We start from the raw sequence: 72,089 nt of genomic DNA, 5'->3' as shown, positions 1-72,089 counted from the left end.
TACTATGTTGCTCTATGGGTAAAGAGCTGACCCACCGTAGTTGCTTAGTGGCTTTGGTGTTGCGCTGCTGAGCACGAGGTGCCGGGAACAAATCCCGGGCACGGCTTCCGCATTAGGACGGGGGCTAAATGCAAAAAAAAAAAAAAAAAGAAACGGTGTACTTGGATTCAGCTGCACCTTGAAGAACCCCAGGTGGTCAAAATTAATCCGGAGTCCCCCACTACGGCGTGCCTCATATCCAGATCGGGGTTTTGACGCCTAAAACTCCATAATTTATTTAATTGTTTCTTTGGGTAAAGAGCGACATCCAACCTAATGTAACGCTTGCACTGCATTATTATTATTATTACCACTAATATTGTAACCATTATTGTTGTCGCCCTTGTTTTTGGGTAGTCAGAAGACACTATCAAAGTAAAATTAAGGACTTGTATACTGACCTGAAAGAAATAAGTTGATGTCCAAAGGAGTCGTAGGTCCTTTTCAATTGCTTTTTATTTAAAAAAAGCAAGGAATGGTTCAGTCGCCGTGGCCCAACGGCTATATAACATAGTTCAGCAGCTGAGCACCGGCTCGATGGTGCACCTGCTCGCGTTGGCGTACGAAACGATCATTGCTGCGAATTTTCCTACACTGCAATTAATCCATGTCTTCAGCCTTCTGACGTTTTGACGATATTGTTCCGTACTGCGTTTCTCTTTTTTTGTGTGTGTGTGTCGCGTCAAATGATAAAACCTTCCAAACCCTGAAAAATGAGTGAACCGGCGTGAGAGGTCCCTGAATAAATTAGCGCAATGCTTTTTTCTACAAGCTTAATTGCTAGCAACGAAACATCACTTGTAATTACCTTTTAAAACTAACTGGTATGAGAAAAGGCACTTAAATGATCATAAGCGGTAACCGGTATTGCAGATTCTGTTCCTGTTGGCGAACTATTACCACAGAAGTGCTGGGCTGAATTATTTCAGCTCAGGACAACCTGAGGAAGGTGGCACTAACGTTAAATAATGAAAATAAGAAATTTCAGAACTCGTTCTTGTATGTTCCCTAGAGAACTGCTACACCTCATTAGAAAAGGTTCATAAATTCGTTATTGTTTTCCTCATTAAATGTTCGTAGGAGCCTAATTAAATAGATGTAAAACGCAGAGATGTTTTGCTCTGGTAGCCCATATGTTCTAATTTTAATCAAATGTGTTGCATTTGAGAGAGAAAGATAAGGTCTAGTGACTTATGGAAGCAGTATCTTTACGGCTTGGAATCCTTTACAGACAAGGCTGAAAATTTGTGAGCTTGAAAAAAGAATAGAAGCACAGTCTTTACAAATCCGTAACTATGCACCAATAATATGCATCAACATTCCGTAACCTCCATCCGTCAGAACACCTAAAGTCTATAGGTTTGATATATGAATTTAAATCTTAAGTGGATTTGTTACAATGTGTACTGAGATATTGCCAAAGCCCTACACATATTAGTGATTTAATTGAGAGCCATGTATAATACATGAAAATGGTCCGATTTAGACTTACTAGCCGAACTTCTTGATTGGCTAGTTCGTGCATGTTACTGAAGTACCAAAGCGCCAAACAGACGACACAAGAGACACGGACGAGTGCTTACTAAGAACTGAGGCTTTACTGACAGAAACACAGTTGTTAGTAAGCGCTCGTCCGTGTATCTTCTTGTGTCGTCTGTTTGGCGTTTCAGTACTTCAGTAGACGCGCTAGTCGGAGCCATTGACCGAATTGTGATATCCTTTAGAGCACAGGCCTCACACGCCCCTTCCTAGGTTGGACGTCGGCATCCCTTCACGTAACCGCACGAATGCGCTCGTGCCACTGCTCGTGCTTTTAATAATAATAGTGTAGTTATATAATAATGCCTTTATTTGTGTCCCATAAGAATACACGACACTGGAGACCTGCAGTAAAAGCTGCCATCAATGACAGCTTGGCAGAGCCGTAGGCCCCCTATACACGCGGCAGTTACATAACGACAAAAAAAAAACACATATTATACATGGTCACGTTTGAAATTGCCCTTCCCCAGCATACAATATAACGTACGCAAAATTGTGATGATATAAGGCAAGATGGAAATACAAATTACAAGTTCACTCATGTAATAAAAGAACACAATCAACGACGGAGAAGTCACAAAAGAAACAACATAAATGCAGTTTCACTTATCCGCAAGAAAAAAATTGGCAGTGGCTTAGCTCGGCTATGCGAGGATATACGTAGCGAAAGCTAAGCATGGTTAGCCTGGGTAATCTTGATTGCAAGTCAAAGTTAGTCTGGTTGTTTAGCTATGTTGCGGCGTTTAGCCAGTCGTTCGGCGCACTGTTCGTCTGTTTCCTGGGCGATTCCTTTCCTCTTCATCTCGTTCCGATGTCGATTCCAGGCCTCCTCCTCCTTATCAGAATTGTCGCCGTCCATGCTGCCGCCTCAACTGTGGTTGCGGCGCACGCGAAGTCTCCTTTTCAATCCTCCGACATGTTATCAGGCATGCGACGCAGCTGACGAAGCGAGCGGAGGCGAACGCAACGACGAGGAACGCGGTGTGACGTCATGTGCCCCCTCGGAGCACGGCCACGGCGAAATCGCAAGTTCGAGGCCAGTAAAGCTTTCGCTTGAATAACAGTAATACTCATACAATGATGGTAAAGAGAAACAAGACAGATAAAGCACACATTGTAGATTCAATGAAAGGAACACGGAACCATTCTCTCACCATGTACAGTGTTAGAGATAACGGGGTAAAGAAAAACTTGGTTTGCAGAAACGAAAAGTTAGAAAGTTAACGGCCTAGAATTTGTTAAAGTGCTGTCGGAGTTCTCTGAATGTTATGTCTTCAAGTTTAACGTGTTCATTGTGTAATCTATTAAGTAACCTGGGTAATTTGTTCTGTAGTGTCTGTATACCATACGTTATTTTATAAGTTCTCACTTTCCAGGGCAAAGTGTTACGTGTCAGGCGGGTAGAAGTGTTTTCCTGTAGGTTAGCCAAACGTAAAAAGGAGCTATTAATTTTTTTCGTTTTTCAATGCTTTACCTAAGATGTAGTCGAGCAATTTGGTAACTGGGACCACGTTGTACTTATCAAAAAGGTGCTGTGTAAGAGTAATAGGGCAAGCCCTCGACAATTCTAAGGAACTTTTTCTGCAACCTATAAAGTCTGTTTAAATTTCCCTGTGTTGTGTCAGACCATATTGAATGGCAGTAGTTAATTCTGCTGGAAAACAATGAACTATAGATTAACATAATTTTCGGTGGAAGTACATGGCGAATTCTATATGTTAAACCTATTACTTGCGCAAGTTTAATTGCCAGGCTATCCACATGAGCATCCCATGACATATGTGCATGGGAAGTGACACCTAATGTTTTAATACTCGAAGTAGTCTCAATAGGTGTTGCATTTAATTAGATAAGTTTGCTGATTGATACATGTTTGTTTTTAGCTCGAAATATTGCAGCTTTTGTTTTATACTCATTAATCAGGTGGCTATTTCCACGTGTCCATTCATCTAATTTTGCTAGCGTGAAATTAGCGTCGTCAACAAGGTCATCAATACCTTTACCACCTATCAGTATGCTGGTGTCGTCAGCGTACATGATAACTTTCACACCTTTATTAATCTTATTGTCGCGCTTCTACGGAAAACAAGCGTCGTATATTGGTTTTAAGAGGATAAAAAAAGCTTCATAAGCGTCATTTGCATCTTTAGATTCAAATACAGTATTCCAGGCTGTTTGCAGGATATTGGTACGAAACATAAAACGGTTTTGTTCAGTTATTGGTTGAATAAGATGCGTCGACTGAGTCCCTATTCTGTAGATGACCCTTGTACCATAGAAATATTGGCATATGGTCGCTCAAATCCGACACGAATACGCCAGCTTCAATTAAATCTGTATTTATATTTGTAATGAATACGTCGATTAGAGATTACGTATTCTTGGTCACTCTGGTAGGCAGTTTGATATTATACCAGCATGCATTGCAATTTGATAGCGTTTTAAGCCTGGGTATTGGCGAATCATTTTTCATTATGTTAATGTTGATGTCTCCACCAAAAATTATGTATAATTTGGTGTCATTAATGAACGCCAGAAAAGTATCCAAGTATTTAAAAAAAATGTGTAACATAACCACTTGGAGGGCGATAACAAACAGAAAACACTGTTATGAAGTTTTACAGTCAGTAACTCATAGTCCTGAGTTACCATCGAAAACTCATTGAATATTTCACACTCTAATGGTTTTCTAGTTGAAATGCACACACCACCCCCACCACCTGCTGGTCAATTCAGATAGAAAGTATTATATAATTGAAGCCAGCAAATATTCACGTCATCAGTACACCGAGTTTCCGTCAGCATAATAACGTCAAATGATTCTTTCGTTTGTTCAATAAAAAGTTGTATGCCATTTTCCTTGTTAGAAAAAGACCCGATGTTTAGGTGAAAACATTTGAAAGACTTGAGAAATGTTCGTTCTAAATGACTAGTAAAAGTGTGCGGTAGTACATAACGCGTACTTGGTACATTTGCCATAGTAGTGTTTCAGTTCAGCTGATTGTATCACTCAGCTTTTCGCGATCGCTAGAATTAGAAACGACTACCGCGTTTGCCCAGTCTCTTTTCCGCACGATAACCTTGTTGTTATTTGCCATACATACTTGTACTTGTTAGTCTTGGCCCAGAGCTTAGAATCGAAAACAAAGCGCGTGACCTTTTAGTTAAGTTCTCTGACAAAAAAACACTGTCATTTTCACTGCACAGTTCTTTCCTGCTTGTCCACCATTTATCCCTGATAGCCTGGTTGGCAAAACGACAGATTATACCGGGTGTCTTATCTGCCTTTGCAGGCAGACGATGGGTGGCCACTAAATTATTTTACAGAAGCTGCGGCAAGTTGTTTAGCACAGTCAGCTTATTTATTTCAAGCAGCAAGTTTTCATTCTGCACAGGCTTGATTCCATGAAATTCAAGGTTAAGCTTTCGACTCCTCCATTCCAAATCGTCCACTTCCGTTTTGAGTCGCATCATTTCACTCTCCTTGGCCTCAACCCTTTCTATTCTGTGTTTTAGTTCCTTTACTTCACGTTCATGCTTTTCTATTATTGTTAAGGGCTCGTCGTACTGTTCACTCATGAGCTGTACCGTGTCTTCAACACTTTCAGCCGTCTTTTTTAGGGCAGAAGGTATTCCAGTTTTTTTCATTTATGAATACGAACATTGTTCGAACACCCTACGCATCTGAGTCATTACCAGATTTGTCGGGTGGCGGAGCACGACACATTGAACGTCTGCAAGTTGCACAGTGCCACGCACTACGGTACTGCTCCCCTTTTGCTTTACTTATAGCATTAGAAATCCCTGCACGCTTTCCCGTGTGATGCGTATATCCACAGCCACTACAATCTATATTGAAATCTGATTCATTGAATTGCACACCACACAGCGAACACTCTTTTTCTAATGGCATGACAGCACCTCGGCAGCAGCAGCAGGAGCAGCAGTAACAATGTGCGGGAGACTATAATAAAACAAATTAGTTACTAACCTGTAATAGGCAGAGAAACGTCTTAAACATGCACGTCCCTTGCCGCTGCTGCCGCCAGTGTGACAGTTGCAGGTTGTAGTGTATCCTTCATAACTTGGTCCGACTGGGGGCGTGTCCGCTGGTGGTGGCGATGCAGGACGAAAATTCCGCTTCCCAGCGACCAACGCACGTTGACGTAGACGATGGCAATCAAAAGCTCCGGGCTGCCTAGCTCGGCCAAAGCATCGTATCTGTAATCAGCAGAGAAACTTCTTAAAAATGCACGTCCCTTGCCGCTGCTGCTGCCAGTGTGATTTCTTCGTTTTCTTCAATAGCTGGCTCCGACGCTACCCATCATGCAACGTTTTCATACTGCCCCTCCATCTTTGAAGGCGCTGACGGCACTGGCCCACTGCCAGTCGGTGCGGTGATTTCGGTCTCAAATTTGTTGCCTCAATATATTGCGAAATGAAAATACGTATATAGTTGCACTAAAATTTCGCGTTAAGGAGTATTGTTAGCGTCAGTCAATTCCTTCGTCCGATGAATACCTACAAAATGGGCAAATCAATAAGGAAACGGCGCTTCATACGACATAACGCAAAACCATAACTGATCGGCGGTTGTTGCCGGTAGTGGCTGCCTGACCTTTACTTTATCTTGTATTAACGATAGAGGGTGCATATTTTTCTCATGCGTTAATTAGATAAAGGGTTGGTGCTAGGTGTACAATTTCATTAAGAAACTTAAACGTTTTTGCAGACTGCTAAGATTAAAAAAGATATTGTAAAATTATCTACGTTGGCACTTTGAGAAACTATGTAGGTCATACAATGTGGTAAGTCGTTGCCCTGCAGTAAGGATCGGCTCCATACTGCCGGTCGGCCTGGCAACTCATCTTGTCGAAATACACTTTTTCTAAACACACGCGACATCAGATTTTGTGCATGTGGCATTTAGTTTATGTGTAACTGTGCCTTTCCGTGGGCATACGTGTTTATATGTTGGTGCGTGAGGACTCGGACATTACTTACGTTGAAAACGTGCTGTGTTTCGTTTCTTACACGTTATCGTCCCGGTGGAATTGTGCCGTGATTATGACTCAGTGTTCGTATCGTCTCCTGCCGAAATAAACTTTTTCTAAAGACATCTCGTGCACATCACTGCAAAATTTTGTGAAGTTTCCTATCTTATTGTCATTATACATAACCATTGCGTAGGCTGTATATATGGACCATCATTTTATAGATGTGACAATTGTTTATGTGTGACTGCGCCTTTCCGTGGATCTATGCGTTTATATGTTGGTGAGTGCGGACTCAGACACTACTTTGAAAACGTGCCGTACATACACTGCTTCGTTTTTTATAAGTTATCGTCCTGGTGGAATTGTGCCGTGATTGTGACTCAGTGTTCGTATCGTCTCTTGTCGAAATGAACTTTTTCTAAACACATGACAACGCAGCTAGGATGATGCAATGACCAAGAAAGGTACGTGCACAGGACGGACATAGTGATGATGATAGTAAACCTCTGTCAATGCTCAGACCCACTAAGGAGGATAGGCCCAGAACCGCGCGGCAGGAAGCTCTGTGTACTCCTTCCTTCGTCCTTGTTTATTTCGCGCTACTTTGTATGTGCTGAAGACAATCACAGACCACCACCGATTTCCTGCGCCATTGATGTTGTATAAAAATGCTTTTGCACATTATGTACTAAAGTTCTGTGTACAAAACTTCGGCAGTTACACTTAAGGGGGGATGGTACCAAGACAGACCACTTTAATGTTTTTGTCGAATAACTCAACCGCCGCTCGCTACAAACAATCAAATATTTGCACAGCTATTTTTCAATGTGTATCTACTTCTTTCGTGCGAAAATTCAAGCGAAAAGATTGAGTAGCACGGATTTTATGAAAACATAAATGAAACACATTTGCTACTTCGGTAAAGGAACATTTAAAAATAACCATTCCGCCTTGAGCGACAAAAGCGTTCTTTCATCTTCCCTAAAACACGGGGATTTTACTGAACTATAACTGAAGTCCTGAAATACAATCCCTTTTATTAGATTTTACATTCTAACTAGGCGGTTTTTGGAGGGAGAAAGCTGTAAACAAAACAAGTATTCATTGAAAAATGATGTTTTTAGTTCAGGCTCTGCAATGACCACTGAGAAATAATTGATCGAAATTTCGAAGAAGGACTTTCATTCATTGCAGAGAAAATGTTCCTTATACAAGTCAAAACAGCATTTTCAGAAACATTCTTTTAAATTTTAACTCTTTGATCGTCCTATTTGCACATGGGGCGTAGTCTGTCGCATCATCTGCATCATATTCCTTTACGGAACCTTTTCTGACAAACCAAGAGATTAAACAGGCAAACGCAATAACAAGAAAAGCCTTCAAAGCCGCCCTTGGTCTTCCCGAATGCACTAGCACAGAGAGATTCGAGGGACTGGGCCTGCACAATACTTTTGACGAGTACGCAGTCGCGACGTTATATGCCCAGAAAGAAAGACTCTGTTCTTCAACTCAGGGCAGGGAAGTATTGGCGAGGTTAGGCTTTCCCCTGAGACCCCAGTATTGCGGAGAGGAAACGGCACAGATAGACCGCAATGTTCGATCGCACATCGCGGTGGCCCCAATTCCCAAAAACATGCACCCCAAGTACCATCCCGGACGACGCAGAGCAAGGGCAAAGACCCTTCACAAACGTTTCGGCATGGGACCGGGGGTGTATTATACGGATGCCAGTCGAGCCAGCTCAGACACTTTCAGCATAGTCTCTAGATGCAACAACAACATAACAACGGCATCCTTCAAAACCTCCTCGGCATGCGTGGCAGAGGCTGCAGCCATCGCCTTGGCCATTCAGGACGCCGAGCGCCAAACCAATTCGGCTGTCATATTATCCGACTCACAAGCGGCTTGCCGCCTGTTTTTACAAGGAACGGCACCCAAATCAATAATCAAAATTTTAGGCACTCAACTAGAGGGGCACCACACTATCGTCTGGTGTCCGGCACACGAGCGACTGGCAGGAAACGCTAGGGCAGACCGTATTGCTCGAGGTTTGAACGTTCGAGCAAAGGCATGGCCTAGCGACGTCCTTCCACCGAATTCTCGTGACATCCTCCTACAGCAAAGGCAGGAGCGGAGACGTTTTGGACATCCTCACTCCGATTTAAACAGCGAACAGGAGAGGGACTGGCGTCGTATTCAGACGAATACATACCCCAACCTGCACCACCTACACAGAATACACCCCACGAGGTTCACTGACGAGTGCCCGTGGTGCACAGACACACCCACACTAAAACACATCACATGGGAGTGCCCCAGGAGGCCTCCGCACATAGACAGTCCCATATTACGCCAACATCCACTAATGCGGAATAGGCAGTGGGAGGCTTGCGGACGAGGGTCGGGAGAGCCAGTTGGCTCTTCTGGACCAAGCCCAGCGAGCCGCTCGTGCCAGTGGGGCCCTGGAATAGGGGCTCCAACCATCGTGCCTTATTTTATTTTTTTACATTGAATAAAGTTTTACTCTCTCTCTCTCTTCTGGCACTTGCCATTGCCTTCCTTCGTTTTTTGCATATTTGCTGCATTAGTTTATTTATAGTAAAAATTGCAACGTAAGCAATCTTGATAGTACCCACGCCCACATTTTACGAGCGGGTACGCGCAGATGCACGATTTTTGAATCGCTTGTGGTGCAATTACAAGCGTACCACTTGCTGGACATCTTCTCCATAACATGAAATCTTTATTGGTCCTACTTTTGAGAAACGGTATTTTGGACAGATCTTGCGTAACATCACCCCTTAAGGCTACTAATGCGTGGAATGAGAAAGCGTTATAGTCCCTTTCATGAAATGTTATTTTCATGTCTGTGTTAAATAGCTTTAATATTCACGGTTTTCCGGTTTTCAACACTTTTTATACATCATCGACCGCATAAACTAAAAATCGCTTTCAGAAGCTATTAGAGTAACTATTCCTTCTGAATGCGAAAAAATCTGGTAAAGTTTGGTGTTGTGGTTGCCGATTTCTCGTTTTCTATCCATTTAGACTGGAGCCCCGAGCTAAAGCTTCCTCTTAAAACACTTGTAATATAATACCGGATACATAACACTGAATATTTTTGTCTCTCTTGTAGTGCTCTGGTCTCGAATGCAGGAGTACGGCGCGGCTCCTGCTTGACTCCGGCGTTTAGAGACCATTTGCCAACCTCGTCACTAATTTAAGAGCACAGCTGTTAGGCGCACGTTCCCGCGTTTCGCTTCGGTAACGTCCCTTGGCGCGTAACAGAGCGAACGAGCACAGCGACGGATGAAAGGGCGAGCGCGGAGTGAAGGGGCAAATCAAATACTGCAATAGCGAAGAAAGCGCCAGGAGGAAAGCGGAGGAGGAGGTCACAGCGGAACAATGAGGCAGAAAGTAAAGAGGGAGGGTATGGCGAAAGCGCTGCCTGTCGTGATCCACTGATCAGCGAGGCAGTCGCGCCACACTTGGCTCCATTTGCAATGTGCCGCGCGAGATAGACAGCATGTGAGGAGGAAAGCAGGGTTGCCGACGCACTATTGGAAGCTCGAATGACGCTGCGCTGAAGCATGTCGTCACCATGCGCACTGATGACGTGACGGTCTTAGGCTGAGATAACGTAAGGGCACTGCCACAATGGCACGTTGGCGTCAGTATCGATATGGTGTTTGACGGTCGATATGCAACCCTATGTAGGCTGAGTGACGTCCAAAGAAGAACGAAACTAGCCAATTAGGTAAAGAAACTGTGAGCGTCGCCCGGAAGTGAGGTCAACGTCAATGAAAGGAATGAATACGTCCGTTGATGCCGGGGCAGAGCCGGAAAGTGCGCTAAAGTCAGTGACTTCTGGGGTGCTATTCTCGACACGCATGGCGGCTGCACTGCCCCCGCCATTATCCGCCATGTTGACTCTCTGATTGGCTGTGGCGAGCTCACGTGCCTTGAAATTTGTGCCGGGAAACGGAAGTTTTGCGAAATGTCATTTTGCGTTTTCATCAAGATGACGAAACGTGACGTGGAGCTGCAAATTTTATGGACTAATACATTTTTTGGGTCCTTGGCAGATATATTGTGATGTTAGCGCTTCAAAAAGAATGTGAGCGGTAGCGTGCAGAAGCCAGTGCAATGCATCTGCAATTGCGCGAATATGTGGTGGCGATCCAAGATGTGCGCCATGCCAGCTTGCTGATTGGCTGAAGGAATATCTCGTGAGGAGCGTCACAGGAAGGGCTGTTTCGTAAACGTCATTTTGACAATGGGTGACGTTGCGCTGGGCCGCCATTGCTGAGATTTTCCGCCATAATTTTTGCTGCGACAAGCCGCACGAATTATGCTAATTATGCAATGGCAGCCTAGAGGAATGCGTATCGCCACATTTTCCCCGTCGTTTGGCACCACGAAAATCTTTTGTTCATAACGCGTGCTCGTAGTATTTGCATCGCTCTCGGGTGGTGTAGACATTTGTGTTTGGGGCCATCATTTTTTAAAAGAACTAGTTTATAAGAAATAATATTGGTTGAACATAGCAAACTTTCGGCAATGTTGTCCACTTTTCATTGCTGCATTTGTATTGTAATCAAGATTAATGCCTTTTTGCACAATCAAAAGTTATGACAATGGCTTCTTTCTAATTTATAAAAAGAAATGTACGCAAGGCGGCGCCTTGAAGTTTCCTCCCTCGGTGCGAGTAACCAGCGAAATGAACAAGAGATGGCAGCGCCAGCGCTTGCGTCGCGCTAGTGGATATCTCTGGCGCGCGCAACGCTATCGGTGATACTCGGCCGTTTCTCAGCCAGCCGAGTCGGGCTGAGTCACTTGCGTTTCACGAGATAGCGATGACGTGGCCTAGAACGTGCGCACATCACCACTGGTAGGTCGCGTATGTTGTCTCAAGCAAGAAAACAAGCGCGTTGGCGCCAACATGCGATGACTCATTTCATTTTCCGGCTACACGCATTCTAGCTATTGAAGCAGACGACGGCTTGTACGCAGCAGACGACGGAAGCGAGAAGCGTTTTCGACGGAATAATCATATGCTTTGAGATAGCTGCATCATTTTAACTGCGGAGGAAAACTGTTTTGATTTACTGGTAACGCTACATTCAGTGCCATCTTTTCAGTTTCTTAGGCGAAACGTCAAGTTTGCGTCACGTTACATAAGCAAAACTGGGCCACCAGCGCCATTTTGTTTGCGTCGCGCCTACGTCACGCACCGAAGAAAATGGCGGAATGTCCAGAATAGCGCCCCTGAGTGAGACTAGGCATACCAACATCCGGCACGTCGATAAAAATCATGTCCCCAAGTAGCAGAACACGGCCAAGCGCTTCGCCGCAGACCGCTTTCAGTGTTTAAAGAAGCGGATTGCAGATACCTATGGCGCTGAAGCCCGCTGAAATGCCAAGTGTGGTGAAAGGATGCGGAATATATTCGCGGGTCATGCATGAAGAGTTACGAAGTAGTGAAGAGGAAAGAGCCCAAGGAAACAGCGCCACAGAAAACGGGAACAATGGCAGACGAGCACGGCGACATTACGATGCCCTCCCGAACAATCAGCTCAGCAGGAAGAGAAGTGGCGGCGTCGAGGGGCACATGCCACAGAGGCGAAAGTTCGACCTCAACAAGCGCACAGTTGATGACGGCGTTATTCCACGCTGGAAAGTATCAGCCAAATGTAACGTTGTAAGAGCAGGACGGGAGAACCAGAAAAGCGACCGTGTAGAGAACGCGCTGAATAACAACTCTTGACGTGCGTGCTACTGAAGGCTGGACTCGCTGGGCGCTTGCTGTGCGGAGAGAAAACGCAGAAAGAGGTGATGTAAATTTTCGTAAAGAGGGAGAGAGCCGTTCGTTTAGTGCAGACACGGCTGCTCCACAGTGGGGTCGCCGTCGACTGTAACGTAGACAATGTTCGAAAGCGACAAAGGAGGACTTGCACAGATCGATGACGACGCAGTTCCTGTCTCCTGTACGGCGGCGCTCAGTTTTACTCTTGTGTGGATGCAGGGTGCTGACGCCTGGGAGGCAGCAATTGGTGACGCGGGGGAACGCGAGCCACGTACAATTAACGCGCACTCGCCTGGTGGCCTGCTCGACTACTGACTAGAACAAGCGTCGCGTAAAGGCTGCACGTCGGCGTGGCGAGGTGCCTGCAAAAAAGCAGTACATTACAGCAGGTGGTAGCGGGGGCACAATCGTGCAAGATGCCCGAGTATATCGCAGGTAAAACATATGGTAATGTCGTCTTGCACACGGCAAATATTTGCTAAGATGGGTGCAGGTCGTTTAACGGGACGAAAAACGGTTGGCAGCCGCCGTGGATGCATTGCAACGAGGGGTCGACGAGGAGTCCGCGTGCCGACAGCTGCATAAGTGAATGTAGCTGCGGCGACCAGGTACTGCTGATAGGGAATTGGTAGGGTCTCAGCAACTTGCACGTAAATAATCCGCTGGAGCATCCGGACGAGTTCCCTATAGAGAGCGGCTACTGTTGGGGTATCTCACCGAAAGATAGTAGAGAAAGCTGACGGGTTACTCCCTCCCGCATGAATGCTTAGATTTGTTTGAGCAGGGGGATTGATCAGAGAGGACAGATATGGCAAAGAGGACAAGCGCCTGGTCGACACTCGCTGCTTCTTCGTCTTGTTGTAGCTTTGGCACAAGCTTAGGAACTCTTCTATGGCACGCAGACTCGATTTGGATGATCAACATTTGAAAAATATCACCGGCGACACCCTTCAATACGTGTTTCACCTTGGAATCAGCGGACATAGAAGCACCAACACGTTTGCACAGGTCTAGAACATCTTTAACATCACTAGTGTACGTTTGACTCGGTTTTTGCGCTAGCTTTCCAAACTGCTACTCGGCGTCCAATTTCCGCAAGACGGTGTGACCAAAAACTTAGCGAAACTGGTCTTGAACGCTGACCAGGACTGAAAATCGGCTTCGGGATTTCTATCCACAAGTGAGCCAGGACCGCAATGTAGATGACGGTATTCATTTATCCTTTTATTAATTTTATTAATTAAACGCAGTCAGTATCTTCCCTCAGTTACGAGACACTATCTATATGTCCTTCTTGCTATGATCAGCAGTGGGAACTAGAGCTGTGCACGGGCTCGAGCCGGCCCGAAAGCCCGGACCCGGCCCGGCCCGCGGGCCGGGCTCGGGCCGTTTGGAGATTCTCTTACTCGGGCTTGGGCCGGGCCCGGGCCAGGCTTTCTATGTCTCGGACGGACCGGTCGGGCTCCCCGATCTCGACTGCGTACCTTATGCGAAAGTATGCTTGTCGTCTCGCATGTAGGTACAGCGTGAAGTGCAATGTATTTATTCCTCAAAAAGGGAATCTACAGGGACGGGAGAAAAGTACAAACGCTAACAAAAGGCAAACGAAAGCTAGCGGAGGCTCAGAATGCGTTTTCGGTTCTACCAAGTACCGGCGCTTTGGAAAAGCCGCCGCTTGCACGCGCCTGCCAGTAAAAAGGCTGAGAAGGGAAGCGTTTGGGAAGCGAAGATACGTCTGTGTACGGCGCACGCGTGGTCGCCTTTGCCACACATACAAATTAGCCAAGCGGTGGCTTATAGGGGGCTTTTCCACGGGGCAGTGGTTTTGCTTGAAGACTGGTCGTTGACCGAAATCGACAGGAAGCACACGTCGTCACTGCCCATGCTAGAAAGGTCACTGTTTTCTTTCAGCAGCACCTTAGAAACGGGTCCGAAGCAACGACCGCTTTGGAGGCGGACAAAGGACCAACGTCGCCTCAAGCCCTATTGCACTCTGCAAAACTTGAAAGGATTCTTCGTGGGCAAGCTGAACCATCAAAGGCCACAGAAATGGCGAAGCTCCAACAGCGTGCCCACTACTTTCTACGGACGTAGGTCATCCTGACCATGGAGCACAAGATGGCCACAATGTTGTGCCCGCAATTTCGACACCTTCGCATGGTTTCCACCGATCAGCGTGAAGAGGTATACGATGGCGTAAGAGAGCTTATCGCGTCGATACCACGGGAGTACCCGTGCACTCTGCAAGAACAACCCCCCGCAAAAAAGCCATGCATGGACTTCTTCAGCGAGTGGAGCGTCGCAGCCAGTAACCAGACTGCTGAACAAGACGAACTGACCGATTACTTGGCTGCAGAATCGACATCGCGCTCGGAATCTGAACTAGTGTAGTTTTGGAAAAGCAAGGAAGCCACGTACCCAAAACTTGCTTTTCTTGCTAAGAGGCTATTAGCCATTCCGGCCACCAGTTCAAGCAGTGAACGAAACTTCAGCGCTGCCGGATTCATAATGCAGGAGCGCCGTACTTGCCTTAACCCTTCATCAATGGACAACTTGTTGTTTTTGCACAATAGCTTAGAATAACAATTCTGTGCGCGCTGCATCTGTACAAATTCACGATTTTGTCATATGGAATGCAAGAGTTCAACATTATAAGGCCATTTAAATAAACTGATTTTCCTGATATTGTGCCTTTTTGTGTCGGCGGCGCCTTATTGCAGGTCGGACCGGGCCCGGACTGGGCCTTAACCCGGCCTAAGGCCGAGCCGGGCCGGGCCGGGCGAACTCAGGCTTCTTTAGCGTCGGGCCGGACCGGGCCGCCTGTGGTAGTGCGGGGCCCGGAGCCGAGCGCGGGCTCAGAATGGCGGCCCGTGCACAGCTCTAGTGGGAACGTTGCTATTCACTAAGAAAAATAAATAGAATATGTTGGTTCTAGAGACACTTTCATCTCTTCGTTTCATTTCTGTAGGTAATAATAATGTTTCATAACAAACGTACAATTCTAGGCTCATTTCCTCTAATGCTTAGATACCGTATATATGTTTAGGGCTCATCATCACCAATCACCGGGCTATCGACATCTCCTCAGGAGTCCTCGTCGTCGCGAAAGTTCGGCAAAAATGGCTCGCCCAATTCAAAATTACTGGGACGCCGTTAAGAACCAGCAGCCGACGCCGCAGTGCCGGCAGAGGGTGCAGCGGCACCTGGTGGAGTGCCACGCCGACCCTCCGCGGGGAGTGTTTGTCGTCCCGGAAGAAAGCAACATGAGCGTGCTGCACGTCATCGTCGTGGGCCCCTGGGGCACGCCTCTCGAAGGTGGCCTCTTCCGCTCGCAGTTGAAGTGCCCGCTGCGGTCTACCCGATGCGGCCTCCTCGGGTGCGTTTCTTGACTAGCGCAGGGAAGGTGTTATTCAGCGTGCACATTTTCAGCGAGTACATCTGCCTGATACTACTGGATACTACTCCATAAAGAAAGCAACAAAATCCCTATAAAGAAAGGCGTCAGGCAGGGAGATACGATCTCTCCAATGCTATTCACAGCATGTTTACAGGAGGTATTCAGAGACCTGGATTGGGAAAAATTGGGGATACGAGTAAATGGAGAATACCTTAGTAACTTGCGCTTCGCTGATGATATTGCCCTGCTTAGTAACTCAGGGGACCAACTGCAATGCATGCTCACTGACCTGGAGAGGCAGAGCAGAAGGGTGGGACTAAAAATTAATCTGCAAAAAACTAAAGTAATGTTTAACAGTCTCGGAAGGGCACAGCAGTTTACGATAGGTAGCGAGGCACTGGAAGTGGTAAGGGAATACATCTACTTAGGACAGGTAGTGACTGCGGATCCGGATCATGAGACTGAAATAATCAGAAGAATAAGAATGGGCTGGGGTGCGTATGGCAGGTATTCTCAGATCATGAACAGCAGGTTGCCATTATCCCTCAAGAGAAAAGTTTATAACAGCTGTGTCTTACCAGTACTCACGTACGGGGCAGAAACCTGGAGGATCACGAAAAGAGTTCTACTTAAATTGAGGACGACGCAACGAGCTATGGAAAGAAGAATGATAGGTGTAACGTTAAGGGATAAGAAAAGAGCAGATTTGGTGATGGAACAAACGCGAGTTAATGACATCTTAGTTGAAATCAAGAAAAAGAAATGGGCATGGGCAGGACATGTAATGAGGAGGGAAGATAACCGATGGTCATTAAGGGTTACGGACTGGATTCCGAGGGAAGGGAAGCGTAGCAGGGGGCGACAGAAAGTTAGGTGGGCAGATGAGATTAGGAAGTTTGCAGGGTCAACATGGCCACAATTAGTACATGACCGGGGCAGTTGGAGGAGTATGAGAGAGGCCTTTGCCCTGCAGTGGGCGTAACCAGGCTGATGATGATGATGATGATGATGATGATGATGACTGGATGCGGTGCCTGATGGACCGCGCTGGAGTTTCGCGCTGAGAATCGGCAGCCTGCTCATCTCCATACAGTCCTTCCTGACCGACGGTGCTATGGAGGTCATGCGCCACAACAAGACCAGGGTGCGACACGCTCGAAGACTGTCTACAAGAAGCATCCGAGCCTCCGATGCCGCCAGCTCTCACGACGAAGCTCCTCAAGTAGTTCGCCGACAACTACGTCAAGTACGAGGACGCAGCCTAGGCGTAGATCAGTTCCTCGGGATTATCGTGAATTTTCAGTGTGGCGCACGGCAGTTAAGAACCGCCGCTGAGGCGACTTCGCGACATCAAGAAAATCATCGAGGAAAAGAGCGCGACGGCCACTGAACAAAAAAATAAAAAATAACGAGTGACGCAATGGCCCCTTGTCTCCACTTGCTGCAACGCACAGCACACCGACATGAAGAGCGAACGCAGTTTCGACTCTTCGCGTGCCCATATGCATGCTAAACGCAAAAGTAAGGACTCTTGGAGCAGCTGCAGTGGGAGGCGGCCTTGACCAGTGCGGTCCTAGAGGACCAGCTCGTGTTTACAGGACACGAGGCTGTCTACGTGGGGGCCCGTGACTAGAAGCAAATCCGTAGTGCTCACAACGATAACCGCTTGTAGAGCAACAGTAAAGCTTATTCTCTCTATATATATTTCTCTCTCTCTCTCTCTCTCTCTCTCTCTATATATATATATATATATATATATATATATATATATATATATATGTATATATATATATATATATATATATATATTTGTGCTCGCTGAGTCGCAGCAACTAGTGTACGTGCGGCAAGCGCTTTGTATAGTAGTTATTGCGACTTATATAATATGTGCCGGTATACTCCTGAACGAAAACATTACCTCATAATCTATGTACAAGATCGGCAACAGAGAAATTGCGCTTAGCATCGTCTACATTGAATTTAATGAGGTCTATTCTGTAGTAAAGAAAACAATTAAAAATACGCGGCAACCGTGCATGAGTGTGCATCACTGCTCACAGATCAGTGGTGTTAATCGGTGATAAGGCAATATTTCATTCCTGTTGTTTTTTTTTTTTGTTATTGCTGTTGCCCAGCGACCATGAGGCCCATAACCACGACGAAGAATTGGCCACGAAAAGGTTAGGTTATTCCAAGTTATAATCAAAAATAATATTACAAGGCTGCTATAAAGTAAGTGATTTTGAAAGGCGAAATCGCATGTTAGAATGAAAACAATAATAGTTGGATGCATCAATAACTGTGAATTGAAAAGTGCACCAAAAAAATAAAGGCAAAGACACGGCAGGGCATTCGGTTGGACTCCGTAAAAAAATTTTGGACGATGCAGCAAACATCGCTGTAAGTGAATTCCGGTGTTTAGCTTTACTTTCGTCCTTGTGGCCTGCCATCTTGCTGTTTCTTTCTTCTTTACTCCCCTTCTCCTAATCATCAAATTCCTTTTTGTATTCTCACATTCCTGAAGAGTAGGCACGCTTAGTGCCGCTGTCGGTGGCAGTCGACAACCTCCTCCTTCCCTATTTTCTTCTCTGTGCGTGAATGTGTGTTTTCATCCCGAATAACATTAAAAATTCCAAATGTTTATTTTTTTTTGCCATTAGTTCAGTTCTTCTTCCTCACTTCTATCAGATTCCTGCTTCTACGTAGCCCAACAAACTTCACCGAATGCGCACGCTTTGTTCCCATTTTCCTTTCGTTTCTTTCTTCACTGATCACACGTACCTTAAGTTAACTAACCACACACCCATCTATATCTGTTTGTCTCGTTCATACAAGTATTACGTTCCAAGCAACCACCTGATTCTAAGCGCTGTTCCCATTGTGGGTACGCGTCATGTTTAATCATCATCATTCGTGGCCGCCCTCAGATCCTTCGGATGATCGACATCTGCTCAAGAGTCCTCAGTCGGCGTGGAACTCTGCTGAAATGAATGGCTGGCTGCGGAGTTTCTGGGACACCACTAAGGACGGAGAACCGACGCCGTGGTGCCTGTACAGGTTGCAGCGTGAGCTGGCGGAGCTCCACGCCGACCCTCCGCCGGGAGTGTACGTGGCGCCTGAGGAGAACGACATGACTACGCTCCACGCCGTCATTGTGGGTCCCTGGGGCACACCTCTCGAAGGTGGCCTCTTCCACCTGCAGTTGAGGTACCCGCCCGACTACCCGATGGTGCCGCCCATCGCACGCTTCATGACCGACGAGGACAACGTGTCGTTCAGCAGCCACGTCAACGGCGGGTCCATCTGCCTCAGCCTGCTATGTACGGCTCCCGGACCGAGCTGGAGTCCCGCGCTGACCATCAGCAGCCTGCTCGTCTCCATACAGTCCTTGATGACCGACGACGCTGAAGAAAGCGCGCGCCACGACACAGTCCGGGTGGCGGTGTGCGGCACGCTCGAAGACTGTCTGCAGGAAACATCGCCTACGATGCCGCCGGCTCTGTCGAAGCAGGTTCTCAAGTACTTCGCCGAGAACTACACAAGGTACGAGGACGCTGTCGAAGCGCAGATCAGTTCCGGGAAAGTACTCTCTTGGATTATGGGAAACGGTAAAGATTACGAACCACTGCTCAAGCGCCTTCGCGATATCAAAAAGAGGGTCGACGAAAGGAACAGGACGGCCGATGGACAACAAAACGGAGAGTGACGGATTGGGACCTTCTCCGTTTTCGAGGGAACGCGGAGCTCGCCGGCATGATGAACGAACCCATTGTCAAGTTTGCTCGCACTTCTACACGTGCCAGTGAAACGCGAAATTAAGGACTCTTGAAGCAGCTGCACACATTAGGGAGGCGTCTGCAATAAATTAGGAGGCAGCACCAGAAAACAGGAATGGGTGATTTCTACGGTTGTAATAAAATGTTTGATGCGTCCTTGCTTGCGTGTGTACAAAACTCGTATCTGTTAAGAGGAAACATTATACTCCAATGTGAATAAAATTAAGACCACTGAAAAATGGTTTTCCTCGAACACAAATATATTCTTTGTTTTGATGGTGTTTACTGCTGTTAAACGAAATAGTTCAGATCCACCAACTGTACGTAGTAATTTTTTTTATTTAGAACAATAATGTTATTTTCTCAAATGTAGTTGAGAATCGTCAGACAAGAAAAAATGAAAGCAGCAAGCTCACAACTTTGTAATCTAGAAATAAAATATATTACGCAATTACGCAAGGGGCGCGGAGTGAGTCATCTGCAGCTGACCAAATCGATGTATTTATGAACTGCTCTGAAGTATGCAGTTTGGGGGTAAAAAATTGACAAGGACCCTGTAAAAACATTGTAACAAGTTCACGTGAGCGGTATGCACGTATATACGCATATTTGTCCGCCCAAGATCGATGCTGTAACAGATGCAGTTTGCGGAATGTGTTTGTTGCAGATCGAATTAAGGATTTGTAAGTTTCGTGAAAGTGGCACCGATTTTCGGCAACATTTGTAAAAAAAAATATAATTGTGCAAATCCTACACGCACCATAAAGTTTGCATGAAGCGAAGATTAAGCTTCTGAGACGCGGTTATCAAATGCTGTAAATTTGCCCGTTTCATTCCAGCGCATTTGGTGTAAAGGGAACCGGCGCATGAGCAATTCGATCTCGCGCATTTGTCCGGCACAATTTGACACACGCGTCGATCATGTTTGAAAGCTGGTTGGCGATGGCACGATGGAAGTTTACGTGCGAGTGTTGCCGCAAACTTAAACGTGTCCAATATCGAATGTCGCGACATCTCACGAAAGTGAAACTGTCTCTGAAAGTTATCCCCCGAGAACATACCGCTATGAAGGCTAGAAAGTACAGCCCGCGTTCTCGGAGCCACCGGGCTGGGGTGGCCCCGACACATATACAGCTGGGGCTGGGGGATGTGCAATTGACAAAGCTGAGTGCCCGGCCCTTGTGCCATTACGGCGAACAGTTATCACTGTGACTGTGCTTTCGATGTGCAGGGAGGTCAACGACAATGTTCGATAAGACCATATCTTTGAATAACGAACAAATGCGCTTAGGTGTAGTTAGGTGTAGATGTGGAGCCTAGATGTTAGTGGTGCATGCTCACTAACCGGTTAGTTCAATATAATTAACAATATCAAAAGAATTATAAGGTAATGTAACCAAAATTGTGAATAGGTATATGGGAAATACTTTATAGGTTCTAGCTTATAATTTCAATAGAATGAAGAAATGAAACAAGAATAGAGCTGATCTAATTGATATTGTAGAAATATAACGAAACCTTAAGTTCTGATTTTAGTCGAAATGTTTCTGACCCTACGACGAAATACTTGATGCTATCTCCAACTTTCCTGCCCCTGTGCCCAAGGGTCAAAGCTCCCAAAGATAGCACATTTTCAACATTTAAGCCCTATATAAGAAGGCGGAACTGGGTTTCTAATTGTTTTCTTTTTTTCAATTCAGGATATCTTTGACAGTCGAGGAGAAAATGATATATATCGTTTAATGTTCCCCGCAACAGGGACAGTTCGATGAGGGAGCCAGACCAGCTTTGTGCAGGTAAAAATTTAGGAATGGAATTCGGCAGCATAGTCTAGTGATTGAGACTTCAAGTGTTCGCGTTTGACAGTTTGCTATTTCAATAACGCGACAAGTGCTGAAAATCTGAGGAATTTGTTAAGGAAGGAGGTGAAATCCACCCAGCATCATTTGCCTCCAAAATATGAAAACTGGTGCCGGTAGGATTTCAATGACTGGGTCATTCAGGCCCGCTTTCGCCAACGAAACTTCCATTTCATTTAGAAATGGCCCTCATGTCCTAGTACCCAAACCAACTCAGCAAAAGCTTAATGAGGAGGCACTAACGATTTGGAAGCTCGCAAAACATGGGACTCATCAGAAGTAGTAAGGCCCAGAGACAAAGAATCCGTCAGGACCACTATCGAACGCGTTAATGTATTTAGTTTACGGAAGGCTACAATTACAGCTGAAAATTCTGCTAGAAAGATCGGTCTGGGAGTTGAAGAGAAAACTACCACTCGAGAATAGGAGAAATTATTCCAATTCGACGCTTTTCTTCATTTTGGGAAGCGTCAGTGACAATAACTGTTTTGATCAGTATGTGCAAAAAAGTACCCATTTATGACAGAGCGTAACATTCGGCAAGATAGTGCCTTTGCATTTTTAGGGGAAAATATCATCGAACTGAAATTTAATAGAATTGGTCTTGCAACAAACAGGAGTCACCTCACGAATTTGAACGTTTAACTGGTCTAGGGGCGCTTGCATAAAAATAATTCGAGGTGTGTGGAATCGCGGCCAGTGCAAGCCAAGAAAGAAAAGCGACGCCGCAGTGCTGGTGTCCCGAGCACAAGCCAGGACTAAGTTTGAAAGTTACGCGTGGAGCAGAAGAACAGACATGTCGCAAGACGCTTATTTCATTTCACCCTAATTTATTTTTAAAAAATGCTAACAGCTCCTTCACCGCCCGATTCATGGCCGATCCCCCAGAGTGGGTTGTGCCATTTCACTAGGGAACAAGAACACGGCTGGAGCGAGGTTCCAGGCCGTTCTAGTTCCGACTCGTGGCTGCTCGTTCGACGTATGCTCTGCTCCGCTTGCAACGATGGTTCTGGTCAAGTAGCTGGCGGTTTTCTTTTATTCTTTGTTTTGTTAACCTGATTTCGACCTTTTGTTCCAATATCTGTTAACTTGATGGAGTAATTTCCTACTGATCTGCATGTCCCTCTTATCACAAGACCGGGATGCTTCCGGCGGGCCGGCTTCTATTCCTCCCCCTGATTTGCCGGTTGAGCTTTTCTTACGCAGTGCGACGAGCAGCGCACCTTTTGCTTTAGTACCTATAGGGATGGCGGAGTGATTCGCATGAAGAATCCCAAGGCAACTCAGACCGAACTGCGGACGGGTAATTTTCAACAAATTGCTGAGGTTCGACAGTTTGGCCTAGGGAGCATTCTTTTCTGCTCGTCAGACCAAGCTTCTGTTCAAGTTTTACTGAAGTGCGATATTTTGGCGACACGTTTGGTGCGCAGCTTCATTCCTCATCACCTTGCATGTGCCAAAGGCCTAGTCCGCTGTGTCGACATACGTCTAAGTCCCGTAGAAATTTTGTAAATGCTTTAAGCGGCATTTAGGCGTGATTTCTGTGTATCGTTGCAGCTGTGTCGTTGATAATAAGCGCATGCCCGTAGAAACAGTCATTGCTACATTTGCTGGAATGAAGCACGCCCGTCGGAAATCAAGGCATGCCCACGGAATACCGAGTTTAACTTCTATCACTCCGTGTACTTCAGTGCCTAAAATACTGGCGGTTTGGACACTTCATAAAAGGTTGCAGGCCCATCACATGCACTATGCCGGATTTGTGGAGAAAGCCACAATTCAAATAATTGTTCTTCCCCGTGATGTGTCCTGATGCGTTTGCAGTTGTACTCACCCTTCAGATGAGCCTAACTGTCCTGCAAGGCCAAAAGAAGTTCTAATCGTTGGTGCAATTTATAGACGTCGATTCTCTCGTCGCGAGGCCATTGAAAAAATTCAAAGCAGGAACGGCCCGCCAAACATTGTGTATGGAAAACTCAATCTCTCAGGCTGTAGCAGCTTCCGTTGAAAATGCGCTGGAAAAATCAAATGGGGCGCTTTGTGAAAAATCTCATCGACTACCTTGTTCAGGTGACGTCTTCACAAATAGCGGCGTGGTTACAACTTACTAATAAAGCCAACATTGAGGATCATGTAGAGTATACTGTGGAATCCACCTAGTGAAGTGTCGACAGCACAGCCATTGACTAATAACGATTTGTCGAAGCCATCAACTTCCGAGAAAGTTGACCACCTCTATCTCTCTCCGACACAGATGGGATAGAAAATCAAGATGTAAAAGTGGACCCCCGATTTCTTACACGAACAACGTCACGGATAGAGAAAAAGTATCGCCCTCCCCCCAATTACAAGGCAAAAAAGTACGTCAGAGAGATTCCTATTGAGAAGGACTTCTTGAAAGAGAGCGTTTTAGACCAAGCAGTCTCTGCTGCTCGAATTTATTCACCATAGAAAATTTAACAGCAATTTTTTTCTTATGGGGTTTTACGTGCCAAAACCACTTTCTGATTATGAGGCACGCCGTAGTGGAGGACTCCGGAAATTTCGACCACCTGGGGTTCTTTAACGTGCACCTAAATCTAAGTACATGGGAATTTAACAGCAATTCAGTGGAACTGCCATTCCATACTTTCCGCTGCAACATATTTATTATATCTTGCTTCTGAATATTTTCAGATATTTTTACTTTACAAGAAACTTGTCTTGCTGCTAGTCAGACTTTTCATCTAAAAAATGCCTATTGTTTTCGACTGGATCATCTTTCCCGAGGCGGTGGTTTAGCTTAGTTTTTTTTTTGTATCAGCAAAAATCTGCCATAAAGATACTATCGCGTACGAGATAATGTCACCAGAGTGTGAAATGTTAGCACTGGATATAACACTTTCAGGTTGCACGCCTTTTTCTATAATTAACACGTACTTCCCCGCTTGAGTGCAAGATACCCGTTATCTCGATACCTCTATTGCTTGCAATCAGAAGAACGTGGTACTAGTGGGCGATTTTAATTCTCATCATGTATCGTGGGGTTTCCGAACGCACTCTTGTGGCAAACACTTGAGGGATTGGGTTTTATCAAATCATTTCTCTTGTTTAAAATCGAGAGTACATACTTCCTTTCGGGGTCAGTCGCGATCTGCCCTTGATCTAACGTTTGGTACCTCCAGCATTTCTGTCACTTTCAGGAACAATGTTGACTCCGGTACTAACAGTGATCACCTCACTAGTTTAGATAGCTTTGTGCGCACTTTTGTTAATAGCAAAAATTTTTTTGAATGCGTTCAAATCAGCTGTAAACGCTCAGGATGGCATGGAAAGGGATACTAGAGAAATGTGCCTGTGTTAAATTCTAAAACAATAATCAAAAAAGGCTCAATTTGTTGCACCATCTACTAAGGGTGGGTCATATTGTCCCTGGTGTAATTCTGACTGCAGGCGAGATTTTAGACGCCGAGAAGCTGCATGGGAAAAGAACTTTTATATAACCAATGCCCTGTTAATTGGGCTGATTATAGATAGATAGTTGCTACATTTATGCGAACAGTCTCAAAAGCTAAGAACCATTATGATTCAAAGCACTACAGATATTCTTCGAAGTCTCACAATAAAAAGGCCGTGTTTAAATGTCTTCGATGCCGTAAAGTTATACCGGCACCCGTGAATATCAATTCTGTCGTTCTATGAATAAAAAAACAATTATCAGAGTTAATTGCGAAAATCGCTCAAGGACTGCCGTGACGTTTCACGCATACATTTCCGATAGGACTATCGCAACTTCCCTCGGGAGACGACTTTGTAGAAGAAACAGCGACATAGCTTGCGGGCATTTTAGATTACTGCCGGCGTCAGCCCCAGGTCCAGATGGCATTACAACAGGAATACTAAATGTTTTGTTTGATTATGCGCCTCTGGACCTGCTAAATATAGTAAATTTCTCTCTCAAAAATTCCTGATTTCCACTAGAGTGGAAAGTAGCTAGCACTATTCCACTGTTTAAGAAAAAAGCGGCTAGAATTGACCTAGGCAACATAAGACCAATTTATCTTACTTCCAATGTCGTCAAATTAATACAAAAGGCTGTTCACGGTGGCATAACAAATTTTATGCGGGATGGACCGCTTCTCAGTCCTTGTCAGATTGGATTGGGCAAAGTAGAGTGCGCAGCTTTGTTGATGCTAGATGTAGCAAAAGCATACGACTCTGTTAAATATCGTGTTCTACTCGATAGGCTTCAGTTTACTGCTTACTGTTTACTTCAGTTTAAGCTTACTGTCAGTTGCCTACAAACTATTTACTAAGGTAATCGCAAATGAAATCAGGAACACCTTAGACTTCGGTCAAGCAAAGGACCAGGCAGAATTCCGTAAGGGCTACTCAATAATAGACCATATTCACGCTATCAATCAGGTGATAGAGAAAAGTGCGGAATATAACCAACCCTTATATATAGCTTTAATTGATTACGAGAAAGCGTTTGATTCTGTCGAAACCTCAGCAGTCATGGAGGCATTACGGAATCAGGCTGTAGATGAGCCGTATGTAAAAAAAACTGAAATATATCTATAGCGGCTCCACAGCTACCATAGTGCTCCATAAAGAAAGCAACAAAATCTTAATCCGCGCGATCAAAAATAGATTATAGACCGATCAGCTAGCTGATCGATCTATAATTTTTCAAGTCTTTGGCGTCCCCTTTCTTATGGATTAGGATTACGTTAGCGTTCTTCCAAAATTCCTGTACGCTCGAGGTCATGAGGCATTGCATATACAGGGTGGAAGTTCAATTCTCTGCTACTTGGAGCTTGTGTGAGTTTCGCGAGCCAGCAAAACCAGCGCAGCACTACTACGCGATAGCGAAACTACTGAAACGCGAAAGCGTGGGCGGCGCAGAGTGGAGCGAAAACGAAACCTTTCCGCCACCCGCTTCGTATACAGGAGCAATTTCATTAAGTTCTTAATTCTAAAAATAATATACAACTGGACAAGCAGTATTTTATTTTATCTTATGATACAATACAGGGATGTTTTTTTTTTTCCAACGAGTAGTTGAGTACTAGTGACAAAATTTGACTGAGCAGTGCTTTCGTCATAGCGCAAGTGCTTGAAAGTCCCGGGGGAGTCTTTAATCATGTCCTGCATTCGCCTCAATTTTTCGATTGTAAAGGCTCTGTTCGCGATAATATTGACGCGTGAGAGATTCTTGGGCACTAATCTATCACTTTAGATTAACACCAAGGATGCCGCTAAAGCGGCCACCGCAACGATTCGTTAGCGCCGGAGCGACGGGTCGCTTCGCTCCCCATGGAAGGAATCCATATTTCAGAAACCCACATCAAAATACAACACGCATAAAGCGCACGCTCAAATGTTATCGCGATTTTTATTTTTTGTCGTAATACGAAACCGAAACCAGCACGTGATGGTGATCAGCTTGCTGCGTACGCTGGTGGCGCAATCTGCCGACGGTGCGAGCCCTGGCTCGATGGTGCACTGCTCGCGTTGGCGTACGAGCCGATCATTGCTGCGAATTTTCCGACACCGCAATCAGTCAATGTCGTCAGCAAGCCGGGCCGCGAAGCGCGCGAGCGCTCATTCGGTAGCTCTGTGATCAGGCCAAAATCAAGCGCACTAAGCGAAGTCACAGCGCCCGTCGTAGTAGCTTTCCCGATCGTGTGTCCAATGTGGTCGCCCCCAGCGCTATCAGCGTCCGGCGACGCTACGTAACCTCTTCTCGCTCAACGATTGTTAGTGTAGTCCTGCAATTTCGTCTCGTAGTCGCGGTAACACCTACGTATTTCAAGCTGGAACCGTCGCAAAATCCGCCGGCTTGCGTCCACGGCACTCCTCAGCCCAGCAGCGGTAGTGCTGGTCGATCTTCTCCTGACAACAGGTTGGTGGTTTCTGTTTTGCTTTTCCGCGAGTCGCCCGCACCACCAGGCGCGAGCTATTGACACGACGACGTGTGCTGTCTCATTGTTTTCATTGTTTTCGTTCCCTTTGTGCTGCCCCTTTATCGTGCCTCGGCCTAGTTGCCCTTTACATCTAACGCACATATATCGCACCAAAACAAGCGTACCGCACCGCGCCATCGCGCGTTGTTGTTGAAAACAGCACAGCTGCATTTCTCTGATGCAACCACACGGCAAGCGTATAAGCCTATGCCTGCGTTTTGAGGCGGTTTCATTGTGTGTCATACGTGCGCCCTTGTCAAAGTCGCTGTCGAGTAACGCCATCGAAACAGCCGCTGCAACGGCTGCGCTATTTGCAATCGCATGACTTCAGTCGCTCTAATGAGGTGTGTACAGTACTGCGGTACCGGGTTGTGCGCGTACGCGTCTTGTTCCGGTTCAGCACATAATTTGCCTCACCGAACGTGAGCTGTTTATAGCGCCTTAATCGACACGTGTACGAAACCCAGGAAAAGTATTTGTACTGCCTCTTTGGCAGAGTGTAAGCGATGCCACGGTCCATTGTTCGCATCTGCCTTATCGATGCGAATAGAACGCGGAATTCTTTAGTTTTTAGTTAGATTTCTAGCACTTTCTTTGGTTTATCACGTTATTACCAAACCAAAAAATAAACGTCCCAAATTCCCCCCCAGTAGGACAGAAGAATGCGCGCAGCAACTTCTTCCGGTTTCGTCCAACTTGCGGTGCAGTGTCATCTGTGTACTCTTAAGCAGAATGGGCAAGGCCACATCTCGAAAGGACGATTGACTCATTTTTGATCGCGCACCAGTGGATTACGTAGTCTGTGGCATTATTTCCACATCAGATGACTTTCGTGGTTGCAGTTGCTGTTCGTAAAATCGAGGCACTTCCTGAAGTCCTTATTCGGAGTTTACCTTCGTATTTGCTCGCCTGCTGTCTTCTCTCTTAACCTTAAAAAAAAAAAAAAGAAATATTTGCAATACTGACCAGACACTTCATCACGTCATGAATTTTGAGTAGTTGTAAATGTGAGGGCCCATCTTAGTAAGTATTGCATTAAGTTTTGTTTTGTTAGGGTGACAAAACAAAAGCTTTATATTGTACCTTTTCATGTACATTTATCGACTGCACTTCTACGGATGTGTTGAACACTGTTTACTCACACATCATAGTTTGATGCAGGTAGCAGAATTTATATCCATGTACACGAACAGAAGGGACGATCTGCTCAAATTCATTTAGGTTAAAGGCACTCATGTTTATGTATACATCAGTGTTAGCATGCTTGACAGGCCGGCAGTTATCACCTCTAGTGAATCAAAGAGGATAAAAGCCTTGTCTGAAGAGGCGAAGGTATCCTTGGCTGCTATAACTTAAAATTATTCTAATTTGATTTTACTCCAAATCTGCCATTAGCCCTCTGCGATAGGTCAGAATGGTTCGGGTCCAGCCCATATGGGCGGGCGCCACGCCCATATTGGCAGACGCCGAACCATTTTGTCTTATCAGGGAACGCTAACAGCTGATTTGGAGTAAAAACAGATTGGAATAGTTTTGCATTATACTGGCCTTTGTTTCATGGGCATCAGTAAATAAGAAACTTTTGTCACTAGTAGATTATAATTGATCAACCGTAGAGTTTCATTCACTGTTGACTGCATTACAGAGAGGCAGTCATGGCAGAAGGCGGTCCTGCTGGCGAAGGCCAGATGGGTAACAATGCCCTGCACCGCGTGCTCGGTTGGTCATCGGTGGCCCGCTCCTACAGCGCTGGACGAGGGTTGAACCTGACTGGCTCAAGGAACCTGCGGCGTGACCTTCATCAGGTAAAATGGCGTAACCACTCACAAATAAACCAAGGGAGCCAAGAATTGTAGGCTCTACGGTTCTGATGTGATTGTTGTGGCCTTTGCAAGGTGTTGTACAAGGCAGTTGAAACACCAGTCACACTTTTGTTATACCTTCCTGTTTGTGATCTTGAATCAATAGCGCTTCGTGATTGCATTAATGCTGCAAGCTTTCTCTCCTCCTAAATATTGATGTATCTCATAAATTTGTTTCCTGACCAAACATCATTCTGCTTGTGATATGCTTTGTTTCCTGCGTGATCCCCAGTACCGCAAGCAAGCTTTGATTTTTTTATGTATTCTTTTAAAAGCATGGCAGGAGGCAGTGATTGTTATAGGAAAAGCAACGCAGTAACTGTTTTCTTTTTCTTTTTTCAATGTTGAAGTTGCACTTATGAAGTTGTAAATTGGCATGCTGCAGAACACAGTATGGGAATCACTTGTAAAAAAAAATGTGCAACAATTGTTTAACCAAGGGTTAAAACAAATTTGTACATGCTCCATGGGAATATGAAAGTTGAAAAAGATGTAAGGTGTATCCTGTTCTTACTTAGTTGTAGATAAGCTTTTTTTTATGCAACAACGGTTTGGAGCTCAAAAATTTATTTGTAGTTACTGTGTATTCACCCACCTCATCCTTTAAATGGATAGCCATTGTCATCGTTATGTCATTGTAGCGGCATTTTCTCATTCTCAGCTTCGCCCTTGCTGTAGGGCAAATATAAACAAAACTTTGCATCACCGCTGGTATTTAAACTTGTGTCCCCATGGCAACGTGTAGTTTGAACCTAAACACACTAACTGCTGTACTATTGCAATGGTCCAGCATATGATAATTTTTGTGGAGCCTTGTACGCAGCACCGACTGTGGGATTGGTGGTGTTCCTGCCAGGTTGTCGGAAGTGAAAAAAACAAAAACAAAATACCACTTCCATTTGGGTTCAGCATGGTCTGATTTCGTTCTGGTTCAGAGAAACAAAAATGTACTATAATGGTGTGTGAACTGGTTTGCAACATTTAACCGGTTCAGTAACAGGCTCTATACAGTAAACTGTATGCCTGCCCTATGGCGAAATGCTGTGTATTGCTATTGACTTGTCCGCAGGGCGCATGTGCAAGCTTTGTCAGGAGGCGGAAGAAATGGGCTTTCTGGCCCATAAGAGACAAAAATTAATGTTTTTTACAGAAACATAAATGAATTTGAATCTTGTACAGCTACAGCAGCCATGCACAAAAAGACGGTCATCTTGGGCAGCGTGTTGCGCACGGTTTGGTGCCTCGAGGCATCTTCTGTCTTTCTCACATTTCTTCTTATTCTCATCTATACTGACTATGGAGAAAACAGGAGGAATTTGTGGGGGTGTTCAAATAGCAACATATTCTAATCGAATTGAATACAAGTATTTGAGGAAAAGCACCGTCCAGTGTCAAATAGAAAGTTGAATATTTCCAATTTCTAAAAAAAGTGAAATGAAAAATTACATGGAGCCTGTTCAGCAGCAGAAGGCTTGTTTCCATTATTTTATACATCGTGCACTGTGATACAGTACAATCACATATGGTGCGTGATGACACTGAAGGTAATAAAGAAAGCAAGGAGGTCCCAAATGCATGTGGTATAGTGCATAGTTCTCGTCGAAAAAACAAACTGTATCACCACATAGCCATGCATCACTTTGAGGAACCCAAAACGTGAACAGATTGGTCAAGCAATATCACATAAATTACATAAATATTCGTATTACATATATTACAACTCTAATCTTCTAGTGTGTAACAAACAAAGAAGCCGGCAAGTGACATTTTGATCAGTTTTCTGCTCGTTTTGCTTAACTGAAAGCAGGTGGGGACATTGATGCTTCTGAGTTATGAACAAGGACAGTTTGTGCTAACTACTGCAACAATAATTTTTACGCAGCTTCATGTGGTGCAGAGTCCTGCGCTGACGAAGCGTGGGTAAAGAAGTTCATATTACGCATATTGTGCTCGAGGACTCATTTGGAGAAATCGAAGGTCATCGTAGTATGCTTGGAGGTGCCAAACAGGTGTTGGTACCATGGCACGCAACAAAATCACATTTCCGCGGCCGTTTGCAGCTGTTGTTACCCCACAATGAGACGATGGCAGCATTCATTAGCGATCGCGGAGTTATTCTTACAAATAAGCTGTGCTGATGAACTTGTTGGTTTTCCCATTTTCTCTTCTTGAGGAGACAGTCATTTTCACGCTTCTTGTGTCCTGGCATGTCCGTTTTGTGGTGTATCGGGTAATAGTAGAGAGCTGACCTTACTGCCGAAGTAGGAGCTTCAACATAAACAGTGATTCTGCGGTGCCCCTGAAACAGTTAACATTTCAGCAGCGGAACACGACTGGCACGGCCGAGTTCATAAGTTCAACTGTCTCTGCCGATGTGGCTGTATAGTTATCAGCACGTACTCATTGTCTATCCCCATTCTCGCACATAATGCAACGCGTGAGTCGAAACAATCTCGTAGCGTGCGCCGACTGAAAAGTGATTATATTGAAGAATTGATTATGTATTGAGCACCCGTTTGGCACCCTATATGCTTGAACCGGTTCGTGCCGAACCGGTAACCGTTATTGTTTCAGTTTAGGTTTGGTTCGGGTTCAGGCACGTTCCAAGAATATCTGTTTGGGTTTGCATTCGGTAATAGCTAGAATTCCAGTTCAGGCACGTTTTTCGGTTCGTATTCAGTTCGATACCCTAGTTTGCTTGCTTATATTTAAGGCCGCACTGCTCATTTAATTAATTTCAATTGTTTTACCCTAACAGCCTTCAGGCATTCTATTCGAAAGGCTCTGAGTTACATTATCCACACAACACCTTTCATATACATAAAATCGTACAGAACATTATCTGGTAAAGATCATGGTGTAAGACATGGTAGAATAATACATGATATTACAAGTGTAAGGCAACAAGAAGCTCAATATGTTGCTAGGCAAAACAACAACAACAAAATACCAGATTCATTTGTGCAAAAGATTGTGTTGCTAAGTTATTCAAGTTCAATGCAATTAGTTATACTAGTGCAACATGTTTAAAATGGCACTGGTCCATGATAACCACAATAATATGTGGGAACAGCTTTCATTCATTACAGGCTTTAAGATTTAATAAGAGAAGTTGCAGTTTTGCTGTGTAGAACAAATGCCTTACGTTGCATGGTCAAGGCAATACAGTGTGAATTCACAGTTCACAGTGCAGATATGAAAAAGAGAGCAAAGATATTGGTTTTGGTATATATCTCACGGAACAGAGTAAGACATGATATCTTGGTCTGTTTCATCAGCTTATCGCACTCAACGCTTTAGGAGACGAGGACGACATTGTGTACATTGCAAAGTAGTTGTCCTTGAGCAGAAAGTGGCGTCTGCTCCGCGAGCCTTCTGGTGCTATTGCAACAAGTGAGTTCGGAGTCAAAGTAATTGCTGAAGCCTGCCAGACGTTTCCATTGCCAGTGATAGGAAATGTTTAAATATATTTTTTTCTATGCAGTTCATTGAATGGGTGCCTGCATGCACAGGTGCACGGCATGTGATTTACAATCCCATTATTCCAAGGCAAATGACCTGCAATAACTTGTACCACTGTTTGCATCAGGGTTTTTTTCTTTTACATTCTTGTGTGGTTGTTTTCTTTATTTCTTTCCTTTAAGAGGAAGCTTTAGCTGTAGCCCGCCTGGCTCAACTTCTCATTTCCGTTTGTTAAATACATCTGGAATGCAGAAATGCAATCGTTCAGCAGTTGTTGAACAGATATGAATTAAAATTGTTGTCTTTCAAAGAAAGAGTTGGTGACTGACAGCAGCAAAAGTTTGCTTTTTACCCTTAAATGCCTGCAAAAAATATTTGTTAAGATTTTAATAAATCCTACTATCAAATTCGCAACTTGGTAACCGACCGATGAAACAGATATTGTGTTATTAATGAGACCTGAGTGACTCAGTGCATTTAAAGGTACATATGTAATTTGCCGCTTTTTTTTTCCCTGCAGATGACAGAATTTAATGTCTTGTGTAATAACAAAAGGAGTTATAGATTTCTTTATTGTGTTATTACATAGCATTCTATATTGTATAGTAGACCTTATGTTCCTGTGTTCACATTGCAAACAGGTATGCTGAGGCTTAGCGTGTTTATTGTGTTCCTCTCTTCTGCCTTCAGAGTGACATACAACATACTCTTTGTGCTTGAAATATTGAAAGCCAACTGTTTCTCAAAATGACAGGCCTATGCATCCAGGCACGAAGTATCTGCGGCACAATACATAAATCCCCAAGTTCTGTCCAACTTATTGTGAAATAGTTGGCATGTGCAAATATATTCTAAACTTTAAAGTAACGAATCGAATAGTTCGTGTTCTCAAATTCAACTATTTTTCGTTTTCGAGTACTTCACATTGTCAGCTGTGCGAGAATAAACAGAACTTAACCCTTTCAGGGTCAATATTTTTTGCCATTAGCAACCACCCAGGGTCGATTTTTTTTTTATTGCAGATTCTAATTCTTCTGAGGGACCTATATCGAAAAAAATTTACCGGAATTTTTCTAGGGTGACCGTAAAGTGAGAAAAAAATATTTTGCGTTGGTATATATGTAGTCTTTATTCATGAATAACAACAATAAAAAAAGGAAATAAACTTATAAGAATTAAAAATTTGATGCATTGTTATAGTTCAAGGCTTAGGACATGCACGTGGGAGAATATTTTGCAAGTCTCAAATGTTCCTGCTCTTACACAAATATTTACATCCATAGCGTAATCGAACTGCGTAGGTGAGCGTGCTCAAGAAAACTGTGTGGTTGTGTGCCCGTCAAAAAAGCAAAACGTGTGACAAACTTACGCTAATCTTCATCTTATCACCAACTAAATGCAGTTAGATATCGCGAGTCTCCCCGCCCCCCCCCTGAAAAGAGTAAAAGGAAACGCATGCACGGCGGCATCCTTCCTATGCGCACCCCATTGAGGACTAAACGAGCGAGAAACAGGCGGTCGCCCTTTGAGCGATTAGTAACGAGATAATAGCCATCAGTTTTGTGAGCGCAAGAAGCACTTGTTCCAACCTTTGCCTACAACACCACAGGTTCTCATGGGCCTGACCCCTCTGATCGAGCAGTCGCCTCTGAACGTCCAGCCGTCACACCTCTGGCGGCAGGCACAGCAGCACTATGAGAATCCACGCCCGCCCAGCACTCCGAGCATGACTTCATCCTCTTCCTCAGGTGGGTGTAACACTGGCAGCTGTTCCATTGAGGAGATTACAGTGGCCTCTTCTTCGGGGGTGGGCTTGCGATGGAGCACTTCCGCTGTGAAGAGGTGTCTATTGCCACGCCTGTAGTCCGTTTCAAAAATAGCTGGCGATGCCATGAAGGCTAGAAAAGACTTTTGTGCTGGGGGCCTGTGTAACTAGCCTCACTAAGTAAGCCAGATTTGATTTCTTGCACTTTTTGATATAAGTGCAAAGGGGCCTTTATACTAAATTGACTTGTTTTGTGGTTCTCAATGGAGAGGTTCTGAGGCGATGTGTAGGTAACTTTCTGCTGCAGTGGTTATCTGAAAAGAAAGCAGTAATAGATTTTTTTTTTTTTTGCAGCGGTCATTCCATTCCATTCATGAACATTGTCTTTGAGTATGCATACATTGAGGGTACAGTAGTGAAAAAGTAAGATATATTTTGCATATGGGCCCTGTGAGCTAAACTACTCAGAATGTTGCTGCCGTGTTATTGCAGAACACTAGCTTAGGGTGATAGTCTCTTGAACACACACTGCCTTATGTTATTCTAAGCACATAGCCCACCCACCATGCTCACAAATTGCGTATCCCAAGAATGTATCCCGAAGAAACCGCATACATCAACCAGTATGCCAATATATGTACGTACTTAGGGTGTCTACTAACCGGGAAAACCGAGAATTCTCAGGGATTTTGGGTAGTCTGGAAAAATTCAGGTAATTTTTTCTTCTATCAGGGAAGATTGGCTGTAAATTTATTGAAAGGGAACTCAAAGTCACAGTAATGCTGGCCCGAGTAACAGAGAGGAATCGTAACGAATGGTCTCTGACGCTGCGTCAAGCCCGTGACATTCCCATAGAGCCAATGGGGCCGATTTTCGCAGGTGACGCTAGTGCCGCCTGGATTCTAATGGCAGTTGCACTGATACCAGAAAAATGTTTACTTACTAATAATAGATAATGTTTCGAATATTATTCCCTTACACTCTGAATTTAAAAATTATAGGCGATGTCTGAATAATTTCTAGTTGCTTCGGAAGTTACATGCGTATCGAAAGCGCAATGACGCTTGTGAGGAATACCGCACAGCAGACGACCGACACCGGCATCGTCTGCTTCTGCCGTTGCTTTTGCACTGCCCGCTTGCTTTGGCCAGGTATATCCTACTATATATATATTCTTATTTACTTTTGATATATATTCACTTATATATATTCTTAGTTACCTTTGAAGGTTTGCACTGCTGCATAGGCCGAGAGAAATCGCGACGCTAATCACACAAACTTGCTCCCAATAAGCAGCTTTATTATAACGCACATCATCGATGTTTACATGAAATAAAAAGCACATGAATAGCGTTTCAAAGATATACTGGCGTGTAACATGCATAGTTGTTTATATGCAACGAAAAAAGATACTACGTACAGTCTCGCCACACATTTCTGGTGAACACAGGCTGTCCGTCGTTGAATGAAGAAACACATCCGACCACATAATGCCGTCGCACGCTGGTATGTTGCTAAAGTTCCTCCACTTTTGTAGCTGAAGATGTCACGTCACTTCGTTCACAATATTCATAAACTGCAGCTTGATTTGAGCCAGTGCTTCCTGTTTGAGCGAAAACACCTAGCTTTCACAAGGGCGAATTCTGTCACGACTGTTCAACTTCTGGTCCAGAATGCCTGCTCTCTCGCAATTAACCATTTGAGAAGTCACATTATAAAAATTTTCTGCATTTAAGCTGAATTTGCTTCGAAAGATTTATAATTTCAGATAGAAATGTGTTTTTTGTTGTGCTGGTTTGATGAGTTGCAAATAATGTTTACGTAATAAAGGCTTAGCTGGCGTTTCGATTACCGCTGCCGGCGGTGCGCTGTCATCGTTTCGATAGTGGCGCTACCCCAAGGCTTGGACGCGAAACACGCCACAGGCTTGGCCGCGTTGTCTGCTCGAGGAGTTGCGAGAGTGCAGTCAACGAGCGACTTTCCGGACGGCAGATAATTCGGATGGCTTCGCGGCACCACTACGTACCCCATAGGGTCAATGTATAAAAACGCTGAAATTTCGGACGCAAGAACCCTTTTCCGTCCGATTTTCCGGACTTTTTGCCGTGACCGCAGGTCCAAAACGGCATTAATAAAAAACCGACGCCATTTTGATAACCTCGCCGCCTCGAACCGGCACACTCGCATGCAGATCCGCTGGCTGCCGTAGCCACCACCGCGGCATTGCTAGGCCTAGCTTAAGCTTCTTGCCGTTCTGTACCGTGTTTTTCATTGAAAGAATTCGCCGCTGTCAGCAATGGCACCGACACTGCCTTTGTGGTCATCGCGAATGGCTTCGAAGTTCAGAAAGCACGACGCGTTGCATAATTCCGGTTCCCGAAAGTTAGCTTCACCGCATTACAGAAATGACGCTGTGAAGCATAACAAGTGTGGGAAAGGGCAACTGTCACGGGACACAGTAGGTATTCCTTAATTATACACGCGTACACCCGCCATCTTCTGTCACAGTACCAGAACTGATATGCCTAGTAAGTGTACTGGCAGGCCTTCGGAACTTTTTCGGGTGTGCCTGTGGCGATTTGAACCCTTAAGGGCTGTAAAAGATGTGCATTAATTTTTTTGGACGTTTTGTTGACCCTTTAGGGAGTCCGAAAAATCGGAACGCTGACTGCACAATTGTCCATGAGGGTGCTTTAAATAGTCCGTGCGGCGAATGCGCCGCCTAAGGAGAACAAGAAGACAAAGGACCTACGCGTTGAGAAATGAACGGGGAAGGAAGCACACCGCCGATTTTTTTAGGGAGCTTGCACTCTAAAAGCAGTGTTGGCTGACACGGAGATGCAGGTGTCCGTCATCCAAGTAAAAAAAAAAAAAAACTAAAGCAGTGAAACGCAACACTGAGATGTTGTGCGCAGGCTGAGTATGTCAGGACAGTTGAGGTTGACTTACCAGCTGTTGCGAGAGAATCTCACTTCTGATAAAGTTCGGGCCTCATACAAGTTAGCTTGCTATTACTTGATAGAAATACCTCATGTTAGAAAATATTCTGTATGCATCTTTTTTTATTCGTAGTTCAGAATGTTCTACTAAGTTTGCAATGGGTTTTACTATTTTCTTTCGAAGATATTTTATTCGCTGTGCATTTTACTAACCCCTCCCTTCTGTTTTCTTTTTACATAAAATAAACACTACCCCTTACTATTCAAACTGGATTAAGTTATTTTTTTTTATTTTTTAACATGCTTACTAGTGAGTGACATGATTGGGCAACATGATGTAGGGAGACTGTCTTGACATAAAACAAAGTTCTGTGTCACTCAGGAAATATTGCAAAGGCACTCAGGGAAAACCTGGAAAATTCAGGGAACTTGGAAATGTCAACTGAGTAGACACCCTGGTACTGGTGAGATAAATTTTAATTATAGGTGGAGAGGTTAGCCAAGCAAAAGCCTTGGCATGGTACTTCAGGTGAAGTATATTATGGGATCAAAGGACGAAACAAAAGAAGGAAAAAATGCGCACGCATTCACTCGTGTACAATCTCTGAAGTGGGAAGCATTTTGCACCTTAGAAAGAAAAAGTGGAAAGTGAACGTTTTGGCACCATCAGTGAACAAATTAAACAAATGAACCTCAATACGATGAACGCACATATAACAAAGTAAATCTGCAATTTGGTTGGCCACACTTCAGCTTGTTGAGCATTCTCCTGTGGTTGCAGTCGAATTTCGTTTATGTATATAGAATTTCGAATTTCGAGTATACATTTATAATAAATATTCAGTATATAATGGATACACTTTTGTGATGGATGGGACTTCATTATAGTGAGGTTTATAAGATTCTAATATTTGTATGTGAATAGACATTTTTGAAGGAGTTTTTCTTGGAAAAGAATCTTTTTTTTTTTTTCTTGCCCAAGTTCAAGCAAACGCAGGTGCGGGCTCGTCATATGTGATCAACATGGAGCCAGAGGCCTCGCCAACGCCTCCGTTGCCCAACACTCGCAGCTTGTCTGATGTGGTCGGTGGGGCAGTGTCCGCAGCGCAGCAGACTGGGCCAAACAATACCGAAACGGGAACGGGCACAGATGATAACGTGACCGCCACGCCTGAAGTTCGGGCTTTTCTCATGCTGGTGGACAAGTACGTCACCTTCGTGCTGATCCTGCTCCTCAAGCTTGCGTTCGACCATCGTGTGGGTAAGTCACTTTGTCTGAGAGTTTAAAGTCACTAAAACAGAAACACCAAAAAAATTTTGACTGATGATAAATTTTTTTTCCCTAATTATATGTCTGTTAGTAATGCAGTAATTGGTTGATTATTAAAAGAAAAAATGAACGTCTAACACTGGTGCCAACATGTCAGCGTGACATCAGGGATTTCAAAGCATTTTTGCCGAAAGTATTCGTATGAAAAATCGAGCAGGATGCTGTATAGCATTTGAAGCTTCGCTCACTGCTATACATTAGTTCAGTAGTTAAGTTCATAGTGCCACAGGGTTGTTGAATAATGGGGCAGGTCTGAAAAACCACTCAGCAAGTGTAAACAAGTTCGTCTTTGGCTTCTTGTGGCTATGAGCTGTATTATGATAATGCAACTCGCTCACCATAACCAAAACAGTCATTTGTACATTTTTAAATTTATACAGTCGAACCCACTCATAACGATCCCAGATAAGACAATCTGTTGGTTATAAAGACCGCACTTCAGTGCATTTATGATTTTTTGACCTTCTTTATGGAAACTGCTTCCAGATATAACGGAAGATATTTAAGTCGCCACACTGCTGCAAAAAATGCTTCGAACCCGCTCACGGTAAAACGAGGGCACGCACGGAGTGCCAAAGCACAGTAGCACAACCAAACTGGGCGCACACTAGCGTGCGCTCAGCTCTAGTCCAACTGCGACGATGCTACGGTCTTCGAGATGAGCGAGCGAGCGACCGCCTCCCGTGGGTTTCGGAAGCCGCAAAGAAGGCAACGCGTTTTCGAGGCATGCCTTCAGAGCGAGGCGTCGCGTGCGGCATAAACAGCATGGCACGGGGCTTGCGCCAGCGTGCGCTCCGGTGCAATGTAGGATGCCACAGACACCGCTTTCATTTTTGCACAGTTGTTCATGCGGCACCAGGCGCATTACACCTGTTTCAGCTATTTGGAACGCCCGTCTGTGTCTTCCGATAATGGGAACAGCGGCTGCTCAAGCTTTCTTGTCGACGAGGCCAGAGTTGGCGACAACGCTGCACCATGCACTCCCGCCACACAAAAGTTGGAAAGGGTCGGCAGTTACTGCGCTGTTATCGGGAGATCACAATTCGGCGGTGCTTTGTTTAAGCGTTGCCGATTGCCGATAACTACTCACAGTGGCCTTTTACCTTTTGAAGATCGCTTTTTTTTTTTCGTGCGAACCGACATGGATAAAGTAATCTTACAGCTTTTGTGTGATTGATGCACGGTTGTAATGCCGTGAGCATGATGTCGGAGACCACTGCAGAGTGGTGGCGTGTCACAGTAGTCTACAAAGTTTTCTATTCCGGCCAACTAGAACACATTGCTCTCATGTGCAGAATGCAGTCATGTCCTGCTAGTAGTAAAATACATCACAAGCTCTTGAATAAAAAGATGGTGGCTGCGCTTACAGTTTCGAAGTGATAGGTGATCGAACCTGGCGCCATTTTGTAAGATCGAGCTACCCACCGCCACATTTTGTTGTTTAGATCGGTGTTCCTAATGGAAGCTTGCAGCTCGGTGCGGGAACGAACCGGGAACAAAAATCGCACTGAAAAATCTGGCTTTCAGACCAAAGTGCTGCTGTATTTTAACGGCTGATGCCAGCTTCTGTGTGGTTAATTTTTGAGCATTTTGAAGGGCAAGTCTATAATAACCAACTAATAATATAATGACCGCCTTTTGCGGAACATTTGAGTTTATTATAAACGGGTTTGACTGTATTCATTTGTTTGAGATGCATCAAAAACTCTGAATACTAAATTATAAGCTGGAATGAGGATAGAATAGCGTAATATTCCATTGAATACTTGAAGACGTCAAACATTTGTATATGCTTACTTGAAGCCCACAACATACTAGCCGGCACCAGACAACCCTAAATAATTTAATGTAATGCTCATTTTTAAACACCTAGGCAGGTTGTGGCACCTAGGGCAGGTGTATGCATCATGACATCGAGGTGCATTGGCGTGCTCCGCTCTTGCAAGCGCAGCCACGACAAATTTGCCCAGCACACTTGTTTATTTCCTAGTAAATATCATCATTGTGCATAGCCTCATTGCGATACAATGTTGGAAAATTTTACTCTTTGTCATAACGTCGCAAGAATGCCGATGACATCAGGTACGGCATCAGAAGACCGGTTTTAGTATCAAGATAAAGTACTGTACGTTTTACAACCTTCGTGCTCACTAAATGTCATTCTTTTACCTGTGAGGAAGGTGTGGTACCGATTCTGCAACTTCGACAATATGTGTCGGTACTCGTTAGCACTGCAGTAGCACCAATTCTCTTAGCATATTTGTTGGCTAATATTTTAGTTTAGGTTGTGTGGAAGTAGTGGAGCTAGGCAGATCATGTAATGAGTAGAGCTGATAACCAGCAGTTGTCAGGATCTTGACTAACTCCCATATACAATTGTTTTGGCAAGGCGCTGAGTAGTTCATGTCCTTTTGGGTTTTTCAGGCATGCTAGCAATCTTGGGACTCTTCATCACATTTTGCCATGCCAACTCTGTTATCAAGCGCGAGGTCAGCAAACAGGTGAGTGTTCGCAGCATGTGATATGCTTTTGCATGTATCATATTTCTTATGATTATTAGGTGGTCACAGTTGCAAGATGAGGGTGGCAGCTCTGCAAGTGACCAGGTCAGCCTGTATTTCACCCATTGTCATGCCATGGCCATGTGCAGGTGCATGGTTGGTGGTTACTCCAAACCTGCACGTCCCCTGTCAAGATCAGCTTAAAGGCGACCGCTCTCTGCTAAACAAATCGACCACATTTTTAAAAAAAATCATTTTCACTGGCCATTCAATTCCTTGCTTCTTAGCAGCACTCATTGACACTGACATTAGAGTGGAGCTGGCACCATTTGAAGCCACCTGATGGTTGAGTGACAAAAAATTCGTAATGAAAAACAACAAAATCTGAGAAAATGTCGCTGTTTATCTTTTTAATGGGGTACCGATGTGATATTCTTGACTATTAATTTCTTGCATTAAATGAAGGTTCTAGACATCTAAACCCTAGAAATAAAACAGTGAAAAATCTCACAACGCCATTAATAATTCAATACAATAGCTTTTCTACAGCCAGTTTCAGTTTCGATCCCAGGAGGACATTGTTTCATGACACAGTATGTGGGAGCAGGACACTGCAAGGTTTTGACACTCGCTCCAACTCACTCGGTCATCAGCCATGCTGCTGCATCGGCCCTCGTAACAAGTAGCAGCATAACAGACAACCGAGCTAGTTGGAGTAAGTGTCAAAGCGTTTCAATGTCTTGCTCCTGCTTGACCACATACTGTGTCGTGACGTTGCGACGCTGTATCAATCTGGGAAATGAAACCGAGAGTGGCTGTTTAAAAGCTAATATATTCAATTACAGGGCTCTGAGGTTCATCACTATTTTTTTTAGTGTTTCCAAGTCTAGGACCATCACTTCAAGTAAAGAGATTATGAGTAGTCCAGATTGTCATGTCAGTACCCCTCTAACCCTTTGAAGGTAAATTTTTGTCACCAAATGTGACCCCCCAGGGTCGAATTTATTTTAGAGTGACCATAAGGACACAAAAAAAAATTTCCCGTAGGTAGACATGTATTGTTCGTTCATGAATGCAGATGGGCTTCCATAAATACTTACAATAAAAATAAGAAGTAGGTACATTGAAGTAGATAGAGTGCTGATTCAGTAATTGGGTAGTAGTCTGCATCGAAGGAATTGCTGCTCGACTCTCTTCCAGTAGAGCCTTCTGCGAGATGGCGATCAGGGGTGGTGATCAGTTTCAAGAATAAACGGCCGACCGTAGACAAAATGGTTAAACTTCTCGTAGCCATATGCGACCGCCATCGCCTCCTTTTCAATTTGCGAGCAACGCTGTTCGCACTCTGTAAGTGCCTGCGAGGCATACGCGACTGGCTTTTATGTGTCCTGGTGGCACTGCAATAGCGCTGTGCTGATTCCGTTTTTCAATGCATCACATGACACCTTTGTTGCTTTTGTTCGATCGAACACAGCTAGTAAAGGCTCTCTACTTAAACTTTTGCAGAGCTGCCTCCACTCTTCAGCGTGATTAGGCGTCCAATCAAACGCAGTATTCTGCTTTATAATATTTCTGATGAGCGTCGTCCTTTGTGCCAGTGATGGCATAAACTTGCTGAAATAATTCACGGTTCCTAGCATCCTCTGTACAGTGAGCTTGTCGGTCGGCGGTGGAATTTGTACCATTGATCTTGTCAGTGACGGGCTTGGTTTGATGCCTTCCTGGTCAATGACGTCACCAAGAAACTCGATTTTGCTGACACCGTCGTCACTTAGAAATTCGATAGACCCTTTCCACGCACCCAGTTCCTGTGAACAAGTGGCGAAAGTTCATTGCAACTTCCTCAGAACTGTTTTGAGATACTGCCTGTGTGCGTGACACAAGTCCAAAATTTTCGCTAGCCTGTAAGCCCAGGATGGCCTGATGCCCCTTGGACACCACGAGGAAGTCGAGGACAGCGCAACAGTCACCTAGAGCTAATTCTGTACGAATGACACCATCATGCTTGATAACCCCTCCACCATAGGAACGTAACAACGTGCTGGTTGGTTTCAGGGGCGGCTTGGCGCGAATTTTACAGTAGCATCCGAAAGGTAGTAGTTTTGCTTGCGCTCCTGTATCGACCTTGAATTCAAGTGGTACGTTCTTGATTTGGGCGACAACTGTCCAGTTGTGTTGGCTTGCTGCGCAGCTTGGCACGTCCAGAATGTGAAAGTTATCTTCACCGCCCTGAAGTTCGCCTATATCAGCAAATCATCTGCAGCAGATAGCAAAATGGTTAGGGCGTTGACATTAGCGACATGTTTTCCCGAATGCAGGACACCTTCATGGTGGGTGCATGCATGTGCACTTTGGACACTTCTAATGTCTGGGCAACTCACTTTGTTTACTTGGGTGTTCCTTACGCATCGTGTCAATGTGGCTTTCCTCCCGCGCCCAAACTTTTTGTTGCACTGCTGCCGCTTCAGCTGCTTTAGCAATCTGCTCAGCCTTCAGTAAATTCAGCGTAGTTTCCCGCAGCTACCTTTCCCGAAGTTTCTCATCGGTAGTTCCATAAACAATTTGGTCTCTTATCATTGCATCCATTTGGGAGCCAAAGTTGCATGCTCGTGCCTGGTTCTTTGTCTCGCAAAAAAGGTTCGTAAAGCTCACCAGGGGCCTGGACTTGCATGCGGAAAACGTAGCGCTCATGGACTTTGTTCTGCTGCGCCGCACAATATGCATCGAACTTCGCAACGTAGTCATTCCTGCTCTCGTCTTTGCCAAAGCTGAATGTGTTTCGATGGCTTCCTCGCCTGCAACGCTCAGCAGAAGTGCTGTCTTACATGATTCCGTTCGAGACTTGTCGGTTGGCTGTTCTGATGCGGCGAGAAAAAAATTCGAACCTTTGCTTGAATGCCTGCCAGTTCTTGGCAATTTCACCAGCCGAGCTCAGCAGGCCTGGTGGCTTCAGGAAGTCCATGGGGCTGGTCTTGTAGTATAATGTTCGGTTCACCAAGACTGGACGTCGGCATTAATCCCACCTTTGACACCATGTATTGTGTGGTGCCGCAGGCGAGACATGACCAGAGGCTCCAAACAAGGGGAGCAGAAAGTGTCCCCGTTTATTCGACAGCCGTGTGTATATACTAAGTGGGAGAGGGTGTGTTTCCTCACCACCATGTGTCATGTGCGATACAGATATCGGTCACGTCGCACGTGCCGTAGATGCAAAGCCAGCCCTGCGCCAGATACGATGCATAGATACGATACAACATACGGTAATGGGTATTACATAGGATACATAGGGTAATGATGTTCCTTCGTTATAAAGGGGAAAATAAACTATGTGCATTATTCTGAAATATGCACTGTATTGTAATTCTTAGTTATTAAATATTTTTACATTGAAAATATAGGCAATCTGGCGGGGATACTTAAGATATTCATAAGTTTGAGAAATTCATTAATGTGGGACTCGTAGTAATGGGATTTGACTGTCGGCAGTGTCAACTTCTGTATGTGTTCTAAGGTAAAATACCTTGCTTAATATGATGTTCCCATGCTGCTTTATAGGCTATAACAATAACATCTAGTAACTAGGTGTGTGTGCCGAAAGGAGGAAGAACACAATATCCTTGGGCAAAAAAAAAAATGCAAGCTACATTGTCACACCTGCCTCTGTGCCGTGCACCACGCACGCCTTTACAGCTATTACACAATTTGTGCAACGCTGTGCATTACTTAGATCTCGACTACGGTTAAGTCTGCCAGATCTTTTAGTGACTTCGGATCGTATGTTTTCCTGCTTAGAATGTTTCTTCTTGCATTTTCTCTAAAACATATAAATGAGGTTCTACTGTATAAGTATTACTAAAGGAAGTTTGATTGAAAGTGTTAATCTGTGTCAATAGCTTATATTTGTAGGTATGTAAACATTGCAGAGAACTTGAGAAAAAGTATTGATTGCTTTTGAAAAGCATTTGTAACCTTTAATTTTGTACTATCAAGAGAACTAACATAGTAACCCATAATTAAGCCCTCATTTTTCTCCAAATTTCAGACGCTTGCAATATGGGCAGTGTGCTTAAACAGTGGCTGCATGCAAGCTAGTTAGAACATACATACCGCATTTACTCGAATCTAGGCCGGCCCCGATTCTAAGCCGACCCCCAAATGTTCGAACCTAGAAAAAAATTTAAAAACCTACCTCGAGTGTAGGCCGAACAATAAGAGTGAGGACAGCGTTCACAGAAGGATAACAGCATTTATTTAATATGAACCTGCCGAGCTCACTCTACGTTGTCACCATCGTTAGCCTTACTCTTGTGGGCGCGCGCAAGCTCGCATCCGCGTGCTCATGCATGCGCAGACAATGCAGACATCGCACGTGTCGAAACGCAGCACGATCTCAGTGAACAGCTCCTCTCCGTTATTGCGCACTTATCTTCCTTATCGCTGTCATCTCCTTGTTGCAGTACATGCAAAAGCGTGACTCGTTGCCGCTTCCAACAACGGACGTTTTTCTCATCGATGCTGAAATCGTGCCTGGCTTACTATGCCTCTGTGGCTAGCACAACCTTTCGTTTGAAAACGGCACTGTAGTGTGCAATTATGATAATGCCATGCCGCACGCCGATACCATAGAACCAGCTACGATACGACAGAGGTCAGAGCGACAACGTTGCTCATGTACTTCAGTTGGCTACTGGCCCGGCTAGTAGCGGCTGCGATACTGATTTTTCTTGATGGCGCCAGCTATGGACCATATTTATCACTTTCAGTTACAAACAGGCGCATTTTTAAAAAAAATCTCCTAAAATCTAAGCCGACTATAGAGTTTTCTACATGATTATTTGGAAAAAACTATTGGCCTAGATTCAAAGAAATACGGTAGTTACAAGCACTATTCATCCCTTCGTGCATAGAGTTTCATACAATAATTACTAGAGGGAACTCTGGCGCTAGTGTCTATGGGAGCTGCAATAAGAAGGGTTGTACCAGCATGGGAATTATGGGAAGTACATGGATTTGCCTAAACTTCGTCCTTTCGGCTTCAAACAGCTTTGTGACTTTGTAAACGATCATTTTCAACAATGTACTGCGTAATAAATAATTAAATAAGCATCATTAAAATTGTCCAACAGCAGGATTCAAACACAGGAACTCTAGAACAGAAGCCTGATATTGAAACCATTAAGCTATGGACGCATGTATCGACAAGCGAATGCAACGCCCTTATGAATTTATCGCGGTCATGCCAGTGCCTTGAGATGCTTGGCGCGATTCGATTTTGCCACCTGGACGAGCTCAGTCATTGCAATTGTGCGTGTTCATGGCATCTTCTGCACTTTGAAGAGTATAGATTGCGCCAAAATTTATGACGATACGATTTATATAGAGTAATATACAAAGCCTCAAGAACGACTGAATCCACAAGCATGAAGCTCAGACAAATCCATGTGCGTCCCATCATTCCCATGGCGGTACAATGACTCAGACAAATCCATGTGCGTCCCATCATTCCCATGGCGGTACAATGACTGCAGTGCCAGAGTTCCCTCTAGTAATTATTTTATGAAACTCTATGCCTTTGTGTACCTTATTTTGTCTCCAAGTCAAGTAGCATCTTTGCAATGCTATAAAATTCTTCAATATGTACTTAGAAAGAAATATTGTTGGCAACTAGTAGTTCACTATTTCTTATTTCTGAAATTATGGTAAAAAAGAAACACAAGGGTATGTAAAATTGGTAGATGGTAAACAAAAAATATGGGGTTTTATATGCCAAAACTACGGTCTGATTATGAGGCACGCTGTAGTAGGGGACACCGGAAATTTGTCTCACCTAGGCTTCTTTAACGTGCACCTACATCTAAGTACCAGTGGTGTTTTCGCATTTCACCTCCATTAGATGCGGCCACCGTGGCCAGGATCCGATCTCACGACCTCATGCTTAGCAGCCCAACACTATAGCTATCAATCAACCATGGCGGTTTGCTGGATGGTGAATACCATGCTTTGTGGCACGTGTTTGTTTTGTTTGTTTTTGTAGAAGCTGCAGTTATTGAAGATGTAGGGAACTATATTTATATCAGTAGGTAACCATCTTATCATAGCATATGTAAGCATATGTATGTATCAGTGGAGGTGAAAAAAATTCCCAGAACAGTGCATTAAAAATGAAGAAGAGATTATTTTTTCAGCAGTGTAATTAATATCCATGGCTACAGTCATCACAATTTGACTGATATATGTGCTAATATTTACCTGACTAATCAAAGCTTGCTTATTAATGTCTTAGTCACTTGAATGGATTTTTTGCGGTCATGGAATTACCCAAAACCTTGTCGGTTGTGAATCCTCGCCTGGCTACCTGTACAGATATTGGGACATCAATGCAAATTTTGAGATTTCAGTCACCAAAATGCATGTGGCAAAATATACATTAACATTACATGTAACGTCTTGAAAAGCTTTATGAATGCACTTCGTGATGGAACTACCGGGAGTGTTCAATGTGCTTGTGGTTTATTTTGGAGATAAATGTCTTGAATTCATTAATAAAGTATGTTGTGTGGTCTTCTTGTATGTTACTGAAAAAAATGTATATATGTGTGGTGTGAGCAAGATAGATGATGTCGAGGAAGTGGTGAAATAACATACTCCGCAGGTAGCATACACTGCTGTGAACATCTCGGCTAAGTTTTGCTGACATATGCACTGCATGGAGCTTGCAAGCGGATTGCAAAGTCACTTTTCTCTCAAACACTCTCTCTTCAACAGAAGGCCCTGTCCTCACTCTCTTCTGGACGCTTTATTTTCTCACCAGACACTTTATTTCGTAATTGCTGTAGACAGCTGCTATTGACCAATAGTTGACATCAAGCTGCGGCCGACTACATGCCGTAGATAGTGCGGCCGCGGCGGGGTGCCACCACGAGTCCACTGGCTAAGTGCACTGCTGTTGGCTGAGAAAAACTGCGTTTTGCTTATTTTTGGCTCGTTGTAGGCACGAAAGGTGCAAGTCATGGCATCTACGTTAACATCCAGAATGAAATTAGCACTGCGCGGCACAGTGGCATTTAGAAGGTGGAGCCGTGTGGGCATGCCCCACTGCACTGTAGCCTTCGCAGAGCAAGGCATTAAGGAAGGAACGAGAGCACAGCGGAGGCTGTGTTTGATTGCCAATAACTCCACTTCTGCTGAATGCACAGGAGTACTTCTTGCGGCAAAGTATTTCTGAAACGGCCTTTTTTCACTTCAAATGCCTTTCTCCACTTCGATAAAAAGTGGCTCACGGCCCCTTTAACTTCACTGTGATAGGTTGATTGTTAGAAGAACAGACGAAAGTCATTGTTCCATTTTTTTTTTTTCTCACTGAAACTTCATTGCTGGTACATCAGTGTGACATCACAGATTTCAAAGTATTTTCTTCTTTTTTGGTCTTTTGCGGTACAGTAAGAGTTGTCTAACCCAGGGGTTCTCAAGCATGTTGGTCTCAAGGAACCCTGCTAAGCTCCATGAAGTGCCAAGAAACCCACCCTCCCCCACACCCCTAATAGAGAAGTTAGGCATAGCAGACAACAAGTTTGGGACCAGTTGTGGTGTTGGGCAGGCTACTTTGATGGCTAAGTGCAACCCATGTGGTCCAAAGTGGGTGCAGTTGTTACGAGCCAACAGCAGACAGCATCGTAACCAAGGCATGCTGAGAGAGAATGACAATTCTCAGTGGTTATCACACAGGGTCACCTATAATATTTCATCACAAGAGGTCTTAGAATTAGTGCGGACTTCACTTCGAGTATAGTAAAACATCGTTAATTTGAATTTTATGGGACCAAGAAAAATGACTCAATTAACTGAATGTCGAATTATTGAGGGTATCAAGAAAACAATAAGCAATGTTTACATCAACGTGTCTTTATTTACTGCATGAATAAGCAAATCCTGTTTCAGTTTTGCACAGGAGCAGAGCAGAAGCTGCAATTCTCATCATCTCGTGACTGACTAATGCTCGCAGCGGCGGAGGCCTCGTGACTTCCTTCGCTGCGCGGCCACAGCGCGCGTCTACATCTGAGACATGCTTTTGAATACCGCGTGCATGTTTCGATTGTTTCACCATTGGGCTAGTCGCCAAGAAATCGTTCGTCCATCGTGATGTAGCCAGTGCTCATCATCATTGACAGCTTTGCACCGAGTCAAAGCGAAACTTTGTTGCAACCGCTGCGGACGAAACCACGGCCGCTATCAACGCGATCATGGATGGCGATCTTGCAGTTCTGAAGGCAGGCGGCCGACGCACGCACCAAGTCAAAATGAAACTACCGTTTCTCGCATTAACTGCAGACGAAGCTGCGGTCGCTGTCGACGCAATCGCAGATGGTGACTGTGTGGTTTCGAAGGCACGCGGCTGACGTGCACACGGAGCCAAAACAAAACTACTGTTTGTTGCAACCGCAGTGGTTATCGACGCGATCATGGATGGCGACTACACAGTTGTGAAGGCATGCAACCAGCCGCCAGTTCGGTTTTGTGCGTGGTGATAAACGCAAGAATAAAGGCTCAAGGATGCAATTAGGCACGAAGCGTTCCAGCGGTGCTGTCAGTCACGTACCGCGTACGATTTTCGCTGATGACTATGGCAGTGCAGATTTCGCAGCTTCATTTCGGTTGGATGCTAGCGCCGTTTTAATGCGCTAGCATTAAGGAGCCCGTGTTGCAGAAAATACAGCATCTGCAAAACGATTTTCGAACCACACATAGCCAGGCCATTCACGTTAAGCAAGGAATTCACTGAAACAGTTGAATTTCTTATGCTAAAATAGGTGCAACAATCATAAACTACGACTTACACACAACCTAGACATGATAGCTCTCAGACTGTAATTTGAATGTACGAGAAAACGTAAATCTGTTACACGAAAACTCGAACAAACCCCTTTGCCACCGTTTCTACAAAGCACAGACTGGAGACGGCATCCGTCATTTGCACATGCTGGCACATAAATATCTCAGAATCCACGGAGGAGCATGCCCACTTCCTTGAAAGACTTCGAGATGACGCTCGCCTCCACCACATCGCGGCCCCTGCAAGAGGCCCGCGTTTCGACCACAAAGCCCGCCTTCATCATGCATAGCGTTTGCCGCAAGTGTTTCCCGGGAAACATTATGGTTACACACGCCGCAGTTGCCGGGAGGTGCGAGAAGCAGTCGGGGATTTTTGATTGCTATCACATTCCACTCTTAAAGGCGAAGCTTAAGCTTCCTCCAAATTTTTTGCTCTTTTGCGTCACCCATTTGCAATGCTCCGTGCTCGGCAAGCTACCGTACTAGAACCAGCTGGGTTGTGCTGCTTCGTGCACTCAATTTTTAAACCTCTGACGTATACATCAGCGTGCACGCTAGCAGTGCCAACCTGCAAATGGCAGAAATGCCACTTGGTGGGTGCGGAAACAGGGAAAATATATCAGTGTCTCATGGAACCCTGAGGAGGGAGGGGCCTGCGGAACCCACTTTAGAGAACCCATGGTCTAAACTTGTTCAGTCTTCGGCTGTTGTAGTATTGGACGTAGTCCATCCTTAACGATAAAAAAAGAAAATTGACTATGCCCAAGCAGATGGCGTCAAAATTCAAGACGTTGCAGTGAGCTAGAGCAGGAACATAAAGGCAGTGTCACCGGCCGTCTATTACTTTTGCTTCTGTGCTGGCTTGCCAGGCCGCTTCTCACAGTGAGATTGGCTTGCTTTGATATTGTAGAAGGGTAATTTAATAATGGCACAGCTCCGGTTATTTTTCTCTTTAGCACTTCTTCAAAAGCTAATTGGTGGGAGGATTAATGTGCCCAACAGGAACTTCCTTGCATTTTCTGCTGGCCCTAAGGCGTTGCCAAAAAGTACTCGCCTCATCGTCACTCCTGCACTGTCTTTTTCGAAGTTCTTTCGCAGCTGGAACGAGGTGGTGTGCGTTTTAAGATATGAACGTATGTGCTGAGGAGGTCAAAAAACACTGCTGCAGACGGGGGCAGGCTTGCAGTTGCAAAGCCTCGAGGTATTGTCCTTCCTTTGAGGCTAGAAGAAGACCATTTGAATATAAATCATGTGACACTATGTGCATATCCACTGAGCACCTGTATGAGTCTCTCTTTTTTTTGTCAATTTCTTTTTTTTTTGCACTTCATTTTATTTACTGAACTGAATTCTCAATTGATAATGCGCATGTTTAGTCTTTAAGTCTTCATCAGTGCCCTAGGACGTTTATTTTAACTGCACTTCAGAAGCCTTCGCTGCAGTAGCAGCTTTATTCTAGCTTTCCATATTTGGTCTAATTAGTCTATTATTTCTCGCAGAGCACTATTAATTGTAATGAACAGTCAGAAAAAATAAAAGCAAATTATAATTGAAGAGCTGTGTGATTTGACTCAAACTTTCTAAAATTTTGTTTTCAGCACATACTTTCTTAATGATTGCTCCACACAGCTTGCTTAGTTAATGCCGCAATTCAATTTTTCATCACAAATGTCCCATTTGCCAATCAATGTCCTTAAGATATGTCAATCATTGTTATTACACTTCAATAGTTTGGCATGATAGTTTTATTCTTGTCTTGCATGCTTTCTTATTCGATGCACTATTTCTTTGATACTAGCATCGCAAGATTCAGAGTTAAGCAAATATTGTTATTAAAAGTTTCACTAACTGTTTAAGAGAGATTGTTTGAAATCATTTAGTTTCCTAACGTTTAAAATGCAGGAAATATTTTTTATTCTCTTTTCATCTCTGCATGACTAAAATCTTACTTTTAAAATTGCAGCATTTATTGAAAACTCTTTGCCAATTTCGTGCTTGTGTTCTGAAAATGCGTCATAGTTGTCCATGTGGATTGACCGCAAGAATAGTCTAGTCTTATGTGCCTACTTAGTGTGCTATTTCTCGGGAAATATTGCTGTAAGGAAAAATGCATGTTGAAGTCACAACTATGTAAATAAAATAGTGTGTGCATGTGCACACATTTTCTCATTGGAATTTCTTTCATTTTCAACACTTGCCTTTTTTGAATTACTGTAGGTAAGCCTTCTAGTTATGCAGATTGTCTTAAGTGCATTGGTTAGTTTAGGTAAAGCCACCTTTGAATAAATCGTGTGTCACAAACTCCTTACAATTCAGTCATTGTTACGAAGGTATACCAGTTATCCTTATTATTGTACAAACCGACTAGGCGCATGTAGAACTAGAAACAATAGTGGCTATATTTCTCGTCCTTCATATTCGCTTAGCAAGCAATATAGTGTGCTGGCAAGGCATGAAAGCTTCTTAGAAAGGGCAGCCTTTTTCTTTTTCTTTATATGTTCTCTCTTTCTGTTTGCCTCCATCCGTGACCAACATCTGTTGCCGCCTAGGAAAACAGCTGTGCCGCTCTCTCGCAGCGCAGCTTAGCCTGTTGCTGTCGTTTCTATCTTTCTTGTTCGAGGTCACATGCTCGACGGAAGAAAAGGATTTGAGGAGGGTGGGGGGAAGTGGAATCAGGGCGGAAGGTAAGGAGGTTGCTTCGTGCTAAGTCTACAGGATGTAGAGAAGCAAAGAAAAAGAAAAACAGTTTGCACAAGGCCATAGAAAGGAAACGTTCTTTGCTGCAACCAGCAGGCTTGTGTGGAGAGAGAGCAAGGAGGTTGAGGGAACGATGGGGGAGGAGGTCTTTCAGTTGGCCTTGTTGACGCAGAGAAGGCATGTGGCACTTCTCTCTTGGCTGCTTTGACATCTGCTCACTTTGCTTCTTGAGCTGATCTTTTCCTTTCACCCCCTCTATCGCTGGTTTCTCTTGGGACTTTGTCGCTGTCACGTAACTGTTCGATTCTTTTTTTTTTACACTTCATATCATCCTTACTCTGAAGGCATTTCGTCTGGTTTGTGTAGTCCTCTGTTGTCACCTGTAGCATCTTGGATTGGGTTACTTGTGTTCCTCGTCCAGCGTGTCACCGGATTTCTACAGCTGTCACTTGGGATACCTTATAGCTGTTGGTTGTGCAGAGATTTTTGTGTTACACTGGCACTTAGCCGTGCGTATATGCCTGGCAGTTTGCCTGCCTTTTAGGATCCAAGGCATTGACATATTTATGTACATTGTGGTAGCTTTCTTGCAGTGTTTTCCTTGCCTGTCTTTTTAAGCCTTACGACATGGCACAGCGGTGAGTGCAGCATTCACTACTGAAATGCATCTCTTCTTTCACTAGCTTCAGCAGGTTCCCATCTTGCACCTCTGGCAGTACTTGCACTGTGCAAGTATAGTTATTGTTTAGAGGTTTCAACTGTTCCTTTCATTAGAACAATTTGCAACAGGAGGCAACAGTTTGTTCTTTATTACCTATTACTCCATACAAAGCATCACTTTTGCGCTCTGACTGCTTATGCATCTGTTAGGGCTTTATCAACTCTTGTTTACACAACCTGCTTAAATAGAAAGTGCCTGAAGTTCCCATTTTCTCCCTCTAGGTTTTATTAGCTTTCCTGATGAGCATGGTTTTATGTAACTGATTGTGGTTATATGTAACTGATTGTTGCTTACGTAACTGTAGTTATATGTTGCACATTTATTTATAGTCTCCTAAGGCACTCAAAGGTGAGCTTCAGGAGCCTGTAGCTCGAAATATTTCTATTATTAGCAGTGGAATATTGTTCCTTCTCACGTATTCAATCGCTTACTGCTTCCAGAACTGCTTGAAGGCCCCTCTCTGCAGCTTGTCTTGTCACTCACAAACAGGAATACCTCTGTTGTCATTGAACCTTTCCAAGGAAGTACTAGTGTTTTGCCAGGATTCAATTTTGTCTTGCTCTCCCCTTCTTTCTTTGTTCTTTGAGAGGCACGTTAAGCTAAGTATAGGTTTCGAAGCTAGGACTATAACTTTAAGACAGTGGTACTCTGTTCTCAGTGCCCTTCCTTTGACCACTTGCCACTTCATTCTTGTGCAGTTCCTAAGCCGAGTTTTGGCCTAAGCTACCTCGCACAGCTCTTAGACGACATTCCTTTCTTGTATCTACGTATTTTTCTAGCCTCTTCTCTTGCCCTTGCAACTATACCGCTGCCTTTAGCCAGGAAGCTGTGACACGTAGGGGTCACAAAAGTAGCCGTCCCTCTCAACACATTCCTTTTGGAGCTGGTATCCTCAGTTGCATATTCTAAATACAGTTTTTCATTCCTCTTTCTCTCTTTTTCTTCTCCCTCGCCTGTCCACCCTCTGCTTTCTCCATGTTGGCCTACATCGCCCTGCTTGGTGTGCTGCTGCTGGTGTGCCTGTGGTGCTGCGCTGTGACCATGGGGTCACCCACCCTGGCAGGCGAAGCGACATCTTAGCAGCCTGCTCATCGTAGTCACCAACGTGTGCACCTGCGTCTGCTTCGTCTACTTCCTACTTGCCGACAAAGGCCTCGCCTATGCGTAAGTCCAACCTGCACTACACTGCACACTCTTGTGGCATGTTACCTTATTTAAGAACCCTCAAATTTGTGCACGCACGTGCGTGTGTGTGTGTGTGTGTGTGTGTGTGTGTGTGTGTGTGTGTGTGTGTGTGTGTGTGTGTGTGTGTGTGTTTGTGTGTGTGCATACACACAGTTGAACCCTGCAATAATGAAATCAGCGGGGACACTGTCCAGCAAGTCAAGAACTAAATGACATCGCCGGCTTTGACGTCCTACAGTGCTAAGCAGTGATAATTAACTGAAAATGATGCCACCTGTTCACTAGGGAGCTTTGGTTCGGAGTTCGAGTCGTTTTATTCTGCTAAAGCGTATTTCTGAAGGTCCGTTGCATGTCCAACATGTGGACCTGGCTTTTTCAACCAGTTCTGAAGAGTTTCGATAATGCTTCTCTTGTAAGATCCCGGCAAGGGGCGCTGCCGGTGTCACTGCGCAGTTATCGAAAGTTGCTCCCATGGCGTAGTCCCGCGCGGCTGCGTCGCTAGAAAAACATCGTGCTCGAAACTATGCTGCACCAGCACTTAAATTTAGTGATCAGGACTCGAGTTATGATTCTGAAGATGACTGCAAAGCAGATTCAAGCTCGAACGACAACAAAGTTTTGAGTCAGCATGGGACATCCGCAGCTGTTCACAGGCGAGTTTCGTTTATGGCCTTGAGCGATCTCCTTCCTTGTGCGCACTTATCTGCTGATCTTCTTGCACAACCTGAGAGCTCTACTTATTATCTTCAGGGTGCCTACTTCGCTTGATTATGATGTGCTGCCGTTAGCAGCAAAGAAACTTCCGTTCACGCCAAGAAGGCCGCCCGCAGCACATATCGGCCCTGCACTACTGATAAGCGAAAACAGTTTACAACAGGGTGGGATTTCTTTCTGCTCTTCTTCTCTTCAGAGGTGATTAAGGCAATCTGCAAAAATGCAAACAGATATGCTTGGATGCATAACCTTGCAGTTCCTCAGTTACGCTGAGAGCGATCGGTCCTGGAAGAGGTGCATGACTTTAGACGAACTGGTCGAAAAGGTGGAACTGCAAAATCTGTTACGAAGGTCGCAAAGTTGAAAAAAAACTAGACATTTTGAAGGAAAAGTCTGGAGTGCACCAAATGCTTCACAAAATCCAGGAACTGCTTCACCTCATGGCATGAGCGATGAACTGGTCTTAGTCTTTTTTTGTGTGTGGGTCCGAAGAACGGAGGTGTACTGAACATTTATTTTTTCAGACACTCTTCCTGGGTTATTTATCTTTGAACTGTATATTCTGAATTTCCTTTGATATTATTGTTTTTGTAGAAAGCATGTTTATATTCTTTTTATCAACTGGCAGTAAACATGGTGGTTTCTAGAATTTTTTTTTACCTAATGGATTTCTTTTGGCAACGTATGTTTTTGGAAAGAGCATTTCATTATGCACAATATGCTATGCTGCAATGTGTGCTGGGATATTATTTGTAATGGTAAATATTTTTTTTCCGAGACATAAAAAACTACCATTTTCTCGCGGTATCAAAAGAGTTTAACAAAACACGCCCATGGGATCTTGAACAGCTGTATTATGATCTGGCTCATTTGAGCCCCTGCAGGCATTTCCTTACTTTTATGTCGGAGCAAAATAATAGTGGCTAAATAATAAGGATGGCTAGTACAGTTTCCTGCAGTCGTTGCTTGATTTTACCGTTCTTGCTATTTTAAGATTACAAGATGATTAATGCTGGACATAAACTAGGATTGATTACAATAAATGCACTTCTATTCATGCAAATTTTTTGGGAGTCCGATGCTGTGAAAGAGGGCACTTGACGGTCTCATGAGCAAATTTTTCGTGTGCAGCACAGGTGTCTATGTGCACAGTTCTTCAAGTAAAATTTGCAGAAGCACTTTAGTGGAAAGTAATTTCTGTGCCCAATAGGTGCACTGTAAAAAAAACAAAAATATCTTTTTATTTCTAAGGCAACAGCAGAGCACTTGGGATACCTTTGTGTGGCTGAGAAAATTTTAAAAAATTATTAAAACTGCTAATTTTTTGTGATAATACTGCCTGGAGCACAGGTCTTCACTGAGCGGCACGGCGCGACCCTAGAAAATGTACTGCATCCGCTTTCCTGCTGCCTTCACACCGAAGTGCCGGCATACATTCGCAGCAAAACAGACTTGCAGCAAATTCTAAATAGATGATGCCTATTCTGTTGGCAAGAAAATTATTTCAGTGCATTTGTACACCTTCTGAAGCCACAACCCTCTAAAAAATTATGAAGGAGACAGCATTGCCGAGGTCAGCACAAAGCACAGGAAACTCTGTAGATCCATTCTTGCTACAGAGAGCACCAATGACTTTTCTTTTTAATTTTTTTTAAGAAACATTTTGTCAGATGGCAACACATTCCTCTGGTGGAAATAATGGTTCCCATGGCCGGCCCTGTCATATGCACACATGCTAGGTGGGAAGTATGCTTTGCACCAGCCATAAAGGGGTTTTATGTGGAGGAGGTGCCTCAAGGGCCTCAGCAACAGCCTGTTCGGTTCACTCGCTCTAATTGCATGATATAAAGCCGCGCAGGTAAAACAAGTCCACATTGGCTTGTTTATAGTAGTTGTATACGTCCTGGTTCATTAGGCCCTCGGCGGCATATTATACTGCGTGTGAGTCCTCGCCATAAAATTATACGAGTCAAGACAGAAGGTCCGCCAGGGCTGACTCGCATGTAGATTTAGAGCGGAGCAAACAGGTGTGCGTCACAAGAGTCTGCAGCTGGTGTGCTTGGAAGGTTGAGTGTGTGCCGGCGTACTCAATAATTCAGTGACTCATAGCAAGCTATCCTTGGGAGTTGCGGTAACGATTATGTTGTTGTATATTAATGCAAAAATTGTGTAAAGATGTGCTTAAAATATATTTTCCAGGAGACTTATAGCTACCAAACCAAGTCGGTCAGACGGAGAGTTATAGGCATCGGCTTTTGGACAATATGTTTGCTAAGCCACTACTGCAATCTCTTTGTGAAGCAAGCCTCCATGCTTTTCTGAAAATAAACATGTATGCCACAGTGCAAGCTGAACAAAAGAATAATGACAATAAAACATTTACATAGGTGATGCTGTACTAAGCACATGTATGCCTTTACATAACACTGTTGTCAACACAGAATCCATGCTGTCAATATAACTATTAATTGTTGCCCTGCTTTGTCAATATACATGCAAAAAAAAAAATTTCTTTCTTGGCAAGAACAATTCAAGACTTGAACAAACTGACAAACTGCTAGAGATATTAACTAATAATTTCAAAAATCATTTGCTAATTCTCTTATTATGCTGATGTCATTCTTGTCCTAGCATTAAGATCAATATGACTTCTTTTGCAATGTGGTGGTTTAGATGTGTTACCTTTTCTTCTTGTCATGCAAGAGCTTTGCTGAAGACCCGCCGTGGTTGCTCAGTGGCTATGGTGTTGGGCTGCTGAGCACGAGGTCGCGGGATTGAATCCCGGCCACGGCGGCCGCATTTCGATGGGGGCGAAATGCGAAAACACCCGTGTACTTAGATTTAGGTGCACGTTAAAGAACCCCAGGTGGTCGAAATTTCCGGAGTCCTCCACTACGGCATGCCTCATAATCAGAAAGTGGTTTTGGCACGTAAAACCCCATAATTTAATTTTTTTTTTTAGCTTTGTTGAAGTGACAGTCACACCATTCTGATTTCTCTTCTGCATGACTGCACGTTTCTTTTGTTCGTTATGTTTGTTATAACTGCCTTGTGTACATGGCATTTGCTTGATCTTTTGTAAAGTCTGCAATATATTGTGAATAAATAAATCGTACTTCAGTATATTAGTATTGGCTTAGTTGTATGAAGTAAATCACATTACCGATACAATGCCGTGACAATGACAGCAGTTAAACAATGGCTGATAGCTGCTATGGCCCATGCTTCACACCTGTTTTTCAGAGCATGCATTCTTTTTCTTTTTCTTTTTTTTTGCCCCTTGTAAAAAATGAAATATGTATATAGTATATGCATAGTTGTGAAGCACCCACTGGGTGGCTCAGGGAATGCGTGAGAGCCATCTTTGAGAACAGTCACCTAGGGTTGTTCTTCTTTTCTCTCTCTCTCTTTTTTTTTCATTGTTAGGTGATATGCGTGGGGGTAAAGCTTCAGGCACCAAGAAAATTGAAAAGAAAAGCTGTGTGCCCTTAAAAAATATATGCTGTGTTTACCCTACCAGAGAAATGCAAAGGCCATGAGAGACGACTTAGTGAAATGCTCTCGATTGCTTCAACCGCTTCGGGTTCTCTAACGCACACCCGAAGCACAATACACAAGTGTTGTCGGATTCTACCCCTGTCGGACTGCGGCCACTGAGGGCGCTTTTACACAACTACCGAAGCATATGCGGTGATAGGCGGCGTAACTCTGTATAACCATCGTTTGTGACTCTTTTTACTTATCGTTTCGCAACTCTTGAGGCGTCATTCAAACAGTGCACCATGCTGGTTCTCCGGCTTCCTTTTTCTCGGAGTTTTTCACTGCTAAAGTAGTTCTCGTCACACTTTTCTTTGCTGCCCAGAAATAATCTCTGCGCTTGGTCCAGCAAAAACACAATTGCTGACCGCTTTTGCACACAAGTGTTTGCCTGCATCGGTCAGTTTCTGAACATGGTATACCTCTTTGGTACCATGTGTGCATGTGATAATGTTTATGTTGGCAAGACTGGCAATTTTGAAAGATGATCAAAGCAATGCAACAATTCTGAAAAAAAAAAAGTGCACGACTTCAAGTGTCCTGACAGAAGAACGCGAAGAATTCACAAGTCGCTAAATTGACTGGGGCCAGGCATGTACTAATGAAGAACAGACAACCATGGTACAGTTGATCAGTACTACAGTAAATCAGCAATCCACAGTTCATCAATTATACAGTATGATTCAGATTATTGTGTGCATACTGAACTGGAATGACGGCGACTTTTCACTTGTCTACGCCTATTGTCCCTGCCACGTGTTTAAACCTACTTAGGATTAATTTCTCTTAGACTTGTGTTGAACAAGGCTCCTGTGTGAGATTTGAAACATTTTCTCATTGTGTGACTTGTTGTGGTTAGCATAATTTCTTGGATCTTCTACCTTGGATAATTTATTTGATGAACGATTGCTATCAGTGTTTTTGTACTACAGTCATTTTCTTGTTCTAGTTAGCTTGATGGCATAGTCATCTGGAGATTAATTAGTATGCTGCGCTGTCACACAGCAGATGCATGTTTTAATTCTGAGATGGTATATAAGCCTGCAGCTAATATTGTTTGCATGAAAAGTCATACATCGGCTTGTACCGTAGAAGAGCCTGCAGCAGCTTTTGCTGCAAGAAACATTGCATTTCATCTCGTAGCACAGTTGCAAATATGGCACAAGGTTCACATTTAGGCTAAAGATTACAAGAAGTTTCACTACAACCATGAAAATTCATATGGAATGGAAAATGGTAAGCATAACATTAAAGGACAGAAATACTGCTGCCTGGATTAGTGTGAGCAGCCAGCACAGGTATCAAATATTTGAACTGGTACTAACAGGAAGCTGCAGAGTTCCTTCGGTTATATAACACATTGAACACCTAACTGGTTGTCTATTATTTATTGATTTGACAATACTGCCAATATTATGTAAGATCACTGCAGGAAGGACACGTACCCAAATACAAGCATGTATTATCATAAAAGAGAAAGCCAAGCACGTCTGCAGTGTGCAGTTGATCAGGCATAACATAATGAAATACAGGACAACTTTGAAACTTCAGCAAGATCAGCTAATGCAAACTAGCCTTCTCAATCACATGAAAAATCTACAGTCAAATTTATTTAAAGAGACGCAATAACATGTAACCTTTCACTAGTAAATAAACAGCATGACAATGCGGTATATATACAAGTCTTGAATGCAATCGATGAGCACTAGAGAAAAAAGAAAATAGGGAAACCACGTGTACAAGCGGTACTCCACATAGGAATTGGCATTGAAGACGGGATATTTAATGGCCGGGAAATGAAAACAATTTCTCCTAGAAAAACAAATACAAGTAGCACAGTAGTTATCGTAACTGTGATGCAAGCATTTATTTTTCTAGTAGGAATGTGAAACTTCTTAAGGAAATGGAGTAACGGAGGTAGAGTAACAGAACAGATGTCCAGGGAAAAGAAATACAGTGAGAGCAGTAGACACCCTTGGATGGGTGTCTGCCCATGACACTGCTCATGGAGGGAGTTTGCTAATATTCTGCACCTCGCCGGAACATGTTAACAAGAGGAATGAAATAGCTCACACAAAGAGAAAGAAAGAAGTGTGGTGATCAAGAAAATGGGGCATAGGGGTTCTTCATCTTTTTGCTACAATAAATTATAAGTAAGACGCACTGCTCTGGGCTCTTCAAGCATATTGTACTTCACCATGCTTTTAAGACTGGTCGACTGGGCACAAGGTCTTAGAACTTTGCTACATGTCTTCACCTTGCCGTAGACAGAGACTGATGACAATGAGAATGAACTATACATGTGGTCTGTTTGCTTTATCCTTCAGGCTCATCCTGGTGCCTCCGTATACCCAGCCCATTGGTGGGCTGGAAGTATTATGGATCGTGGTGGTCACTGACTTCGTGCTCAAACTGATTACCATTCTGGTCAAGGCAGTGATCCTCGCCCTTCCCGCCTGCCTCTCTGCTTTCCCGAGAAGGGTGCAAATTTTTTTTGTCTTTTTTTGCTTACCCTTGAATCGCATTGTCCGTATTCATTTATCCTTAGAAAGACATTTCTATCTCAAACATCTTGCCATGCACAAATACAATCGCACCTCGATACAACAAAGTAAATTTAAGAAATTTTTCTCCAATATCAGTAAGTAACAAATACATGCTTGTACCTAAGATTTGAGATAACGAAAGTATTTTTGTCTCAAATGATGAGGCTCAACTGTAGGCATCATTTTGTTAAAATGCAGAAAGGAAGGCAAACACTGCAAAATGAACAGTGCAAGGGAAATTGATATGTATGCATGGCTTTGTGAGATAAAATTCATCTGTATAGGTTGGAGATCAGGCACAAGTTGATGACAAATTTAATCCTAGTTAATAAGAAATAGAGCCGCAGGTAGTTATGGAACAAACAACTTTCGTCTTTCAAACATAACAGAATGAGTTCCAAGGGAAGGGTAACTCAGTTTAGGGTTTTATAAGAACAACAACCACCCGTGTTGTTGTTTATGTTTCTTTTTTATGTGCTCATCTTTCTTTAGTGATGAACATGTCAGTCAGTGCAGGCTAGGAAAGCACTTGATAGAGTGCTGAGATTTCAAAATTTTTGGGATTGTGGGAGGTTCTGGTCTCACAGGACAAGAAAATGATCTTCGGGGGAGATACTTGGGGTAACATATTCAGTTGCTTGTGTTTTCACTTACATTGGTGTCCCGTGTAGGGTAGGCATGCTCTAGCATCAGGAGAACTACATCTTAATGATGATGTGAGCTGCCTTCAAAATACATTCGATAAGTTATGCCAGGATGCGTTGAGGTTAGGGTCCGTCAAAAATGGCCATCATAAAGTAAGTCAGGAGAAAGTCAGAATGCTTGAACCATTGAGTTTCATACTAAATGTACTAGAGGGAAATTCAGTGCTAGTGTTTACATGTATTGCCCGAATGTCTATTCTGTCAACATGATACTGAAGGGGATAACTGTACATAGATTTGTAGATGCTCTGTTCTTCTGGCATCAAACGGCCTTGTGGGTATTTGTAATAACCTTCTCAAGGCTCATCTTTTGTTGCATGTTAATTGTGTGGCAATTGTCTCATTTTGTCTCATTTCTACCATTCAGTAGTTGTGAACGTCACGAAGTGGTTATTCAGGTTATCAAAAATAGGTGCATACAGTGACCGTCAGTCATCATCAATATGGGGTGACACATGCTCTCAAGCATTCCAACTTATTTACGCTCTGTGAATTAATAAAATAAGTTAGTTGTGCAGAAAAAACAGTTAGCGCTTTTTGGTCTGAATTTTATCACGGGTGAGAAATTTATATTTTATGCATGTAAATGAGACAAGACAGGCAAAAAAAGTAAACAAATAATAACAATAATTGCCAGCAAATCTGCAAGTATTCGAAGTCTGTTAAGGTTTTGAAAACTGCTAAATTCACAATTATAATGGTGCAATGTATGGCTACAAAATATTTGAACAATACTTTCGTGCCACTCAAGGCAAGTCACGTGACTAAGGCATCATACTTCAAAGATGCTGGGCAGAGGCCTAACCATAGAGTGATTGGACACTTGGATGTTTACAAAATATCAAGGAAGACCATGTTTATCTGCGGTATCAAACTGATGGGTTATGTAATTAGAGTTGCAAATGCTCAGATTTGTAAGATTGGTTTTACTGTTTGCTTTTCGCCACATTACAAGTTTGTTGGAAATTGGTATTCCCTCCAATAATGTGTCTCAATGATTCCTGCAGGAATCATTAGACCAAAAAGAAGGGTGAGCTGTGCTTATAGAAACATTGTGAGCCTTGAATGCAACACGTGAAGTATCAATAACAAAAAATTAAAAGTTTGGCAATGTGCTTTCTCAACAAACCCATGCCAAATTGTAAAAAAAAGTCATGTAGTATTACATGTGATTTTGATGGTTTCTTAGGGTACCCTGAACCACCCCTCAGGCTTGGTGAAATAACAGAGTCCGCGGGTAGCTTATGCTGCTGTGAACATCTCAGCCAAGTTTTGCTGCCGTACGCGGTACGTGGAGGTCGCAAGCAGATCACGAAGTCATCTCTCAAACGCTCTCTTTTCAACAGAAGGTCCTGTCCTCACTCTCTTCTTGACACACTGTTTCATCATTTCCTTAGAAGGCTGTTATTGGCTGATAGCTGACATCAAGCTGTGGTCGGCTACACGGCGTAGATACCGTGGCCGCGACATGGTCCTCTCTGGGCCGCCGTGAGTCCACTGGCTAAGCGCATCGGGGCTCGCTGAGGACAGCCGCGTTTGGCTTATGTTTAGCACATCATAGACACTAGAGGCAGAAGTCGTGGCATCTACTTTAACATCCAAAATGAAATTTTAACTGCACGCCATGGTGGCATTTGGAAGGCATTTGTGGGCACGCCCCACTGTGCCTAGCCTTTGCAGTGCAAGGCATTGAAGAAGGAATGGGAGCACAGCGGACGCTGTGTTTGATTGTCAATAACTCCGCTGCTGCTGAATGCGTTGAAGTACTTTGTGCGGCAAAGTGTTTTTTCTGAAATACCGGCCCATTTTCACTTTAGATGCCTTTCTCCACTTTGCTAAAAAGTGGTTCAGGGCCCCTTTTAACAATTGCAGTGCCAGATTTTCTTCTATTAAATTTAGTATGAGGCTGGCATGGCGAAGTGGTTAAAAATTTCAGCAGACGAAAGTGGCCTCACCTTACATAGCTATTGAGATGGGAGGCCTCAGATTTTCGTGGTTGTGTCGTATACCTCAAGTTACTGCACTGCATTGCAGTTACAATACACATTACATTATTGATTAATGTTTGATTTTATCTGTTCTCCATGGCAGGGCCGCTACTACCTATTTGTGGAATGCTGCTCGCAGCTGTACCGATCGGTGATGCCCATGCAACACTGGCTGTACTACTTCTCAGAGTCGTACACTGGCACTGGCAAGATGTTCAGCATGATCCTCTCCGGGGCGTACTTGCTCTGCAAGGTTTGCACAGCGCATTGTTCAGACTTATCGTGATGTGTGAACAGCCAAATGGTTCCTGCAGAAATTTGGAAGAAAGCTGTCGCTTGCTCTACTTTCTCTTTACATACTACCTTGAGCGCTTTGATCTTTCTCATAGCTGCAGCACCTTCTTTTCATCATGCAACACTACAGTAAAAGCTGGCAGTACACCAGTGTGGCCATGATGCTTTCTGAAAACGAGATTTAAACTCACCAGTACCGCCGTTGGTAATATTTGGTGATCACTCTCGGTGATAGTTTCACTGCTGCGAGATTTTGCAGGTCTAGCAATGAATGCGTTGTTGTTTACAGGTGACAGCATTCCTGGCACTCTTCTAGGACAGCGGTGTCTGCTTAGGTCCAGGAACACTGTAGAAGCCTGTAGATGCTGATGTGTGTGGCGTTAGTCGCATGAAATCTCATGAAAGGGAAAGTATCCTCGAATGTGACCGCCCGAGAGTATCACCCCAATGTATTTGCCAGTACAAGCACAAGCTCATGAGCACCCACTTCATTAACGCCACCTTGATTTTCCTTGCAGCAGGAATGAGTGAAACACATGAACCAGTAGAAACACCACCGCTAGCACAAGCTCTCATATAAGCTCACTCCACTAATGTGTTGAGTTTCCTTACAGCAGACACAAATGAAATGTGCCAGTACAGTCACCAGCACTTGTACAAGCCCCACAAAAGCCCTTTACTGCGGTGGTCTTTATTGCTTTGGAGGCTTGAGTATGAGAAACAAGTACCTAGTGCTTACCACTACCTTAGAAGCCCACTCTCCTAAAATATTCCCGACTGTCCCTCCTGCAAAAAAAAAAATTCCTGGCTATGTCACTGCTAGTACCAGCACCAGCTCAGAACTTCACTCCTCTTATTCGAGTTCCCCTATAACAGGCATGAATGAAACATACCAGTCTGCACAGTACTTGCACAAACCCCCACAAGAGCTCACTTTACTGCTGATTGTTCTGAAGGCTTCAGTTAAAGAAACCAGTACTTAGTTCTTACCGGTACCTGAGAAACTCATTCCACTAACATATTCTGACTGCACCTCCTGCAAAAAAAAAAAAAGAAGAAGAAAAAAGAAGAAAAAAAATCTGACTGCTCCACTGATGTGTTTCTGCTGCCTGTTTTAAGAGGCAGCGAGGATTAAATATTTTTGACAGATTGAAAATGCATGCTTAATCTCCAGTGTGAACAATTTACAAGAATGATTTCACCACACTCCAAGTTATGGGAATGTTTGTTTCGACAAGGTTCACTTGTGGGTAATAAAATGATAAATAGGCTTGATCACTTCAGATATCAAGTGACAGCTTGTCTTAATTGTACAGCCCACTAGCATTTTGTGGCCATTTCAGCAAGGTAATGTGACACCTTGTCTTACAGTGCACAGACATCGTCTCCAAGACCAGAGCTTGGAAAAGAGGCCTCATTCAAGCCATGTCAAATGTGGTAAGTCTGACACTCTAAAACAAAATTACACCCTTTGAATTATATCTTGCCACACAACGATAAACGTCATCTGTCTTGTCCGCATTTGCTTTCTTTACCGCTGCGAGCCCGGTACCTCCCACGTTACGAACGGCATGCGCGTTATTAGCACGACATAGCATTCCCGACAGGAAAGTAGCGGGCCCGGCGTTTTCAAGAAACGCAAGCAAGGCAGATGACGATTATTGTTGTGTGGCAGATATACACCCCAAAGCGTGTACCCTTGTCTAAAAGTGTACCTTGGAATTTTCACTAGACATGTGCTTCAGCATAAAGTTTACTGAAGCAGTCACTAAAGAGGATTATTTTATTCAGCCTAGGGCAGATAGGTCACCTTTTCCGAAACTCGTTCTGCACTTTCAGTGGAAACAAAATAAGAGTTGTTGCTTATCAGCACTGATATTGATAGCCAAATCTACCATCTTGGATTACCTGCCCAAACTACAGCGCTGATGTTGTTGCTGCGACATCATGAATCTTGTCATAGTATTTCCTCACGTTTGGCTCCTCATTGCATAGGAAAAGACGATGAATGAAGTGCGATTCATTTCATTCTTATTCCTAAACAGTTACTTTGTCTAAATTTGAAATGTCAAAATCTTCTGTCACGAAGAAAAAATTTTAATGCAGCATTGGTCCCCCTCTTCTGCTTTTGTGCGTTTTTCTGGCTTACCAACCCTTCGCTTCTTGTATGGCTGTTGTATTTTCTCTACCAGGAGTCTATGCTGTCAGTCTAATTTAGTCTAATTTCTCTTTAATGACCTTTTAAGCAGCAGCAGTGTGCCACAACTATATGTCTTCTTTGTCATTTTCAAATGAGCAAAAGGAACTCGCTGTAGTTAAGAACTGCTTGATCTCATAATCTCGTCGTTCATGCTCATGGAAACTCGCCACAAATTTATGAATATCAGCATTTCTTTGGAGCCTTGCATGGGTCTCATGATTGCCCATTCCAGACTACCAAAGGTACCAATAGAAGAGGTCGTCGTTAACAAAATGAAGGTTTTGGCATCACCTGTCATGCATGCGCAAAACTGGCAAGTATCTTGGAAGTTGTAAAGCTGCCCAATGCGCTGCGAAAGTAGTCTGCATTTTTATTAAGCCAAGTGACCCAGTACACTTTGCTTGTAGGTGACATTCACAAAAATGGAAAAACGTGATTGTAATTATCAGCTATTCTTAGATCTGTACTAAACCCAAAACTGTCACAACTTTTTTTATGAGCCAGTGCGAGCTCAGTGCTGTTGGATGGGCACGGTGCCGGCAGAGTGCAATGTCGAAAGTGCATTCTCATTATGATAACTTTGCCCTGTAAAGCAACCTGAAAGACGACATGTCATGCAAATTGAACTACAAGATCTTAAGACTAGGGGTGGTCGAATGTTCGAAGTTTCATATATGAATCGGATATTATGCAATAACTGTTCGTGTATGAAAATCATATTTGGTATTTTCAGTCATCGAAACTAACCAGATAGTTTGCAACCACCGACTGTTAAAGTCTTGTTACTGTTCTTTGTCTGCTAAAAATAGTATCTGAAATTATCCGAAGGGAAAGAACAATTCAAAGCAAGGCAGTTAAAAAATTGGTCATTAAGCATTTCTTCTTTTTTCAGTTTCACAATGGAAGCATGCATACATGGCTACTTGTGATTTTGCTTGTATGTAGTAGTTTCATCTTTTATGCTATGACGAGTGATACTCTCCCGATAATGAGCCCTTATCACTAGTATTCTTGAAGCCCTTAGGTTCAGGGAGAGCAAAGGGAAAGTAAACATGTCTGCAATAGGGGGAAGATTAGTAAGAGGCAATCGGAAGATTGGTGGAAGAAAAGTAGGGAAATGACAAACAACGGAGCACGAAAACAAGGTTCACAATAGGGGTTCATAAACTTTGGTTATGGCAATTAATTGTTTTTTTTTTGTCCTCTATTTAACACAGTTACCATAGTTAACATAGTTTACAACATAGTTTTACATAGTTTAACATAACCAGGACGTGATTGATTGTAAATAGATATTTCAGTGTTTTTTGTGCACAAACAGCAGTCTTACAGCGTAAAATTCTGTCATCCTTCACTGAATGTTCGCCAGCAACAGTCACTTGAAACTTTATTACACTGAAATCTTTCCCCTATCATCTCCATTTGTTCATATTCTGGCACAGTCCTATAGTTGAAATATATCAGTTCTCCAAGTCTGCTCTGTTTCGTATCCCTGCATAATGATGGTATCCTCTCAGAACTACGGCCATCCACCTACAGCAGAGCAGACAAAGGCAGTTGGTGACACATGCCCGATATGCCAGGATGACTTCAAGCGGCCCACAATGCTGGCGTGCAATGTGAGTAGCACTATGACAAGCATGTGACTCTGAGGTGACCACGTCAAGTACTTAGCTTTACTTACCAAATGCAGTTAGCTGTATGTAAATAAATATTTCAGTGTTCTTTTGCTTGCACTGTTTATGCGTAGGAGCTGTTGCCCAACACAATCAGTTGGTAAGAATGCCTGTCTGTCAGTTACCGTTGTACCATATACAGGGCATTGTGTTACTTTGCATTTTTTAGTTACTCTCATACAGGTCATTTGGTGTTATATTAACAGTACTGCTACAATGAGTATTATTTTCACTTGCTTGTTTTCACGTTTCTGTTTTTCTCCTGCCATGCTTTATTATTTGCTTGCTTAAATCAATTCTATGAACTGTACTTGGCTTAGATTAGGCTGATGCTTTACCCAAAACACTAACCGTAGTTAATGCTCATTGAGTTAGTTTGCTTCGTTCGACGTGTTTTGACATTTCACCCAATTTGTGTCTTATTAATTATCTGCCTTGGAAATTCACTGCATTGCTCTAAACACGCTCATTCATGTTTACAGAGTCTTAAACTTAGGCCAGTAAAGGCATATAGAGCACAGTAAACAAAGCCACACGAATGTCTGAAGCCACAAGCACAAAGATCAGACAAATCTATGTGCTACCCATGATTCCCATAGTGGCTGCCGCGCCAGGGTTCCCTCTAGTAATATTAGTAAGCAAATTTATGGTGTTATGACTGAATGAAGTGAGGACTAGATGAAAGCTTTACTTCAACTCTGCTGAGCTTTTGAAGTCTTGATCAGTTGCCGCTTTGTTCAGTTTCTTCCTTCTCGTCTACTTTCCAGCATATCTTCTGCGAAGAGTGCGTGTCGGTGTGGTTCGACAGAGAACGGACTTGTCCCATGTGCCGAGCGCAGATTGCAGACGACCCGACATGGCGCGACGGCTCGACCACATTCCTCATCCAAGTCTTCTAAACTGGGACCAGGCTGCCAAGCCCCGCTCACTGCTTTTAGAAAATGAAGACGACGAAAAAAAAAAAACTAGAGAAGAGTTTAAAACGCCTTACTGAGAGAGCCCTCCCCGCCACCGAGCGTGTGTGATCAATGCCTCCATCGTGGTTGCATATTTTCCTGCGCTGCTTCACTTTGCCAAGCTTCAATTGAGTGACTGTGCAAGAAGGGAAAACGAAAATTTTTTTTTTCTGGTGTGTCGTTGCCGAGAGGCTCCCCCCCTCCTTTGACTGTTGCATGTCTGTGTGCATGTGTGACGCACAAATGTACAGTGTAGTGATAACGGTGACAGGGCACATGTGAAATCTAATCAATAAAGGAATTTATGGCAACTGTTTATCAACGAGCCGGTCTCCATATTAACCTGCAAGTGAGCATTGTGCATATCACGTTATCCTGTTCCATGGCATTCGCAGTAAACCACCATGTTGCTTCAAAGGGCACTGATGATAAAGATGGAAGATAAACTAGGTTGGTATGCATTTTCTTTTTCTTGAGCACATTTAAGAAAATAGTTTGTAATCGTGAAATAGGTAGATTTCTGGAAAAGGTAGAATCTACCTGCATGAGAAATCTCATCATCTAGATATTTTATTAGGAATATTCACTAATAAACTCTAAAATGCAATTGTGGAATTGAAGACAACGAATAATAGTCGCGCCTGTTTAATAGTAATCCATAGGCTGGCAGCAATTCGGACATATCCATCCCAAAGTCTTAAATGCACATATGAGTTTCATCTAGGATTACCCGTAACCGCTGTTGTGATGGTATTCGGGATTGTGGTGACCGACCTGGACATTTAAAATGGTCCATAGTTGTCACCTTCCTTTAGTGTCTTTCTCATCTGCTTTCTGAGGTCAACACAGCTTTACTACTGATCGGCTTTAATTTTGGCATTTGCAGCATAGACTCGTAAAGTTAATTAACTGAAAAGTTAATCACTGAACCTTTCGAATTCGCTACCCTACGCTTTCTGTGGTGTCATTGTCCGTTTGCTTCTGTGGTTCTAAGAAAAAATAGAGTCACTTATTATTTTCACCACCTGGGCATTGCAATTTGTCATGCAAGTAATGTCAACCCCTTATCTCTCCCTCATTTGCATTGTTGCCATTCTCAGAACGTGGTCTATTGCACCTTTGTAATCGTATAGTGCCATATATATACTGCATATAGCAGATATGGGACACTTAGAAAGAAGATTCCCTCTAGAAAGTGGGCACGGAGAAATCCTTCATGTCAGCATCCATTGCACTAAATTTCATGGAGCTTGTTGCATTGAAAAGCAAAAATGAACTATTAACTTGAGGAATAAGATTGCTTTTTATTTTTTAGCCATAAATTTGCTACACATTTCTTTTTTAAATATTGCATAAAAAAAGCTGAACAAGGAAGTTTACGGCTCTAGCTCATTGATTAAAAACAATGTCATATATGTAAACTGCACCTATACTGAGGCATATAAAGTGTACAAAGTTGGAGTATCGTTAGTAAGATCTTTGAGAACCCACTGAAAGTATTGTAACGATTCCATGTACAACTCGTAGAACAAATTTGGCCCCTTCAGGCGCTCTAACGTATTCAGTTTACAGAACTGTGATGTTTTTTCTTGGTGTAGAGCTAATATTTGTAAACATTATGATAGTTTTGTTTAAAGGGACTGACAATCAATTTTTACTATACCCATTTTTTTAATGCAATGGAAAGCTTACCGGTCAGAGTGTCCAATCGTGCAGTGACAATGTGAAAAATGCCGTGGAACATTTTCTATCGGAATTTTTCGATGTGCGATGAGGATGTAGTCATTCACTGGAAGCATGCTGGAAACGCTGATAGGTTAACGCAATTGCATTGGTTGCATAGGCCGGCATTGGTGGGAGGCAAACAAGTGTGGCCGAACTGTGAGAAAGATTTATTTGGTTTGCCAAGCTGTTGTTTCCTCAATTCGTGGTCTCCAAAGTGTTATTTCTGCAATTATATCGAAGTGCTTTCGTGGTTTCCTGTCCATCCACCAGCGTTGGCCATTAACAAGTCAAGGGTGTCTATTAGCAAAGTCAAGTTCTCAAACGCGATACGGCGATGCACAGTGACACATAGTTTGACTAATATTCTATGGAGCATAGCTCAGCGTCGCGAGCGCTTTTTAATTTTCGAAACCTGTCATCTGTCGAAAACCTGGGTGAGCTGGAACAACGGATTTTGGCTCGCATGCGGGCTCAGAATTTGGAGCGCATGCAACAGCACTCATGCGCTCTGCCATGCACTTTCTTACTTCATAATATGCACAATTATTAAGCGCACAAATGGCTAATAATTATAAGAACTGCAATTTTAAGCAATAAGTAGGCAGTAATTAAGAATAGCCGACTTATGTACCGTAATCTCATATATGCTACACCTAAAGTACCAAGGCTTCACTGCCAGTTCATGCCACTTACTGGTTTTTGTGGCTTTCTTTGGTAATTTAAAATTATAACTCGTACTTAAATCATGGACAGTGTGCTCGAGTCCATCGCTAGTAATCACGGTCTCTTACTTCCATCAAAGTCTCGCAACACATTCTTGCCAGTTAATTATTTGTCACTCCCTTGCAAACCGATTTTCGCCAACTTTAGTAAAATATTTCACATTCTAAATCAAAATTTGCATGCTGGTCAGCTTTCTCAAGTACAACAAATTTCATTCAAATCAGTTCAGCGGCTGTCTCGTGAGAATATATTTCGGCACTTCACATGTATCTGAATAGAGAAATCGGAGTTGGCCTCGTGTTAATTACCCTATATACTCGTGCAAGGCCCACTTGTGTAAGGCCCACACCCTGAAAATTTGAAGAAAAGGA

At 43.7% G+C, this 72,089-nt stretch overlaps 2 protein-coding genes across 3 annotated transcripts; both read left to right on the top strand.

The window, feature by feature from the left end:
• Window positions 1–15,503: 15,503 nt before the first annotated feature.
• On the top strand, window positions 15,504–19,487 carry LOC126520679 (ubiquitin-conjugating enzyme E2 Z-like). The gene is made up of 2 exons (XM_050169469.3): window positions 15,504–15,699; window positions 18,709–19,487. Exons 1-2 carry the CDS (start codon window positions 15,504–15,506, stop codon window positions 19,485–19,487), a joined length of 975 nt encoding a protein of 324 aa, XP_050025426.3.
• A 7,378-nt stretch (window positions 19,488–26,865) lies between these two features.
• On the top strand, window positions 26,866–69,586 carry LOC126548532 (E3 ubiquitin-protein ligase RNFT2-like). 2 transcript variants are annotated; one of them, XM_050196756.2, is made up of 11 exons: window positions 26,866–27,303; window positions 29,010–29,169; window positions 34,298–34,436; window positions 38,375–38,653; window positions 41,147–41,223; window positions 54,534–54,634; window positions 61,234–61,387; window positions 64,248–64,397; window positions 65,810–65,875; window positions 68,156–68,257; window positions 69,082–69,586. In XM_050196756.2, the coding sequence occupies exons 2-11, from the start codon at window positions 29,020–29,022 to the stop codon at window positions 69,211–69,213; spliced, it is 1,350 nt and encodes a 449-aa protein (XP_050052713.1). In that variant the 5' UTR covers window positions 26,866–27,303; window positions 29,010–29,019; the 3' UTR covers window positions 69,214–69,586. The 2 variants fall into 2 exon arrangements, with proteins under 2 accessions (XP_050052713.1, XP_054919847.1); XM_055063872.1 differs by lacking the exon at window positions 26,866–27,303 and adding an exon at window positions 27,689–27,708.
• The last annotated feature ends 2,503 nt before the right edge of the window (window positions 69,587–72,089 follow it).

Source organism: Dermacentor andersoni, chromosome 3 (assembly GCF_023375885.2).
Source record: "Dermacentor andersoni chromosome 3, qqDerAnde1_hic_scaffold, whole genome shotgun sequence".
Classification (NCBI taxonomy): Eukaryota; Metazoa; Arthropoda; class Arachnida; order Ixodida; family Ixodidae; genus Dermacentor; species Dermacentor andersoni.
This window is presented reverse-complemented; position numbering and strand designations above follow the sequence as displayed.

Bases quoted from the DNA above. Each gene is read 5' to 3' on its own strand.
- LOC126520679 (XM_050169469.3), top strand. From the start codon at position 15,504: ATGGCTCGCCCAATTCAAAATTACTGGGACGCCGTTAAGAACCAGCAG. The intron at 15,700-18,708 runs GTGGCCTCTTCC...GGCCGCCCTCAG, and splicing joins CTGGGGCACGCCTCTCGAAG to ATCCTTCGGATGATCGACAT.
- LOC126548532 (XM_055063872.1), top strand. The intron at 34,437-38,374 runs GTGGGTGTAACA...TTCTTGCCCAAG, and splicing joins GACTTCATCCTCTTCCTCAG to TTCAAGCAAACGCAGGTGCG. The intron at 41,224-54,533 runs GTGAGTGTTCGC...CCACCCTGGCAG, and splicing joins AGCGCGAGGTCAGCAAACAG to GCGAAGCGACATCTTAGCAG.